We start from the raw sequence: 72089 nt of genomic DNA on the forward strand, positions 1-72089 counted from the left end.
TACAAGGTCATTAAGATAAGATGGGGCCTGATTATTTAAGACCTTGTATGTGAGGAGCAGGATTTTGAATTCTGGATTTAACAGGAAGCCAATGAAGGGAAGCCAAAACAGGAGAAATCTGCTCTCTCTTTCTAGTCCCTGTCAGGACTCTTGCTGCAGCATTTTGGATTAGCTGAAGGCTTTTCAGGGAGTATTTTGGACATCCTGATAATAATGAATTACAGTAGTCCAGCCTGGAAGTAATAAATGCATGAACTAGTTTTTCAGTGTCACTCTGAGACAGGATATTTCTAACTTTAGAGATGTTGCACAAATGGAAGAAAGCAGTCTTACATATTTGTTTAATATGTGCGTTGAAGGACATGTCCTGGTCAAAAATGACTCCAAGGTTCCTCACCGCGTTACTGGAGGCCAAGGTAATGCCATCCAGAGTAAGAATCTGGTTAGATACCATATTTCTAAGATTTTCAGGGCCGAGTACAATAACCTCAGTTTGATCTGAATTAAGAAGCAGAAAGTTAGCGGCCATCCAGGTCTTTATGTCTTTAAGACATTCCTGCAGTTTAACTAATTGGTGTGTGTTATCTGGCTTCATGGACAGATAGAGCTGGGTGTCATCAGCATAGCAGTGTAAATGTATGCTATGTCTTCTAATGATGCTGCCTAAGGGAAGCATGTATAATGTAAACAGAATTGGTCCTAGCACTGAACCCTGTGGAACTCCATAATTAACCTCAGTGTGTGAAGAGGACTCTCCATTTACATGCACAAACTGGAGTCTATTAGATAGATATGATACAAACCACTGCAGCACAGTACCTGTAATACCTACAGCATGTTCTAATCGCTCTAATAGGATATTATGGTCGACAGTATCGAAAGCTGCACTGAGGTCTAGCAGGACAAGCACAGAGATGAGTCCACTGTCAGAGGCCATAAGAAGATCATTTGTAACCTTCACTAAAGCTGTTTCTGTGCTGTGCTGAGCTCTGAAACCTGACTGAAACTCTTCAAATAAACCATTCCTCTGCAAATGATCTGTTAGCTGTTTGACAACTACTCTTTCAAGGATTTTTGATATGAAAGGAAGGTTGGAGATTGGCCTATAATTAGCTAAGACTGCTGGGTCTAGAGATGGCTTTTTGAGTAAAGGTTTAACTACAGCTAGCTTGAAGGCCTGTGGTACATAGCCGATCATTAGAGATAGGTTGATCATATTTAAGATTGAAGCATTAATTAATGGCAGGACTTCTTTGAGCAGTTTTGTAGGAATGGGGTCTAAAAGACACGTTGATGGTTTGGAGGAAGTAATTATTGAAGTTAACTCAGAAAGATCAATTGGAGAAAAAGAGTCTAACTTAACATCAATGGTACTAAGAGTAGCTGTAGATAATATTACATCTGTGGGATGATTATTGGTAATTTTTTCTCTAATGATAAAAATTTTATTTGTGAAGAAGTTCATGAAGTCATTACTAGGTAACGTTAAAGGGATGGTTGGCTCAAAAGAGCTCTGACTTTTTGTCAGCCTGGCTACAGTGCTGAAGAGAAACCTGGGGTTGTTCTTATTTACTTCAATCAGTGACGAATAGTAAGATGTTCTGGCTTTGCGGAGGGCTTTCTTATAAAGCAGCAAACTATTTCTCCAGGCTAAATGATGATCCTCTAGATTTCAAATCCCGCAGTGCCAGACGTGTTCCACTGCTGAAGCCAGTGCATGTCCAGGCCCGTCTGAAGTTTGCCAGAGAGCACATGGATGATACAGCAGAGGATTGGGAGAATGTCATGTGGTCAGATGAAACCAAAGTAGAACTTTTTGGTATAAACTCAACTCGTCGTGTTTGGAGGAAGAAGAATACTGAGTTGCATCCCAAGAACACCATACCTACTGTGAAGCATGGGGGTGAAAACATCATGCTATGGGGCTGTTTTTCTGCCAAGGGGACAGGACGACTGATCCGTGTTAAGGACAGAATGAATGGGGCCATGTATCGTGAGATTTTGAGCCAAAACCTCCTTCCATCAGTGAGAACTTTGAAGATGAAACGAGGCTGGGTCTTCCAACATGACAATGATCCAAAACACACCGCCCGGGCAACAAAGGAGTGGCTCCGTAAGAAGCATTTGAAAGTCCTGGAGTGGCCTAGCCAGTCTCCAGACCTCAATCCCATAGAAAATCTGTGGCGGGAGTTGAAAGTCCGTGTTGCTCGGCGACAGCCCCAAAACATCACTGCTCTCGAGAAGATCTGCATGGAGGAATGGGCCAAAATACCAGCTACTGTGTGTGCAAACCTGGTAAAGACCTATAGTAAACGTTTGACCTCTGTTATTGCCAACAAAGGTTATGTTACAAAGTATTGAGTTGTATTTTTGTTATTGACCAAATACCTATTTTCCACCCTGATTTACGAATAAATTCTTTACAAATCCTACCATGTGGATTCATGGATTTTTTTTTTTCACATTCTGTCTCTCACAGTTGAAGTGTACCTCTGGTGCAAATTACTGACCTCTGTCATCATTTTAAGTGGGGGAACTTGCACAGTCGGTGGCTGACTAAATACTTTTTTGCCCCACTGTATATAAAAAAACGTGTCCTTTAGCAGGTCTTAAAATTAGGAGGAGCTACACAACATGACATGTTACACTGTGTCCAGTGGCGGTCCTAGCCTGTTTGGTGCCCTGGGCGAACACTCCCTCTGCCCCCCCCCCCCCCCCCCCCCCACACACACACACACACAAAACATATTAAGGATTGTACATTAACATAAAGCTGTTGTACACACACACATGAAGAGAGAGAGAGAGTATGCATTGTATGCAAACAGCTACCAAACAGCCATCATAATTCATCACACAATGAGAACAGGACAAATCAACAACTGACAATGACTAATTAATATTAAAATCTGTAACATAATGTATTGTCTGGAGTTTAGTCTGTTACTGTTACTATTTTTACCATTTCTTCTGGGAGCAACTGTAACCCACATCATTTCCTTAGAGATTAATAAAGTGTTCTTATTCTGATTGTTTCAGGATGACCTGCCATTATCCAATCACACATCTGTTTACCTGCATCTTTTGCTTGTTTCTCCTCTTCTTTTCTCTTTTTTCTAAACTGAGCACCTGATGGCTTTGAACTTTTCTTGTCCATCTTCCATTGGTTTGAATTTTGCACTCCAGTATGAACAATCACCCCCCAACTCGAGGATCAACATGATCTAACACACCTACACCTTAGTTCACAGATTCACTTTGTCTGAGGTGTATTTTTGAGATTTCACACAACCCAGGATTCAGATCATGAACACATGATGGGCTTGGATTTACAACATTATAAATGAAATGTGCTCTATTTGGAAGCAGCCGGCCCCTCCCTTTCGACGGCTTGTGTGTGAGACTTTAAATCATCAAACTGTAAATTTTAAATTGTTATTGATCCTTTACCCCGAGTCCTAAAGTGCATATTTATTTTCTTACTCTTCTTATATTTATTGTTTGTTTACTTGCACTGCTGTAACTGGAGCCTCGTCGTCTCGTCTCTCTATATGCTGGACTGTCTGTAGCGGAGATGACAATAAAGTTTACTTTGACTTCAGCAGCGAGCAGGCGCACCGAGGGCTCTCGCTCACTTTTTGTGTAGAATTTCGAAAAAACATCGGTGCAAATTATAAGTCTGTATCATAATGTCTGGTCAAAGGAGCTTGGAAAGAAAAGCGTCTGGACTTCTTTAAGTTGCTTGAAGACGTTTCACCTCTCATCCGAGAAGCTTCTTCAGTTCTAAGGTCAAATGGTGGAGAGTCCCAGATATAAACCTAGTGGGAGTATCCCCCCACAGAGGGACAAAAGGACCCCCTGATGATCCTCTAATCATATGAGCCAAGGTGTGAAACTGGGTGTGGGTCACAATCAGCCAGAGTTTCGGGTGAGCTCATTGTGAAACCTGGCCCCACCTTATCATGCGAATTCCTGAGGTCAGATGACTCAGGATGTGAGTGGACGTTAAGGCATCTGGGGATGATGTCTGGTGTTTTCGTGTTTGTTGGTTTGTTTTTATTTTGTTTTATTTTGCGAGTTGGTTATTAGACGCTGCTCTAGCCAGCCAGAGAATCCCCCGCAGCCCCGCCCTCTCCTCTCTGCACCGCAAGCAGCAGGCGCACCTCGCAAACGGAGGGCGCCCTTACTCCCAGCAAATGGGCGATAGGAAAACGATCGGTGCCTATGCTATTCCCAGTATGCGCTGGTTGACGTCGGGGGAGCATGAGAACGAGCATTTTTTTTTTTTTGCCGATGCCCGTGATGCCGCCCCGGGCAACCGCCCGTGTCGCCCGTATCTAAAACTGCTACTGACTCATTTCAGCTGTACTTGAAAAACTAAGTACATCCTTACTGGGAATTAAGAGGGTAAATGGGAGCCAGCCTCTGCTGATCAAGTGTGCTTGATAAATTACTCATTAGTGAGAACACCTCTATAAAATCAGAAGCTTTGGTAGTTTCAGGTGTGTGCTCACGCTGTGCCAAGAAACAAGGCATCATCGTACAGTAGGAACGATTATTCACAGGGGGCAAACACTCCACACACTTGTCAGCAAATCCATCCAAGGCAATGAACCAGCAGCAAACCCGATGTCTCAGAATCCACAGGCCTCAGTCAGCATGCTAAATGCTAAAATTCATGACAGCACAATTAGAAAACGACCGATCTCATTTGGCTCGTTTTGGAAGGGTTGGCGAGACAAAGCTTCTTCTCCTAAAAAGAACACAACAAGCATAGTTTTGCGAAATTGCATCTGAACAAACCACAAGTTAGGCGAATGCCAAGCACAACATCTTGGCCCACACACAGCAGCTCATGCCAACATCGAGCACAATAACCGGATGATTACAATGATTACTCGAGCTTGTTTTGCAGCCACAGGTAGGTCAACCATGAACTTCTCTGTATACCAAATTACCTTAGAGTCAATGAACAATGATCCCGAGCACAACAGCAAATCTACAACAGAAGGGCTGAAAAACACAAGAATTAAGGTGTTGCAATGGTCCCGTCAAAATCCAGAACTCAACCAGACTGAAGCACTGTGGCAGGACCTCAAGAGTGCTTTGCGTAAACGATTGCCAACAAATGTGAGGCCCAAAAAGGTGCAGGAGGTAGAGCAGGTCATCCAGCACTCATCATATCTTTGGGCAAGATACCAACCCTGAGTTGCATCCATGAGAGTATATATGATAGACAGAACTTCATTTATCCCTCGGGTACGTTCCTCCACATTCAGTTTGAATGTTACATAGTGTCACGGTTAGGCGTGGCCAACCGTGGGGGGATGTGGGGAAGAAGGACCCAGGCACGGAGCTCAAAGTTCAAGCAGTGCGTTTATTTACAGAGGGTGATATCAAACAACAATAAATCCCCGTGTTTTTCCCCAGACTCCCGTGTCGTGTCCTCCAAGTGCTCTCTGCTCCCGTGTATGCACTCCCGGTGCTCACTGCTCCTTAAGCCTTCCACGCTCCTCCTGCGGGAAACAATAGCGCAGCAGTCAGGACACTGAACAATGGCAGGCATACACTACACGACCAAAACCTAAACTGGGTAACTAACATGGAGTCCCAAGCAATGATCCCGTGTCGGTGGGAGCTCCAAGACTCTCTTAAGTAGCTCCCCCGACGAGGCCCGATCAGCAGCAGGTGTGTGGCTTCGGGTGTGGCCAGTCCCCTAGCAGGGCCACACCCCCCAGGCCTGACGGCGCCTATAAACAAGTACTCAGACACATAGCCATCCACACACACACACACACACACACATACATATGTACAAGCATAGGGAAGGGGAAGCAACACCAAAAACACATAATAGTAAAACAGGTCCATAACTGCCCAGGGGTCCTGGGTCGCCCAGTCCCAGGACCCTGACACATAGTAAGCACCAGAGTGCTTTTATACTCTTTGCACAGAGTATACTGTATAAGAAGCAGTCCATTTACCATTTAAAGTGTACTTTTGTCTTTGCATGACTGTACAGTTGTGTATAATTGTGCTCGACACCTTCAGCTGTTACTTGGTTCCTAAAGCTGTATACAATTATTCTGACTTGTTTTGAGAGTGAATTCGAGCTCTTGACATCCACAGGCACCACATGTAGCCGCTAAGTCTGGTGGACCTAAATCTTCACCTCCAAGTCCGTTCACATACAAGAGGAAGGGGAGCGAGCGGGTCAGCGCTCAGGGCACAGAAACTAAACTTTGAACACACACCATTTATTTCCATAAAAAACACAGCCAGAATCACAAATACAAGTTAAAATCCCCCGTAAACAATAAAAAGAGTGTTCTCAACGCTCTAAAAAATCCTGCCGGCAGAAATAACCATACACTATTAAAACAAAGCTAAAACATGTTTCCCATATGCTAAAATTACCCTCCCACAGTCCCATAATCCCACAGTCCAGCCACACATGGGCGAATGGTCCTTATCTGAAACAGAAACTTCTCTTCCGGGATGGAGACCAAGCAGGCCAGAGGAACAAGGAGGGGCTCCTGTCGCAGACCTGTCTCCTCCTGACAGCGCGTCGCCGCACAGTCGAACGACTCGTGGCGACGCGCTGTCAGGCAGCAGTTCCTTCAACACACGTGCTTACACGCGTTCCTTTTTCTCCTGCTCACCTTTCATGCGTCGCTCTCTTGTCTCTGCGCTCACTACCCTTTAACAGGTCAACCTGGCGGCTGATAGGCCACCTTGGGGAACGCCCCCACCTCACAGGTGCCTACAATTGTCTGTTTAGTCCACAGTAGATTAAAGGAATATGGTACAACAACATTAACACACATAATATAAATATGAGGATAAAACCATGCAATATAAATATCAATAAACAAACATGCAATATAAATATCACAATAAAATCATGCAAATAAAATCAACACTATGTACCAACACACAGATTGATAAAACATAAAAACACAAATTTCCACTGTGTGACACACACACTCCCTGTTGAATAGGTTAGTTTTCTTAACTAATTTTACAGTGTGTCAGCCACAAACGTTGTTCATAGATGAAACATTTTATTAAAGAAAAACAATAATTAATAATTATTAACAGTCACTGATCATAGAGCAGTCGTGACCTTTCACAGAATACCTAGAGGCAGTCCTGTGTTTAAAGGGCACATGATGTCATTTCAAAAGTATATAATTGTGAAGGTTTTGGAATCCATGCAAACTCTGAGTCTTACGCGGTGCCAAGCTGTCATAAAGATGAAAGAGATGGCGCTGATTCAAGAGACAAACAGGATTGATTCACTGTGTCAATAATTCCCGACATGAATGGCAGAGTCCGTTTCCCTCTTACATGGAAAAGTGCCTTGTTTACATTTTATCTGCTGTTCTTGATAAAGTGCAGCATTGATGAAGAAGAGGAGAAGATTTTCATTTACATTCACTGGTGATGTAAACTGACAAGTCACTGGGAAAACAGTCTTACTGGGGTTGGTGTTGAAGGAGGACATTTCTCAGGAACATTATATTCTTTTCTGAGCACTTTGCCTTTTAGACCCTGGAGGTGAGCAGATTTGTGGGTCATATGATCTTTTATTTGCATTCTACGCAGCAGTGTGGGATTTTAAATGTCTTTACACTAGATGTAGTCCTGTAACCAAGATCAAGGATGAATTCCTCCACTGTTATCTTCAATGCCATGCGCCAACACAACAAAACTCACTTTTATTTACACAGCACCAAATCACAACTGCAGTCGCCTGAAGGCGCTTTATATTGTAAGGTAGTACATACAGGGAAAAACCCAACAATCATATGACCCCCTATGAGCAAGCACTTTGGCAACAGTGGGAAGGAAAAACTCCCTTTTAACAGGAAGAAACCTCCAGCAGAAGCAGGCTCAGGGAGGGGCGGGGCCATCTGCTGTGATTGGTTGGGGTGAGAGAAGGAAGACAGGATAAAGACATGCTGTGGAAGAGAGACAGAGGTTAATAACAGATATGATTCAATGCAGAGAGGTCTGTTAATACATAGTGAGTGAAGAAGAAACACCCAGTGCATCATGGGAATCCCCGGCAGCCTATTGCAGCATAACTAAGGGAGGATTCAGGGTCACCTGGTCCAGCCCTAACTATATGCTTTAGCAAAAAGGAAAGTTTGAAGCCTAATCTTGAAAGTAGAGATAGTGTCTGTCTCCTGAATCCAAACTGGAAGCTGGTTCCACAGAAGAAGGGCCTGAAAACTGAAGGCTCTGCCTCCCATTCTACTTTTAAATACTCTAGGAACAACAAGTAGGCCTGCAGAGCGAGAGCGAAGTGCTCTAATAGGGTGATATGGTACTACAAGGTCATTAAGATAAGATGGGGCCTGATTATTTAAGACCTTGTATGTGAGGAGCAGGATTTTGAATTCTGGATTTAACAGGAAGCCAAAACAGGAGAAATCTGCTCTCTCTTTCTAGTCCCTGTCAGGACTCTTGCTGCAGCATTTTGGATTAACTGAACTCTACTCCAATAGAAGTTGTTTATCCCTTCAGTAGTGTTACATGCTACGACACTGTTGTTCATCTGGAAATGAATGCCTTAAATCAAAAGTGGTTGAATCTCTGGTATAAAGCACAACCACATGCCTTAAAGCAGATTACTCGTAATCTGGAGAAGAAATGACATCTCACTGACTTAAAAGATTTTCATTTATCCTGGAAGAAGCTTGTTGCTCTACACCTATCACCGCTGACAGTGGTGATATCGCTGCCCTTGTCCTGCTAGATCCTCAGCGCAGCGTTCGATACCGTTCCTGCGAGATAAGAACACATTTGGTATTAAAAGAATTCAGCTGCAGTGATTTGAATCATATCTATCTGACAGATTCCAGTTTGCAAATGTAAACTGGGAGTCGTCTTTACCCACATAAAGTATTCAGGAATTTGACAGGATTCTCTGCTGGGACCAATCATTTTTACATTAAACAGCATAGCACACATACATCTCCTACATATATATATCACGATGCCCAGATTTATTTACCCATGAAGCCAGATAACACAAATCCAATTCCTAATATTGTGAGGCAAAGACCCTACAACGCTAATATCTCAGAATGATGCTGAAAAGCGAGTTCATACATTTATTGCTCTAAGCTGATCAACTTAATTATTATTGTCAGTGTACTGTAGACGCTCCCTGAAAAGTGTTCAGTTGATCCACGCTGCCATGTAAGTACTACACTGATATTCTAGCTTCTCTTCACTGGCTCCCTGTTCAATTCAGAAATGAACTCAAAATCATTGTCATATACAAAATATGAAATGATCAGGCCCCATTATCTTTTAAACGCCTCACAGTGCTTCATTATTCTAACGGAACGTTTACAGTGGGGGAAACAATTATTAGATCCCTGCTGACTTTGTACGTTTGCTCACTTAGAAAGAAATGAATTTCAAATGTTGATGCATTTTTCCCTTTAACTGAGACACACAACAAATGTTGATGCACGATTTTGAAATCGCACCATGGGTTATCAAAGGAAGCTTTCAACGCTCATCCGTAGGTTTCAGTGTATGAGGACTGTGGGGTGTCTGGCCCTTTGCTACGGGCCATTCAGTCTCTACACGACCTTCATCCACACCGAAAAATAAATCCTAAAACAACAGTAATATCCCAGCAGCTGGGCGCCAAAATAAAATAACAGAAAATAACTTTCCCATGAAAATACGGTATTTTCAGTAATGACAATACAGTTTGTTGCCCTAATTTTACATGGGATTCTGCCTTTTTCACGTGCTTTTAAACATTAAATTAGGAACATTTTAATGTGATTAAACAATGAAATTACTGAATTAATGAATGCAGCAATATGAATAATAATACTTAAATGTACAGAAATATACAGTTAACAGCTGGTTACAATTATTTTTTACAGTGTACGTAACCGGCAATAAGTCGGACTCGTTCCTGGTGGGTGATGGGCTCCACCAGGGCTGCCCTTTGTCACCGATTCTGTTCATAATTTTTATAGACAGGATTTCTAGGCGTAGCCAAGTAGAGGGCTTTCACTTGGGTGGTCTCAGGATCTCATCTCTGCTTTTTGCAGATGATGTGGTTCTGTTGGCTTCATCAGGTGATGGCCTCCAGCTCGCCTTCGAAAGGTTTGCAGCCGAGTGTGAAGCAGCAGGAATGAGAATCAGCACCTGCGAATGTGAGGCCATGGTCCTCAGCCGGAAAAGGGTGGAGTGCCCACTCTAGGTCAGGGATAAGTTCCTGCCCCAGGTGGAGGAATTTAATTATCTCAGGGTCTTGTTCATGAGTGATGGGAGAAGTGAGCGGGAGATCGACAGACGGATTGGTGCAGCGGCCGCAACGATGTGGACGCTGTGCCACTCTGTTGTGGTGAGGAGAGAGCTGAGTGTAAAAGAGCAGCTCTAGGCTCCTCCTGGGTGAGGTGTTCTGGGCATGTCCCACCAGGAGGAGGCCCCGAGGCAGACCCAGGACACGCTGGAGAAATTGTATCTCTCGGCTGGCTGGGAACGCCTTGGTGTTCCCCCGGACAAGCTGGAGGAGGTGGCTGGGGAGAGGGAGGTCTGGGCTTCACTGCTTAGGCTGCTGCCCCCGCGACCCGGCCTGGATAAGTGGAAGAAAATGGATGGATGGATTTAAAGCACCTCTAGATTTGGATAGAGGAACAAATGGGCCAAAATCAAAAAATAAAGAATGTCATTTAATTGATTCAATATTCGTCCATCCATTTTCTTTTTCTTACGCAATTCAGGGTCTCTGGGGGAGCCTGGAGCATACTGCAGTTGCCATGGAGATAGAGGCAGGGCACAGCCTGGACAGGTCATCAGGTCATCAGGTCATCAGGGCCAACGCACACAGCACATTTAGAATCACCAGTTTTCCTCACCCTGTGCACGGAGACGACCCACGCAGACATCGGAAGAACACTCCACTCAGATAAGGCCCCTGCACACACACACACACACACACACACACACACACACACACACACACACACACACACACACACACAGAAATGAATAAATCGAAAATTAAAGAGGTGTATTTAATTTTCACTGAGTGATTTTCCTTTCTTGGCAGTTTAGGTTCTGCACAGCTCTGCAGCTACATGCTAAGTTATTGTTACTTTTACTGCTTTTACTGGACGCTTATCTCAGTTTTGATCTGAGAAAACAAACAGCCCCCTCTGCACGAGGTGCACCATCACCAGCTGTAAGGGTACTGGAACCAGTGCAGTCGTGCTCAGGCCTGTTCTTCCAGCTCCCAGAGTCAACTAGATGTGAAGGTTAGTCTTAAACACTGAAAAACCACCAGAGACGAAGATAAGAGCCCATAAAGGAAAAGCTGAGGAGACTGAGAGAAGCTTCTGTCTTATTGTTTTGTCGTAACTGTTTTCAGCAGCTGTCACACATTAAAGACGTCTCTGTGGTAATTAAATAAGAGGGACCATGAAGGCAGAGGTTTAATGTCGGGGATGAGGGGGTGAAGTCAAACAACTGTGTGTGTGTTTGCCTTTGTTTCATGTGCAGTGTGTAAATACATTTAGATTTGCATTCATGATCTTTCCCCAGTGAGTATTGTGGAAAACCAGTCGGCTCCAGTCTGACTTCCTCTGTGTTTTCCATGGAAGTTTCAACATGAAGCTTTTTCCTCTGAGGCTGTTGTGCCGTAGCACCACTCGCTGATTCTATCAGGTGAGTAAAGAAGCCATTAGACTAACAATCCTGCTCAGCAGAGGAAACATAGAAAGAGCTCTTCAGTGACTTTATAGTTGTTTTCACATGAGTTGTTTATGTGGAAAATATGTCTTGACCGACCTGCTTCCTTCACTTAGCATCTGTTTGTTGAGTAAACAGGACTCTCTTGTCACTTTCTCTGCACAGCTGCATGGTGTTTGACCTGCTGACCTATTCACTGTTTCTCTTATCAGGCCTGGATGTTTATTGTTCAGAAAACAAGTACGAGTGAAAACGGCCCTTGATTTATTCAATAAAGAAACACCTCTGATACGAACACAACAGCAAAGACTCCCTTATCGGCCGTTGCAAAACACTGTAAAGCTGTGTACACCACCACACGGTACGTGATAACAGTCTGTGGCCACAGTTTAATGTTACACCAGGTTGAAAAATGTGTTCATATCTGTCCTGTCTGACAATTGGATGATTGTTGTTACCCGCAAATTCAGAAAGAGACTGGTACCGTTGCTTAAACATTAACATGCACAAAAGAAGCACTGTGTCGACACACACACGATTTACTCAACAAATCTCATCTTAAACCTTCAAAGAGGGATACAAAGTTGAAACATGCTGTGAAGCGCCTGTTTGATTAGGCTCATTGGAGCACACTCCAGATGTTGTGTGCTTATGTTTTCCAGAAAAGCCAAGGTTAAAAAGACCAAAACATAATGCAGTGACGTGAAAATCATCCAAACACTATTGAAATTCAATGAAATAATATGACAGACAAACAGGTTTTACACTGGCTCAGTAAGCAGTACCTCTGCTTTGCTCTCAAACTTCTAGATCCAGAAAAGCTTCTCCTAAATTTGATTTGTGAATGACGTCCTTCAGACTGAAGAGCAGAGAGACCACCCAGCTTGTTATCAGTGATGCATTTGTTCCATATCGTTGCTGAACGATAGCTGCAGGTTTGGGAGCAACACATGCATCCAGCAAAGAAAAACAACATCCATACCTTTACTTATTCAGGCTCACAAAGAGGCTGAAACCTAGACCGGCGTTTATAGGTCACCATACTGTCACAGCACAGGTCAAAAAACAGGCCAATGTTTTATTCACATTTTGATTTGGCACAGACTGCTTCACTAGAGCTCCTTCTTGATGCACGGTCTAAAAATGAGGATTTTACAAGTGTGTCATTAAAATATAGGCAAGCGACCCAGTGGACGGACACCACGATGTGGTCAGCCACATGTGTAACATGCTGTAGGCGGCGGAGAGGAGACTTTGTGTGCATTTTGTGTTTGTTGCTTTCAGATAAACGAGATATGAAGGGTCATACCTCTGTTTTCTTTTCCGACTCTCCTTACACAAGAGGCAAAAATGACTGGAATCTGGATAAAATCTCACCCCAAGCCTGAGGAGAGGCTTGGGGTGAGGTGACTACTCTTGATTTGGCGTTCTTTAGATAAAACTGAACTTAACACACAAACATGTGTAAGCATGCTCATTTACTCCTGATACAGTCACAGTTACTGATCGTAGGTGGAGAGCGTGTAAGTTGTTCCTCTTGCAACAGACTGAGCTGGGGCGGCAAAACTGGGAGAAGTGGCTGATGGTGCATACGTTACTCAGCAATAAGAAGCTCGGTGATTTCTGAGAACAACTTGGCAAAGAAAACAGGTTACACAGGCACAAGGGCAGGAGACAGGACGACCAAGGAGGCCTGGCTGTCACCATGTCGGTGAGAAACAGGTGTGTAAAGAAGCAGTCCATGGGTGGATGCAGCAGCTCCACCTTAGAGCAAAAGACTATAAAAATAAACTAAACCCTGAAACTAGAGCCTAAAGAGCAAAACTGTGACTTCTTTCTACTCACTTTAGGCCCTCAGAGCACTTCGTACCACGAGTCGCATTCACCTGATCACGTTCATACAGTGCTTTTATATGTGCCTGAGCACTTTCACCTAAAGTGGCGTTCATTACCTTACCTTAAAAAAAGGGTTTCTGACAACGCGTCTAAACCTGATCCCCAGTATGAATAATACTGGACCAGTTAAATATAAGCTGCAACCCCAGGGCTGAAAAATGAAGCCAAAGTAAACTCCAACAACTAAACTGTTCAGTTTATAGAAACGTCAGTGCGTCTGTGGACAGGTCCGTCTGATGGATGTGCATCACTTTCTTCTCTTTGCTGTTGTTTTTCTTTCACATTGTGGAAGCGTGGGTCATACTTATCGATTAAAATGTTCTTATTATAATATTAGACGATGAGGATTCGACAGTTACAGAAGAAAAACATGGAGCCTGTTGTTTACAGTTATTGACTCAAGTGATAGGGTTACCTAGCCCACACTGTGCAGTTATCACAGTTTTGTATTTTCTTATTAGTTCCTTTTGTTCCATTTTGACTTTTGGTTTTAGCTTCCAGAGTGGTTTTTCTTGCTTACAGTTTTTGTTTGAAAATATTTCATTTTTTCATTCATTTCACTTTTAGTCCAGATTCCTTTTGATGATTTATGGCAAATGCCAGAGGCAAGATTCAAAAAACATAAAGTATAGGATTGCAGACTTCCCATGTGTTTTCTTTGCACTTGGACGAGTTGGCACGGTGTCTTTGTTGGGCCGTGCAGAGTGCGTGGACACACTCACATCCTGTAACTCAGTAACTAAGAGAACAATGGTTTCCTGCACATTTAGCTTGTAAATGGATAAAGACTTTACACTGGTAGAAGTTATCGTGGTTCCTGGAATATGATGGCATATAAAGTTTTGTCTTTGTCGGCATGCAGAAATGCCACTGCCACTTAATAAAGCTGATTGCGGCGCTCTGCTCCAGCCTAAATGTTTTGGGTTATTTTTCCACACTTATCAGCTGCTGTCAAGTGTCTCCAAGGGGATTTCCACATATGCTGGCTCAGTGGGAGTGAAAGGGATGCCTGCCAACAGGATCTTTGGAGCACGCACTCCTCGTTTATTGTGTTAGTTTGAGACACTAGTTTCAAGTGAACTAGGTTGGAAGTGCGACCAGGAAGTAACAAAATAATCCAGAATTTTGTGATTTCTTTCTTTTGTTTGTTTGTTTTAGCAGACAAATACTTGGAAAACCTTTTCCATGCTCCATGATTAAGTTTGGCACAAAGAATCAAGAACAAACTGTCCACAAATTACCAAACACACTTTCATAACGAGATTCAACTTGCCATTTTAAAGACATAAGATAGCAGCAGAAAGATGTTTTACATAGTTTGGCAGCTGCTTTATGTATCTAATAATCATTCGTGACACTGAGCCAAAGGCCTGCTCTAGATAAACTCGAGTAAAATCGGTCAGGCATTAAAAAGGCTTTGCGTGGGATTATTTCTTATTTCTTTTTCTTCCCATTTTCATGCAACATGAAAATTTGTTATTAAATATTCATTACTTCAGTGTTGCACGAGGGGCAACTTGAGGTAATGCAAATATTAAGCAGTGAGTGACTATTAAGTGTAATAATCCACACTTACACACTTACAGTTACACGATGGCTGTAGCTCTGGTGGGAGAGCAGCTCACCTACTAACATTGTGTGTGTGTTAGTCCCCATAGGGAAATAGTTCCTCTGCATTTAACCCATTCACCCAGTGAAGCAGTGGGCAGCCACCAATGCAGCGCCCGGGGAGCAGTGTGTAGGGACGGTACCTTGCTCAGGGGTACCTCAGGGTAGCCGTTCAGTGGAGTCGAACCCCCGACCTTCCGATCATGGGGCCACCACTCTACCTACTGAGCTATCCCTGCCCCCACTGTGTGTGTGTGTGTGTGTGTGTGTGAGTGTGTGAGATCGAAAGCACTAAACAGGACAAGAGTGCTCAGAGTAGAAAAACAGTCCATTTACTGAATTTCTTGTTTTTTGACAGGTAGCCTAATAAACTGGCTGAGCTCCATGTAAAATCTGTAAGTATAATAAGAGGGGGTTGCAGCTTCAACAGTGTTTGTTTCCCAGTCTGGAGAAATTATTGAGAGTTTGTTGAAAAAATCAGATAAATGGACTGACACCTGTCTGAGGAGTCAAAGTACTTTTTAAATACCAGTCTCATTCACACACAGCGACTCCAGCATTATGCGACAACTCGGAGCTCAAGGATTCTTGAAAAAGCCAAACCAACCCTCTGATTAGCAGACATCCGCTCTGTTAGCTGAGCTGCAGCCACTGTGAGTCTGCCTTTCTGTTAATCTGTTCTCCTTTGATCTCTGAACTCCCAGTGAAATACTGCCCTGCAGGCCAAAGTCAAATCTCAGACGTTTCCTTGCCTTCATTTCCAATTGTTGCGTTACAGCTCAGTTCAGCCCTGACATGTTATCAGCCTGTGATATTTACTTTCACACTCTTCCCACATTTTTCACTTTTATTTGTTACCTGTGGCTACAGGCCATGTTCACAGGGTGAAGTCTGAACCTGCTGGCTGAAGCAAACATCCCGACTTTTACAGTGGAAACTCTGCAATAGACAAGCGCACATTACAAGCACAGTGCTGACTTTTACACATTTTTATTTTGTGCAGCAAAACATTAGCGTATGAAAATATATCATTTAGTTTTTATTACAAATGAATTGATTAAAGTAAAGCAGACCAAGTGAAATGCAAAGCAAACAACCTCACTGAGCCAAATCGTATTTACAGTCAGGATACAAAGTAATACTGTTCACGGTCTCATCATAAAGCATTGTAGCACATCTCAGAGCTCAGCGGGAAATCCTTCTGGAAACAGCTGTCTTCTACAGGATACACCTGGGGATAGTCTGTGGGAGCAAAGTAAGGTGCGCATTCTGGGGTGGGGGGGCTCTCCTGCTGGCCTGACCAGCAGTGTGGCAAGCTGTAATATTCCTGGGGGCCACAGTGCTGATAGTGGTATTGCTGTGGGCTGAAGCTTGACTCCATTCTGGTGGGCGAGTCATTGCATGAGGAGGAGGAGGAGGAAGAGAAGGAGTCCTGTGGGGAATAAGTGTTGGGATCCACAGGGTTGCAGAAAGTCAGTGACTCCAATGAGGAGCAAGGGGCCTGAAAGAGAGGAGGACATCGAAATTACTTTGGGCAGGACTGCAGGTGTGCCACATGGTGGTCATCCAACCAAAGCTAGGCCCAGGGCTCACCAGGAACACTTGTGAGTGGTGTTTTTGATTTAATGCATTCATTTGTGTGCAGACAGCTTACAAAACTGACATGCAGCTGTTTATCCTGCCAGACAGGTCATTTTATCAAACACAAACAGCTGTAATCACAGTCAAAGCAAGACTAGCTCCTTCAAATATATCCACACAAACCTATCCACTACATGCTGAACGCAGACACTGACAGTGTTTGTGGAAATAAACGACCACCACACCAAACCTCTGTTCCAAATAAACACATTGCTATTGCTCGTATCAATGCTTTTAAAACAATCTTTAAATTTTGGTCACAAACAGAAAAACTAGGAAATTTTTCCGTTTTGTCACAAACTTGAAGTTTTAAGAAATCCCAGTTTCTGATTATTTCTTTAATGACGGTGTTTCGTTGGTGCCAGCTGAGACTTACCATCCCCTGGCCGTAGTAGTCCGCATCTGAGGACAGTCCGTGGTACCAAGGCTGAGGGGAGGTTGGAAAAGGAGGCAGAGGGGTGTCGTAGGTGGTACCACCGTATCCGTTGCCGGGCAACATCACATCCCCAAACTGCTGCTGCTGCTGCTGCTGCACCTGGATGCCGCACTCCTGCATCTGGATGTTGCACGCGCTGTCAGGGACTGGAAACGAGATGGTGGCTCGAAGCTGGAGGGCCAGCGACCCGCAGCTGCTGGCTTCAGCTGGGGGGACAGAGGGAGGAGGAGCCACATGGCCACCTGCCGAGATTCAGTGTAACAGTCAGACCGAAAATATCCAGAATACAAACACATGCGATGAAAACAAGCGAACCACACGCTCTGGGTTAATCATTGCTTATCATTTAATCACGGACCAGGATATATCTGCGACCACTTTGAAAGGGCGTGGTCTAAGAGACCACGGTGGAACTCCACCCCTCTGAAATCTGAATGCCTCTTGCCCCCCGTCCAACTGAAAAGGCGTCCTCAATAATTGATGCATATTTATATGTTTATTTTACAGAATTTTTGACCCCCCAAACAACAAACAAACAAACAACTTGATTAAGATCATCAGACTGTGACGCTTAGGGCAGGCCGCTGTAGTGCATGTGTGTCTTTCTGGGATGTATTTTAGCACACTGGCTGGACAAACCTACTTTGGAAAGTGGACGCGCGAAGCTCCTGTAGTTCCAAGCAAGCCTGATGCATCTGCTGATCAGGAAGAAAGAGAAATACAGAGGAGGGGGGAGATTATTAATGGCTGCTTTCCTGTAAATGAGTTGAGTGGCTTATTTTGATAAAACGGGCTATCAGTGATTTACAGGTGCAGGCTTGCACAGAGCGGTATTCTCAGCAGAAAAAAGGTGAGACTGAGAGCAGGGGACAAGGGTAAAGAGGCGTGGGGGAGGGAGGAGTTACCGCATTAAGCTTCTTGTTGTTGGCCTCCTTCTCTCTGTGCCTCCGCAGCAACTCCTTGACCGTGATCTTCACCCGGACCCCCGGGTACACCTTCAGTTGATCTTAATGAAGAGCACAGTGTGTCACTCATGCGCAGTAATCTCCTCTTAAAGCAAACTAAACCAGTCGTGTACTCTTCTCCTCCCTCTGCCTGCTCCTCCAGTAAAGCACCACAAAGCATTTCTTACACATCACAGCTTATTTTGTTTCCAGTAAACTGAAATCGCCCCATGAAGTGTCGCTTCCTTCTAATAAACTGCTGAAAGATTGTCTTTTAAGATTTTGTAAAAGAATATAACGAAGTGCGTTGAATTATCCAAAGATCCTATTTTATCACCGGTGCGTAAAGGTCGTTTCGACCGCTCAGAGTTTCTGAGTGTTACTGCCGGCTGATCCCCTCCCCGGAGCCTCCCGGTCGGGAGACATTTTCACTGCACCCTGTAGCCCCGAGCTGCCACGCCCCAGTCAGAGGCAGAAGAAATCGGCTCTTAACGCGTTAAAGTAAGTAGATTTTATTACGCATATACGATCGAATGAATGTAAAGTAAATAAAAATAGGCGAGGAGATGAAAGAGAAGTTTGTCTGGCACGGTGGGATGAGGTTAAAGCTGAAGCGCGCAGACAAAGAGTCAGCAAAGCGATCCGCGACCAAAACGGAACAAAATTTCGAAACTAGAAGGAGCCGCTGATCTGCGCTTTTGGATCGAAGCGCTGCAGTTTTCAAGGAAACGAGTCTCCCGCGTGGTGCACGTGCGCGGTCACTTAGTGAAAGTTTGATCAGGTCGTTATGGAAAAATTTCGAGGCGATTTCAGCCCGGTGCTGTTTACAATTCAAAACCCCGAGCTCTACACCAATCTCCGTTACTTTATTCAAATCACCCCTGCCCCCCACCACGAACGCCTGACAGTTAAAGGCAATGGGAGTAATTGGCAGTTTTTTTCTTCCTTACTTGAAGCTTGATTAAGATACGGTGAAAGAACGCCTCGTATAGGTGCGGGCGATTTAGGCCTAAAGGCGATATTTAAAGCATTCAGGGCTGCGAACATTTTAGAGAATGTGTTAAGAGATGAAACCTCATCTGATAAATATTCATACAGAGAAATGCTACTTTATGATTTGTCTTAAATGTGGCAGACGCTGGCCAAAACGAAAGGCAGACACATCCCACTCGAACACACAGAACACCCTGTTGCGCACAGACAGCCCGACCACACAGCCCGCGAGACTTCCAGTTGAATTTTTCCAAACTTAAAATGATCTTTAAAAATGATCATCTGCGCGTCCTGATGTGCGTCGACAGACGACAGTCGGGAGAACTATAACACACAGTAAAGCCATAAACGTCAGTGAAGTTGGAGAAGTCTTTGAGTGGAGAACGCTACACAAACAGGTGGAATCAGGTGGCATTAAAGTTATTCTACACGTGGAAGTTTAATCTAGCCCATTCTACTTTAATTTAAATATGGGAAGAAGTGGGCATTTATGGGGGGTGAGCACTCCACTTAAACACACGAATCGTGTGCTTTCAATATTTCCAATAAACTCTACATTACACCCCCCCCCCCCCCCCCCCTCCTTTGTCTTCCAAACAGGGAAAAATGCAAGAAAATGATTTCCTGAAGAAAATCCGAGGTGAAACTCACCGGACATGATGGCTGGGATGGAGAGATGATTCCTGGAGAAGAGCTGAGGGACTCAACAATGTCCTTTTCTGCCTCAGCAAAATGGCCAAGAACGAAATTTCTGCAAAAGTCTCCAAAAATAGCAACACAAATGTCTTACAGCAGAGCCAGAGCATACAGAATGATTGTAATAGAGCTGGGGACATATTAGTTTGAGATTTTCTCCCTCCATTCCCTCTATTTAAAACCCCTAGAACTCAATGATTTGACAATGATTTGATTGCGCGTTACTTACCATTTGAATATTCAGAGGCAACTCTCTCAAATCGATTTTCAGTAAAATCACTAAGCATGAACACTCTATTAAATCCACTTTAATCTCATATATTAGTATTTTACACTTTAACCTCGAAAAAAATGCACTTTTATTCATTTTACCCTCCTTTTGCACTATCCCAGCATCAGCCCCCTTCACTTAGCACTGCAGCACCCACAACTGCTTCCGTGCAACCTTAAGAGCGCATTTCACCTCAAACCTCGCGTTTAGCCTAGTCACGCATTTTTTAAAGTTTATTTCACAAAAAATACATTAAAAGTGGCAAAGAGGGAAAGTGGGTGTGGCAAGGGCCAACAGCCCTCGTTGGCATGGCAGGGCCTCCAGCTCCATCAGAGTGCTCACACCTGCTGGGAGAACAGGGAGAGAGGCTCAGCAGCTTCACGCACAGTTCTGTCGTTGTCTTGGTTATATTTTCATGAAAATAAAAATGCGTTTCAGGATCAAAGGTTTCCGGTAAGGACGCCCGGCACAAAGTGTGCCGTTTAAGAACCGGCCTTTGAAATGTTTAACTTCCCCAGCATTATGATTTATGATCATTATGATCAAAAGCAGTTATTATTTTAGATTTTCTATCAAATCTGTGTTGAAATCGAGTAAATAAATAAATAAATGAATAAATAACGAAACTAAAAACAAACATTGCAGCTCATTCTTTGCACTGAAGTCCCTTACACTACACTTCGAGTGTATTTTATTTCTCACACTGTTTGTGCTGCGAAGGTCAGAAGACAAAATGAACTCAACTATATCAGCGTCACATTCATCACACTTGGATAAATGCATCCAAAATAAAATTGTGCCATAAACCGGTCAAAATATGTGAATTAAGACCCGGATCTATGAATATTATTACATTTATTACAGTAATAATAACACAAAGCTTGATTATGACTGCAGCATCTATAACATTATTCATCATAGATGCTGCAGTAACATTGTTAGATTATTAGGGCGTCCTCGCGCCATAAGAACAGCAAACTGATTAAAAACTGATAAGTGCTAACACATCATCATCATCATCATCATCATTTCTATTCGTCCATTAAAACCAATCTTTGTGCATCCTGCTTTAAACAAAGTGCTGTCTTCTCTGCACATCCCCGTTTCCTCTCCGCTACTCCCAGCATTGTCCGCCTCTTCTCACAGCGCCCCCTCCTGCAGCCGCGGCGCAGCGGCTCCACCTACAGGCCACAAATGGAAATGTCTATGAAAGCATTCTGTCTTTCCACACACACACACACACACACACACACACACACACGATAGTGTGCATTCATGGTATATTTTTGTGCACTGGCAGTTTTTTTGTGATCACATGTTGGAAAATGAAACTGTTATCAATCAGTCTCACGTCCAGATGTAATGCATGGTCAAAATCTAATTATAGTTTTCCTCATTACAGTTTTTTTACAGACACTAGGACACATTTCTCAATACTTAGGTCACTTTTGCAAAACTCCTCACACAGTGAGCACAACAGAAGTCTATGTGGGCTAAACTGAGGACCAGTTATCATTGTTTTGGCACAAAATGCATTCAATGACTACATCTCTCAAATTTCATGAATTATCTTCTCACTCAGACACAACAACTGCCAAAAATCTTTGTACGTACAGGACATTTTGCATGTGCTTACATACTGTTTTCAAAACTGTTAAACTTATGGCCAAAACAATAACATAATGCAAAACTTAAAAAGACAGCAAAATGCAACAGCAATATTTTATTGAAACATATTTTAAATCTAAAAATGCAGTTCAACCAGCCACAGCTGATTCTCATTGTAGATGAACATCTACACAGGTGTTACTCCTTCAATTTTTCAACTCCTTCAATTCTGGCATGCCAGAAGATTCTTTCCTAGGTGTATTGCCCTAGATGACATAAGATGTGATGTGGATGGGAACCTGTGGCCAAATGGAGAAGACCGAGTAGATTAGCATTACTATTGTATGTGTATCAGTGGATGGTGTGTATACAAATTCTTGTATTTTGGGATTACTTAGTGCAAAAAAATAAAAATACATAAACAAATATTAACGAATTCTGCATGATGTCTGATTCATTCCAGTAACATATATTGAAATTATAAACAGAGATGTGTCCTTGTTTTACACAAGAAAACACTGTGTAATGCTACATGTTGTTAGTGTTTTTTAGGTCATTGTTTTGTGGCTGACAAAGTGTGTTTGTCGGCTGTCAACCTTTGCTAGTGTTCTGGAAGAATGAGTTTATTTGAGACCTGAATGAAGTGTTTTGGTAGTTGTAGTGCATTTTGAATGTGAAATGAACTGCTTTGCCAAGCTGAAGGTCAGTTAGGAGGATTGTGTGAAGAGTTTTGCAAAAGTGACCTAAGTATTGTGAAATGTGTCCTAGCGGCTGTAAAAAACTGTAATAATTTCATTTTTCTGATGAAGCCATCAAACCATGACAACACTTCCACCGTGTTTTGCTTTTGCTTTGCTTTGATATATCCGGAACATGGAATGTTTTTTGGTTTTGTGGTTTGTTTCCTATCAGACTCTTTTTGATGGCTTCAGCCCTCCACACACTTCATCCCAGGATGAATTACTAAAATTTTATGTTTAAAGAACAAACAAAAGACATTTTTGTACCCAAATCCTACCCACAGGTAGGATAGAGTCAGCATGAAATTAGGATATTTTGTATCCAACAGCCCAGCTACACAGCAAAATCTCCAGTGTTAATTTAACACTGGAGATTTTGCTGTGTACGGTGGCCCTGAGAGTTCAGATGCCCTGCAATGAAAGAAAATAGAAAACTGCCTTAATTCTGCATAAACACACACAAAAACCCCACAATAGAAGAATCATAAAGAAACAGGTGCAGTGAATGATTAAAGCAACCATGTATCGACAGTATTAAATGAACCATGTGATTAGACCAGACATGACCTGGATTTTTTTCTCCTTCACAACACTGAAGAGATTTCTTTTAAGCGTGTCTCAGTACAAAGCTCCACATGATCTGGGTTCTGTCACTTTCCTGTGTGAGATTTTAGTTTGCTTTATCATATTTTACATTTACTCAAACACTGAATGCTTCACTGTATCTTTTTTGTTGGTTTGTTTTTGGTCGATCTGCAAGGCCCACAAAAAAACCTGCATCTAGGAAGTTAATTTCTCTCTCTGATTAAAAAAAAAAACGGGGCCATCTGCTGCGACCGGTTGGGGTGAGAGAAGGAAGACAGGATAAAGACATGCTGTGGAAGAGAGACAGAGGTTAATAACAAGTATGATTCAGTGCAGAGAGGTCTGTTAACACATAGTGAGTGAGAAAGGTGACTGAAAGGAAAAACTCAATGCATCATGGGAATCCCCGGCAGCCTACTTCTATTGCAGCATAACTAAGGGAGGATTCAGGGTCACCTGGTCCAGCCCTAACTATATGCTTTATCAAAAAGGAAAGTTTGAAGCCTAATCTTAAAAGTAGAGATAGTGTCTGTCTCCTGAATCCAAACTGGAAGCTGGTTCCACAGAAGAGGGGCCTGAAAACTGAAGGCTCTGCCTCCCATTCTACTTTTAAATACTCTAGGAACAACAAGTAGGCCTGCAGAGCGAGAGCGAAGTGCTCTAATAGGGTGATATGGTACTACAAGGTCATTAAGATAAGATGGGGCCTGATTATTTAAGACCTTGTATGTGAGGAGCAGGATTTTGAATTCTGGATTTAACAGGACGCCAAAACAGGAGAAATCTGCTCTCTCTTTCTAGTCCCTGTCAGGACTCTTGCTGCAGCATTTTGGATTAGCTGAAGGCTTTTCAGTGAGTTTTTAGGACTTCCTGATAATAATGAATTACAGTCGTCCAGCCTGGAAGTAATAAATGCATGAACTAGTTTTTCAGCGTCACTCTGAGACAGGATATTTCTAACTTTAGAGATGTTGCACAAGTGGAAGAAAGCAGTCTTACATATTTGTTTAATATGTGCGTTGAAGGACATGTCCTGGTCAAAAATGACTCCAAGGTTCCTCACAGCGTTACTGGAGGCCAAGGTAATGCCATCCAGAATAAGAATCTGCTTAGATACCATATTTCTAAGCTTTTCAGGGCCGTTACAGCATAATGAGGGTACGACACAACACAGAGCAAGGAGAAAACGGGGCTTAAATACACACCGGAGTAATCAGGGAATTGGAGACAGGAGAGACAGAGCTGGGATCATTTAGGCATAACATGACAAGGGGAAGCAAAACCAGACACACTGCACACAGGACAGGGACTATCAAAATAAAACAGGAAACATGAGACAGTTCACAAAGATGCAGACTTGACACTGAGAAATAGACTGAATATGACACGTGGAACACACGGAGGACACAGTGACTCAAACTACAAGCAAGAACAACAAAATTAAACACAAAACACTGGGTCAGACCCAGGAACATGGCAGGTTTGATTTGGGTTTTTTGTGTTAGACACGTTTATATACAAACACATTGTAATATAATAATATAATATTTTTAAATAGTGAATTAAAACAGTACACATGCTTCACACCCAGAAAAAGACCACTGGATTCAAACACAATTTAATACACAGTGTGGACGGGTGTGGTTTATGGCTCCACTGCAGGGATGGGGTGGAGCAGTGGGTTGAGGAACAGTGTCAGGAGAGGCCAGTTGGAATTATTTCAGTAGGACACTGGATACGGAGGGGAAGGGGGGGATGAGGGAGAGGCTGGAAAGCAACACCAGCAACGCTCTGTACAGAAGTCACACTCTCCCACAGCGCTGTGTGTATGGGCTCCTAACATCACACACAGCTTTGCAATACAATGATGCATTAATGATATTTATATCAACGTTTTAACAACTGTAGGGTGTTCGTTATTACCTGTGAGATATTAATCAGCATGATGTCTGCTGCTTGTGGATAACTCCAACAGTCAGGACATAAAAACTGTTTAAAGCTAAATGAAACCAATTGCCCACAAACCCTATCGTTGCTTTGTTTTTATTGTAATAACGGGCATCTTTGCTGTTGCTGAATTCTCCCACAGATTTTAATCCATGACCTGCTCATTGCCGTCTTTCTTTTTCCATGTCCCTGCCATTGCTACCAGATAGAGCCAGTGGGTAAAGCCCATCACGGTTCAATGGACGCACTCAAACTAAAGTTCCATCCTTTTACCACTGGTTTTCTAGCAGAACCCTTTTGTGAATTTGTTGGCCATGGCATCAATTCAGCTTAACCCAGAACAGGTTAGCACGAATCCACATGATGCACTGAGCATCTATGCCTTCATGAGAAAGAGTGGGTGAGTGACCAAAAGAATGAACAACTAATCAGTGTCTGTCCCAACCAAATGTCAGTCATGGTCTCATTCTGGTCACCAACACAAAAATATTCTGGTTCCACTACTGTTACAGTGACAGCAACAGTATGACATACAAACATATCATATTGCTTGTGATACAGAAACTGTGCAGGTATAAAGCTTTAAATGCCCTATGCCTGCATACCTGTCACTGATCCAGCAGTATTTAATGCCATCTGGTACAGAGCCATTCTCAGGTCTGTTCCTCTTATCTAATTAATACTTACACTTAAAACTGCTGGCCAAGGGTAAAAGTAATTCAGTAAAATCATAATTCACGTCGACAGTAATGACACCCGGTTACGCCAATCAGAGGTCACTAAAATCAATATTGAATCGGTGTGCAACTTTGCCAAAATAATGTGGGACTCTGTAGTTTTCTCTGGTCCCCTCCCCAATCAGACCAGGAGTGACATGTTTAGCCGCATGTTCTCCTTAAATTGCTGGCTGTCTGAGTGGTGTCCCAGAAACGATGTGGGCTTCATAGATAATTGGCAAACCTTCTGGAGGAAACCTGGTCTTGTTAGGAGAGACGGCATCCATCCCACTTTGGATGGAGCAGCTCTCATTTCTTGAAATATGGACAAATTTATTAAACCCCCCAAAATATGACTATCCAGAGTTGGGACCAGGAAGCAGAGTTGCAGTCTTACACGCCTCTCTGCAGCTTCTCTCCTCCTGCTACCCCCCCCAAAAACCCATCTCCATAGAGACTGTGTCAGCTCCCAAAAAGACAAAAAACAAACTAAAAACCAGCAACAAACAACTTAAACATAAACAATTACAAAGAAAGAACAATACAGTATCCACATCTGAACCAAAGAGTAAAACAGTGAAATGTGGATTATTAAATATTAGGTCTCTCTCCTCCAAGTCTCTGTTAGTACATGACTTAATAATTGATCAACAAATTGATTTACTCTGCCTTACAGAAACCTGGTTGCAGCAGGATGATTATGTTAGTTTAAATGAATCAACACCCCCCCCCCCCCCCCCCCCCCCCCCGAGTCATTCTAACTACCAGAAATCTCGAAGCACAGGCCGGGGGGGCGGTGTGGCAGCAATTTTTCACACCAGCCTATTAATTAATGAAAGACCAAGACAGACTTTTAATTCATTTGAAAGCCTGATGCTTAACATCGTCCACCCCAGCTGTGAAACTCAGAAACCAGTCTTACTTGTTATCATCTATCGTCCACCTGGGCCTTACACAGAGTTTCTGTCTGATTTCTCAGACTTTTTATCTGATTTAATTCTGAGCTCAGATAAAATAATTATTGTGGGTGATCTTAACATCCATGTAGATGCTAAGAATGACAGCCTCAACATGGCATTTAATCTGTTATTAGACTCAATTGGCTTCTCTCAAAATGTAAAAGAACCCACCCACCACTTTAATCACACTCTAGATCTTGTTTTAAAATATGGCATAGAAACTGAACATTTAACAGTGTTTCCTGAAAACCCTCTCCTGTCTGATCATTTCCTGATAACATTTACATTTACAATAATTGATTACACAGCAGTGGAGAGTAGACTTTATCAAAGTAGATGTCTTTCTGAAAGCGCTGTAACTAAGTTTAAGAATATAATCCACCCACTGTTATCATCTTCAATGCCCTGTACCAACACAGAGCAGAGCAGCTATCTGAACGCTACTCCAACAGAGGTCGATTATCTTGTTAATAATTTTACCTCCTCACTACGTACGACTCTGGATACTGTAGCTCCTGTGAAAACTAAGGTCTCAAATCAGAAGTACCTGACTCCGTGGTATAATTCTCAAACACATAGCCTAAAGCAGATGACTCGTAATCTGGAGAGGAAATGGTGTGTCACAAATTTAGAGGATCATCATTTAGCCTGGAGAAATAGTTTGCTGCTTTATAAGAAAGCCCTCCGCAAAGCCAGAACATCTTACTATTCATCACTGATTGAAGTAAATAAGAACAACCCCAGGTTTCTCTTCAGCTCTGTAGCCAGGCTGACAAACAGTCAGAGCTCTTTTGAGCCAACCATCCCTTTAACGTTAACTAGTAATGACTTCATGAACTTCTTCACAAATAAAATTTTTATCATTAGAGAAAAAATTACCAATAATCATCCCACAGATGTAATATTATCTACAGCTACTCTTAGTACCATTGATGTTAAGTTAGACTCTTTTTCTCCAGTTGATCTTTCTGAGTTAACTTCAATAATTACTTCCTCCAAACCATCAACGTGTCTTTTAGACCCCATTCCTACAAAACTGCTCAAAGAAGTCCTGCCATTAATTAATTCTTCGATCTTAAATATGATCAACCTATCGCTAATAATCAGTTATGTACCACAGGCCTTCAAACCTGGCTGTAGTTAAACCTTTACTCAAAAAGCATCTTTAGACCCAGCAGTCTTAGCTAATTATAGGCCAATCTCCAACCTTCCTTTCATATCAAACATCCTTGAAAGAGTAGTTGTCAAACAGCTAACAGATCATCTGCAGAGGAATGGTTTATTTGAAGAGTTTCAGTCAGGTTTCAGAGCTCATCACAGCACAGAAACAGCTTTAGTGAAGGTTACAAATGATCTTCTTATGGCCTCTGACAGTGGACTCATCTCTGTGCTTGTCCTGCTAGACCTCAGTGCAGCGTTTGTTCCCTATCATATCGAGACTATCTCTCCACTCCGTTACATATTCCATATGTACAGGGTATGACCCCCTCTTGGTCATGGCGTGTGGATACTTCTTTAAGACACTCCGGATAGCCTGGCCACGGCCCACAGCTTACAGATAAAACGGCTTTGCAAAGGTGACACCGGTGATTGTTTGATCTCCACTTGTTTGTTTGTGCATGTGCGGTTGACTGGTAGTACTTACATGTGGTACTGTGTGACTGTGTGTGTGATAGTGGTAGTGGTGTCCATTGTGGGAGCTTGTTTCGGTAGCCTCCCTGGACGCTGCCCCCCCAGCCCCCTATCTCCCTTAGCAAGTCCGTTAGCTTAGCTGCTGTGCTCGAGTGGCTTAGTAGCCTGTGCTCCCCTGCCGTATTGCCTGACTCTCTGTCTGCGGGACTCCCATTGGTAGCTCGGTGTGCTATGCTTCCTGGCGGTCGGCTTGGCGTCTTTTGGGCTGTCCTTGTGCGGCCGCTCTATCGCGGTCCTTGCGTCTTGTGGGACCGGCTCGGGCCAGTCTTGCATCTGCAGACTGTTGCCTCCGCCCCCCAGCTCGGCCTTTGCATCTGGCGAGGCCATGACTGGGGTGGAGTGTATATATGTACAAGTTGGTACGTTCACTCTGGGTTCGGTTGCACTGTCTCCTAGTGGGGTGTCTTACATAGTTACCCTGTACATATAGAATATGTGATGGAGTGGAGAGATAGTCTCCATATGATAGAGAACATACAGTTACATTGTAACCTTGGCTCTCTGAGTGAGAGATTATTTCTCCACCTTCAGGCCACTCGGAGACGTGGTCTGATCAAACTATCATCGGTGTCACGTTTGCACAACTGTTTTATACGTAAGCTGTGGGCTGTGGCTAGGCTAGCCGGAGTGTCTTAAAGAAGTATCCATACGCCACAACCAAGTGGGGGTCATACCCCGTACATATGGAATATGTAATGGAGCGGGGAGATAGACTCTCACTCAGAGAACAAAGGTTACAATGTAACCATACGCCAACCACAATATCCTATGAGAGCGATTAGAACATGCTGTAGGTATTACAGGTACTGTGCTGCAGTGGTTTGTATCATATCTATCTAATAGACTCCAGTTTGTGCATGTAAATGGAGAGTCCTCTTCACACACTGAGGTTAATTATGGAGTTCCACAGGGTTCAGTGCTAGGACCAATTCTGTTTACACTATACATGCTTCCCCTAGGCAGTATCATTATAAGACATAGCATAAATTTTCCCTATGGTCTCTGGCGGAAGCGAGGCAAGTCCAGATGGTGCGCTAGCCTCTGGGCGTGGACGCCGCTGGACCGGCCGGCACAGTGACCTCCGGTTTTTGCTGTGTAGGTTTTTGCCGGCTGCGCATGCTCCGACTTCCGGCTCGGCTGCCTTCTTCCGAGAAGCGGGAACAGGTGCAGACCCCTGCCGGGCACCAGCCACTACCTACATACCTACACAGTTATTTGAAAGCCTGACTTTTAGCCTTGTACATGAACTGGAAAATACACAAAAAACTGTTTTTCTATGAAAAATGTATGCAAAGTCATTTCACTGACATATCATAGCAACTTCACTAACCGCAGATGTTCATTTAGACTCTTTCTCTGTAATCAGTTTTCTGGAGTTAACTTCAATATTTTTATGCATTACTGTAAGGTCGTTACTTTACAATATAAAACTGTTGTGTTGTGTTGTTGTGATTGGGCAGTTTATATAAATAAACCTGAATTGCATTCAATAGAAAGTCATCAGTATGTCTATTATGCACAGTTCCAACAAGACAGTTCATAGAAGTCTCACCATTAATTAGTATTACAATTTTAAATTGAATCATTTTGTGTCTGTTCACAGGATATGGATGGCTGTATTTAAACCACTACTTAAAAAGCCTTTACTTGATCCAGCTGTCTTAGCTAAGTATAGGCCAAATATCAAACTTCCTGTTTATTTAAGAAATTATTGAAAGAATAGATAGAAAACAGCTGGCTGATCAATAATCCAGTTCAGAGGCTACACTGTTGGTGTTAAAGGACATGCACTGCAATGGTTTGAATATGTCTGTCTGACAGACTCCGTATTGTGCATGTAAACGGGGAGTCTTGTTCATGCACAGAAGTTACTCACCCCACAGGGTTATGTGCTGGGACCAATACTATTCACATTATACGTGCTTCTCTTTGGCATGTTGTTAGAAAAACGTACTTTTACATACATACCTACATAATTTTCTACACTAACTGGATGTTTTTCCATGAACACATTTTTAATGCTTAAAGTCTTTCAAATAAATCCTCCCTATTACTCATATGGAAATCCTGCTAAATAGGTCCCCTTATTGGTCCTCTAATTATGTGACTTACAGTTGTATATATTGTTGGAGAGAAATCATCTACAAAAACATATTTCAACAGCCTTTTTTCTCTCCATGTTTCAGAATGGTTCACTGATGTGTTAACATCATAAGATGTCTACCCTGTCACATGTATTTACAGTCATAAGTCAAAGTGTTTAAATTATAATGATAATTAATGTTACAAAAATGGTTTCATTTTTCATTTTTAAAAATATAAAAACATCTTTTTATATAATATATAGTTATATATATTTGAAAAACAAACAAACCATAATGCAGTTATAAAGCTTATGATAAAAGATTTATAGTATTATATCCTGAAATAACATTGAATAGTAGGAATGCCCCCGCTCAGCAAACACCTACCTGAAGCCAGATGACACATATCAGTTATTCATACTGCAGCCGTGACTTTGAGACATAAAGTTCTACAGTTTCCTTGTGCTGTATCCAAAAAACAATGAGGTTATTTTCTGTGGCCCTAAAGATCTTAGAACTAGACTCTGGATGACATTACCTTGATGTCCAGCAACACTGTGAGGAACTTTCAGATCATGTCCTTCGACGGGCTCTGAACAAATATGCAGGATTGCTATTATCTGTAAAAAGAGTGATGCTAAAACACTAGTTCATGCATGCATTATTTCTAGGCTGGACTACTAAGTCGTTAACATCAGGTTATTCTGAAAGTTGCCTTCAGTTGGTTCAGGTGCTGCAGTGAGAGTACCGGGAATTTAAAAATCCTTCTTAAAATCCTGCAAAGCCTTGAATAATGAGGCCCTATCACATCCAAAAGTCCTATATTTTCATAGTGCCTTCAGACTGAGAGCTGCTCACTCAGAATGGGGGGCAGAGCTTTCCTCTCTCAGACGTCTTTCCTGCTGTGCTGGAGACTGACATGTTCTCTACTTTTAGGATTTTAGGATCAAAACTTTCCATTTTGACAAAGGTATCAGGTGACCCTGAAACATTGCTTAATTATGTTGCTATAGGCTCAGACTGCCGAAGGACTTCATGTGATGCACCGAGATGACGCCACTGTCTCCCTGTTTATATCCCACATTTCAGTCTTCTGTGTCCATAAGCTTTGGCCCAGTCTGCCTATGCTCTCGTTCTTCTTTTCTCTTTGCCCTCACGCCCATCTGCTCACATCAGCCTTTCTTCCTGTTAAAAGGCTGTTTATCCTTCCCTCATACCCTTCCTCCCCAAAGTGCTCACGGGGGTCGTTTGGGCTTTCTCCAGAATACTGTAGGGTATTTACCTTACAGTATAAAGAGTCTTAAGGTGACTGTCAGTGTGTTTTGAAGCTATATAAATAAACCTGAACAGAAGGGAAGCATCACAATTGCTTCATTCCCAGTAAATCCAGACAACCTCTGCATTCAAGCACCACACTTAGCCGGGTCGTACAAATGGCAGTAGACTGCAGTTTAATAACAGTTACAGCCTGAAGTTACAGGAACCTTCAGGGTACAATGATTAAGATGCAGCATGTTCACACATTATGAAAAAACAAAATCCTCAGAATATACGCCCTCAAAGCCATTATCCTTGCTTTGGTATATGCTCTTTAACTCCAGCCTCATAAGTTAAGTTATGCTTTGTGATCACGTCCACACCGTACGGGAAATAGTGGTAAAAAAAAGAAATCGTGCTATTCTACAGTCAGACTGGACCTTTGGCAGAATGAGGCCACCAACAGGTTAAAGTGCCCCTGTGTGCCCCCTGTCTGGCTTTTCTGTTCACGTGGTTTTCAAAATGAACCTCATCACTCTTTTTTCTGTGGCTCATCTATGTCACTATGTGACACCTGGAGCGAGTTCAAATGAAAAGCCTTGCATTCCCCTCAGCCACCTGAGCCTCTCCCCTTCAGTGCCAGCAAAGTGTGCAGTTGATGTGGCTAAGCTTCGCTGTCTTACAGATAAATGTGTTGGTTAACAGATACGAGGGTACAGTCATATTTCTTGATGTATATATTGTCGGATATGCTCAGATGCTTGGAGTAATTAAGAAATGGTTTTACCACATTGTTCATCGAGCAGCTCCGACTCCGCGGTTTAGAGCATTTCAGCACTGTCTTACTTTCATCACACCCAGATGCTTTTGAAGGGTCTCACAGAGACAGCAGCTAACACAGCGTGTTTCCAACTGAGGGTGAAATGAAGAGCTGAGCACAAAGTGCAAGGGTACAGGGAATGAGCACAACAGGGACACTTTAAAATTTGAATATTTTTAGCAAATTGACATTGAAATTTTTTTGGAAAAACCTCCCAAAGAATTTACAGCAGAGTGTTGAGTTCATCAGTGTCTGTAAAATCGTCTGAATCTTCTGAATTCAGTCAGTAGGCCCTCCGAATCTCATAGGGCGACCAGGCGCTCACCCCCTCTTCCTTAGCCCAGGAGGAATGAGCTTCGGCGCCGGGGGTTAGGCTGCCGTGGCCGTCGGCCGCCTCCTCCGTCACCATCTTGGTCACCAGATCTGTGACGGGGCTGCTCATGTAGGGGGGGCAGGGGAAGGAGGAGGGTGTGGTGGGGTAAGTGCTGGTGGAGGTTAAAGGGTGATAGTGGACATCCTCCAGAGAGTGCAGAGTGTAGGGCTGGCTGCTGGAGACGGGGCCCAGGGAGGAGCTTCGGCTTGGAGAGCGGTACTGGGAGGGGCTCCCTGGAGGTTCGGGGCTGGGCATGGAGGGTGGGACGCTGACGGAGGCCAGGTTGTCCTGACACAGAGCCTCCACCTGAGATACTGGCTCAGACTGCTCCCACGAGTCTCTCTGGAGCAGGAAGACAGCAGAGGAAAGGATGAATCAGTCATTTATTTCCTCATCAGATAGTGCAAAGTCCCCAACATCACAGCAGACCTTTTGTAACGAGAGCGTTTCCTGTAGTGTCGCATTATTTCCTTCACTACGTTTGTTTCACTTTCCTGCCCTGCGAGCACATCTGAAAGCCTCTGCCGACATGCAAACTCGACCACTCTAGAACTCGGACTTTAAATGGACCTCAGTAACTGAAGTGTATTTGTGATCTATCCATGAATACAGTTTTGGTTTTGGCTTTTCTAGAATCCTCTGTGCAGTCCGGTCGAGGCACACAGCCCACCCTGTCCAATGGTGTACAAAAATGTAACATCAGAGCACAAACTGCAAATGTGGCTGAACGAGGAGCATGTCTGTTTTTCACTCTAAAAACTTCCATACACGCCATCAGTGCAGTTAGGATGACGACCAGGCAGGCGTACTATGAAGGTCATCGGTGCCACGCCGCCTCTGTGACTGCTGCTAAAAGTTTGACTTTAGGGTCCAAATAGCTCCGCAAGATTATCAATAATTCCACTTATTAAATGTCCTTGTTAGTCTTGTTATATTTTAGAGTTTTCTTTAAACAGCAGTGCACAGCTAGCATAACTGTCCTGTGCTGAATGCTCTTGGCTCTAGCTGTGCAGTCAGTGACCAGTCAAACAAAAACGTCACATAAAAAATGAACTTTTTTCATCTCGAACTGCGGTGGAAAGATTGCTCATTTAAAAATGCTCCACTACGAGAAGAACGTCCTTCACTGTAATCGAGTACTCTCAGCTGAAGTGTCAAAGCTGGCCCTGTAGAGCAGCAGTTCCTAACCCCGACCCCGGTGAACACATAAATCTCAGGGGGTCGACACAAACAACGATAAAAGGAAAAGAATTTTGCATATGGAAAATTAGTCGGCCAACAGTTATTTAAAGTGAAAGCATGAAGTGACTCACAGCTCAGACACTAACAGAGCCTAATGTTATTGATCACAGAGCATTCTCTTTAACAACGTCGCACCTGCTGTGTAGACTGGATTTAAAAAATGTAATCTCACTAGTGACTAAAGTAACTAAATTAAATGTAGCAAGTCCAAATACAAATGCATGAAATAACCAATAGAACTTGATTCTTTCGGTTCCCCTTGTCTCAGCGTGTTCCTGCTCTTCACTGCAGCTTGGTATCGTTGAAATCCTCGAGCTCTGAGTCTTCTTACACTCAGCAGCATCGTGTCCCTCGCCATGTTAACAGATTAGCTTGTCAGAACAAAGTTACTGATTTTTCTTCAAAACAGAGAAACATTTTTCACACTGAACATAAGTGGAGCTGATGGGAAATCAGTCTGCACTGATAAAGTTGATCTGAAGCTAATATGAGACTACGGAGGTCTCAGCTTGGCAAATAAAGCAGACAGCTTCTAAACTTTCCTCTTTCAGCTGTGAAGGAAGAACAACAGGAACTTTGTACTGAAAATACCAGGCATGCAGAGACTATGATCAGAGCTGCGTACACGCAGAGCCCTGCAGGAACATTTGTAGCTGTCGGTCAGCTGGGTGACACTTGAAAAATGTGAACATCACGCAGAGTATATGTTTATGTTTCACAGTAACTAAAAAGGTACGCTGAACTTCTGTGTTGCCGTTTTTAAATCCACGATGGTGATTCTGAACATGCGCTTTGTTTTGTCAGCGTGCCACCGTCACTCTGATTCATACCAGAAACAGATGCGAGGACTCTCCTCCAAAGGGCGGCAGCAGGGAGGACAGTGCTGACGAGGGCAGGAAGGACCCGCCGGAGCTGGAGAAGGTGGCGGCGCTGCGGTAGTCACCAAAGGTTTCTGGGTAGTAGCTGTCTATGAGCGAGGAGTAGCTGCTCATGGTGGAGGGCTCACAGCCTAGAGGCTTACCCCCAAGGGTGGAGGAATAGACATCAGGGGAGAACTGCTTGGTGGATGGGCAGAAATCTGAGTCAGAGATGAAGGAACGTCCTCTTATGCCATAGTAGCTGGGCAGCATGTGGGCACCTGAAGTGGAGAAGCAGAAATGCCTTTATCATTATTACTCAGTGACTCTAGACACCCTGCTCTGTCTCAGGGGGCAGACTCGGTCAGAGGACGCTCACCTGGCATCTGGACGAATGATGGCGGAGTGGTTGATCCTCCCTGCAGAAACAGAGACATTCCAGGTTTTACTTATATATGAATTATGGAGTTCCACCGATACTTGTCTTCTTTGTTGAAAACGATTCCTGTGGTCTAGCAGTTAACACTGTTACAACAACACTTTTATCTTAGAAGCAAATGTTGTTGTTTCTAAACAGATGTTTGTTGGCCCTAAAACATATCAGCTGACAAAAAAACAAAACAAACCCAGACATGTCACGGGATGATGAATGAAGAAGGAAGGATGAAACATCATCCTACAACACAAATGTGTATTTGGTCTTGATTTTCTCTGGTGCTAAGGGCGATTGCTCAGATCAGCCTTGTATGAATTTGCAGCTGGACCAAAACAGACATAAATGCTTCTATTTATAACCCGTCTCCACGTGATATGTAAGATGCAGCCTGAGATAGACGCTGGACATCATGTTTGCAGGGATCAGTCACTGGCTTAATGTTTAAGCCCTTACTGTAAGCCCGAGTCAATAACTGCTCTTCAACAGGGAAACGGCCTCTTGAGTTCGTACGGATACAAATAACACAGAAAGTGTCAGCAGCAGAGCACAGTGAGGCAGGAAGACCAGCAAACCTAAAATAATGGATGACAACTCTTGAAAATAAGTCAATGACACCAATATTACAGAGCACTTTGTAAAGGTCCTCAAATTTAAACTCCAAACAAATTTCACACTCATTATTCGGACAGACAGACCTTTACTTTTAGTTTGACCTAACTGTGGTGTTACCAGCATGAAACATGCTAACAGCCCCTTTCATCCATAAGTCCACACTTGTGACAACCCCAACCGTAAGCCCAACCCAGAGTGTGTAGTTTGTGTTCCCGCCTTTGTCCAAAGCACAGAGTTAGGCCAAAAAGTAGTTTTTATTATAGACGAGACCTTTGAGGGAGCAAAATAAGAATCGTAAGAATCAACAAAGCTGCAAACACAGTAAGATCTCTTACTCGCTGCGTAGCATTAAAGGACTCACACACTGTTGGTCATTCACCACAGTTAGAGCACTAATGTGAAATATTACACAAGTGTTTATCTGACAGGATTTCAAAGTCTGGAGTCACGCTGCTGATGGACCTGCATCACTGGTATCCAGTGTTCACCATGTATGACGCGGCCCTGTTTGCTGTGTCATCTTTGGTACGCTTGTCACTGGAGGCTCAGAAGAACCCGGTTGCCTCTGGATGTTGTTGACCACACAGCACTGCAATTTGTTTCTGCTCTAAAAGCAGACACAGATTCGTGTCAGAGAGTTGCAGCGCAGGGACACAGAGGACAAGGTTGGACAGGATCTCTGGTTTGCATATTGCTAACATGAAAGAGTTGATATTAAGCCCATGTCAGCTGGGACGCACGCAAATTTTGAGGGTTAAATTTGAATGTGATTTGCCAGTGCCAAGACTTCCTCATGTGGCCCAGGTATGGCTCAGTGCATCTCTGAAGGCTGCCTATGGAAATCAGCTCGCTCAAGCTCAGACAGTCAGGTAGTGTGCGTATTTGTGCCGTGGCGTTGACTAACGATAGATTTATTTAGCTTTGTTTTTCGCAGAAAAGCTCTTCCTTCCTATGCAAAATATGTTACACAATGATATTTTTAAAACAGCCCATTTCATATTTTTAAAATTGAACACGCACAACTGTTTTGTGTAAATTTTCCTACTTTAAACAGAAACTTGATCCATATTTCTTCCTGGCTCATTGTTTGCTTTTTATCCAGCATGTTGCACTGTGTTGTAGCATCTCCTGCATGTTGTTCGTGCAACACACACACACAAAGAGTGAGTTTGTGTTGTTTGTTAGCATTAGCGCTTTCACCCCGGTACACCTCGCGATGTCTCTTCAGCATCATGTCACACTTTGATTTGTTCCCAGGCTCATTTATGTAATAGCAACATGTCTGGACACGCTAGCTCGACAGAACATGTCAGAAAAGAGAAGCTGCTGATGTGAAATGGTGTAAGAGCTTTATAGTTTCTGTCTGGCTGTCCCAACATGAGGAGACTGTGGTCAGAGTTTGCTCTTATCTTTCAATGGCCTTTTATTCCCAGGTAAAAGGCAGCGCAAGCCAACACAAGGACGGGAATGGCTTTAGTTACTGTGTGCCTCTGTGCATTATTAGCTCTACAACCATCATTTATAAACACACAGTAAAGCCCACACTGAAAGCAGACTGTAGACCTGCAGACAATGGCCTGTCATACTGCCTCCATGCTGTATTCTTTTGGCCCAATGATTGCATAATACCACATTTGACCATGAAAACAGAACGCCGAGGTAGCAACTAAGATTCTTTTACACGCCTCGTTGTCTCCAAAGGAGACTATTGTTTGACATGCTGTGGTATATTGTACATGCTAACATAACATGTAACAATAAGCTATAGAGTCCACAGTTAAATAAAGTTTGTGGGATTAAAGGCCAACTGCTCCCCAAACAACTGTTTCTCAGGGACTACACACTGACCACGTCCTATCACCTGAGCCGGCAGTTAGCCACAGGTAATGGACAACTATTGGAATAAATTGTTAACCAAGAGTGATGGATTAAAATTCATAAATGAATGAGAAAAATGCTTAAATCGAACATGGACAGGCGATTTGGAGCGCTAAGGCTAACAGATAAATATTGTAACAAAAAGTAGCCAAACGTTAGTTTAAAGAGACGATGTATGGAGATTTGGTGGATTATTGGTTGTCTAAAGAACGGTTGCTCAGCTGTATTAAACGAAACAAAGGTGTGTTGAACGTTTTCCCATCAGACAACTTATGTTTGAAATGATTTATTACCATCATCATCAGACTCTGGGATTCTCAAGGAAGTCATAAAACTCATCACATCACAAGTATGCTATTGTGCATATACGTGATGAGTAAATGTGGCCTACGGGTGGATGCTGGAGTGGCTGTGAGAGTGGGGGAGCTTAAAGACGAGGCCAGAACGAAGAGCGTTTGATAGACATGAGCAGAGCGAGCCATGTTACACGTGTGTGTGTTAGTCCCCATAGGGAAATAGTTCCTCTGCATTTAACCCATTCACCCAGTGAAGCAGTGGGCAGCCACCAGTGCAGCGCCCGGAGAGCAGTGTGTAGGGACGGTACCTTGCTCAGGGGTACCTCAGGGTAGCTGTTCAGTGGAGTTGAACCCCCGACCTTCCGATCATGGGGCCACCACTCTACCTACTGAGCTATCCCTGCCCCTGTGTGTGACGTGCACAGCTCACGTCGCCTGCAGGCTTCGCTCGATTCAGTTTGGAATATCAAAAAAGTGAAAATGCTGATGGACTGAAAAAACAACTGGAATGATGCCACAGGTGTTAGCTTGTTATTCAAATTTAAGGGAAGTAATAAAAGCAAGAAGATAGCTTCTGGAGCTCCCGTCGATTCACCGAGCCCTGACAAAAGCGTACAGTCTGTCACACTTGTGTGCGGTAGCCACACAGCTTGGATGTGGAGCTCGTTAGATTAAGGTCGTCTGTTTCTGAGACGATGCCCAATCTCGCAGAGCTGCTCTTCACCACTTTTTAATAACAGCTTTGATTTGTTTTGATTACTTTGTTCCCATTTTCAGTTTTGATTGAAAATTAGTTGACGTTAAATAAAATCCAGACTATTCCTCGCCTTCTTCTGCTGTCACAGGACATCTGCAACACAATCTAAACAGCATCTCGGCTCTGATTAAGACTAAATAGTTCTGTTAGTTTCTTGTTGTTGTTAACAACCTGTCCTTCAGCATCAAATGAAGCTAAACTTTTAATCTTTTATGGCAGCTCTGCCTCCACACAAAGAGTTTAAGAACCAGCGACAGAGTGAATTTCTGTCTGTGATAATGTCAGCCTACGTGCTAGGAATTTACCCCACCCCCACCCACACACAAAAGTACACCTGTGCCAAAAATGTTATAATGAGCACCGCACTGGAGCAGATAGAGGAAACGTCTGCTGGCATCTTCCAATGTTGTCTGACATAATTCCTCCATTGCTCGAGCCATCAGCGAGTGTATGGCGTGGACGTGCCAGCACAGAAAACAAACAGTGTCCTGTAAAAGCCTTTTGACAGGCGGTTTGTGGAAAATAAAAAGGCAGTCTTGCGTGTGCGAGCAGGCGTCTAAAGCACAGAAGCACAGCCTGATTTCTCTGTGTGCATGTGTGTGAGAAAGTGTGTGTCTGAGACAACAATAGGAGGTTTGTCTGTGGCCTGATCACGGCGCAGGACAATATCGGCTGGCAGGTGTGCACGGATCAAACTTTGCATAGGCAGTCTCCTGCACGGGCCCTTTCTTCTGTTTCTCTGTGCTACCTGTCCACCTCAAATCCCTCCACCCTGCCTCCACCTTTTTGTGGACTTTTTTGGGAGATCATGGCCTACAGCATTGCAGGCATTGTATTAGCGCTCCTTTGTGAGGTTAGGATGAGTTTTTGTGCTTCGTGTCTCTTTCTACACGCACAGTGCTCGGCTATTTACAGAATGGCTTTGCAAGCGAGGTACAGGTGGTCAAAGGATCCACCGTGGATCGTTAGCGCACAAAAACGAGCCTCAATGTAAACAAGAGGAGTTTTTTTGTTTTTAGAAAACCTCCCAGTCGCTAAGAGAAGGTCAGCTGTGCCGTTTGGCTTGATAGAGGAAAGTAAAGCAGGGAGAGACAGGTGGTTTAGAAGACGTGGTGCTCACGCTGTATCTGGGTCCGTTTGTCTGCCGGGACCTCTTCTCTGCCAGCAGGTCTTTGACCGTGTGCTTCACTCGGACGCCCTGGTACACTCTCTTAGAATATTCTGCAGACAGACAGAGCACAGACATGAGTGATGCAGCTCAACTTGTAACACAACGTCATACAAATTTTCATCCATTCCCACAAATGTGTGGTCATTTGAATGCTTCACAGTTTTATGCATATAGGCGAATGACTCTTTGGGATTGGTGTGTAAATGTCATGGAAATTGCCTTTGGTTTGGTCAATGCAAATGGACTTCTAAAAAGAGGCAATTAACTACAAACTCTTGCCAAAACCTCACCATAAGCAAACACTCCAGAGGGCTTAGGTGGTACTGAGGAACGACTACACTGCAAAGAAGCGCCACGACTGAATAGGCAGGCGATGGCAGCGAGCATCATGGCGGCACATCGTGTCATATATTAAATAGTCCTCTACAAATCTCACGTGTGTGTTGGTGTGATTTGGTCACATTCCTGGGAAGCAGAGGTAGAAACTCAATGAAAATGCAAACTTTACTATGCAAACGGAAATTGCATGCAAAAATCTTTATGTAAAAGACCCCAGCTTTTTGAATGGATCCTTTAGATAAGGCCCAACTTTGCACAAACATAAGATTCTTGAAAATATCAACTCTTCTTTGGAGGAGGTTATTTTTTCCTTTTAGAAATGACCTCCTCGTGTCCACATCTGTAGAGTTTTCTTAAAACTAGACATTTAGTCCTCATTGATACGTGTCACACACGAGCAGCTTCATCAATATCAGCGCAGGAAACTTTTTGAAGAAACTTTTCCCACTCAAATAAAAGCCTCCGTCACGATCTCACACAAAACCAGACAAACCCTTAAAAAACCCGACATACACTGTAAAAGTAAAACCAAACATTTTTCAACATTTCCATTATGTATAAAACAGCATAATAATAGCACACTTACCTGTGTCCATGATGCTGTTGATGCGCGCACACACAGAGGCCTTTCTGTTCTCCCCCTGCTGTATTTGCCTGTAGTAGCTAGATCCAGGAGTGCAGCACCATACTGAGTGGCGTGCTGCAATAGGAGCTTTAATCAGGCTGTGAGGAGGGCAGGGACACATGGAACATGCCACCTCACACTGCAACCATGAGGAGGCAGCTTTTCAAAATGACCTTTATCTATTTGTTTAAATGCAAATGTTTGGTGGGGACGTTTTTTAGACTATTTGCATCTGCAGTCAAGATTAGGGGCAGGAAGCATCAGGAGCATGGGAGTGAGAGAGGCTGTAAAGCAGCTCAGTCGCTCCTCCCCTCAGCCATTTGTCATCAGCACAGTTCCAGAGGATACGTTGTTTCCATATTTTCTTTTTGCTGCTCTTCATTTCTAGCTGCAGGTGTGTGATGCAATCCTGCGATGTCCACCTGCTGATAAATGGTTGGGGCTCCCTGAGACAAATAACTGAAAAATAATGACCCCTTTTTGTGTGAAGCCTTCACTGTGTTTGGATAAAACCCTGAGTGGTCTAGACCTGGTGTTTAAAAAGAGGAGGATACCTTCTCTGCTCTGCTAAACTTTCTGTGTCTGCCGTATGATTGGGACGCTGGCAGTTCATTACTTGTCAATGAAAATTTGCCCATACTGTGTGATGTTTACAGGATAAACCTGGTTACATTTGATGTGCATGACTTCATAATCACACAGACAGCAGTCAGATAAACTAGCTAAACATTAAAGTGGCTCAACTTCTGCCAGCTTGGATTTGCATGCAGTCCTCAGAGACACCAGCGCTGCGTCTGAGTGTTCACTGTGATCCCTGCGACGTTTAATATCTGACACAGTAAAGGTTTCTGGATGCACAGGTCTTACACACAGTGTGACTTTATGTGGTGACAGCAGCTGTACTTGGTGCCACAGTGCTGGGCTGCCCTTAAAGCTCCAGTATTATCCAACAAAAACGATGATGCTGCTTTAGCCTGTTGTGTGGTAGAGCCGGTCTCTGTTCACAGGTAAAGAACACCTGACCACAACGTTATAATAAAGCCAGCTTATACAAGTTTTTTCAAGAGGAGCAGCTTCGAAAAAGTCTTTGTTGGTCTAACAAAAGACTGTGCTTATACGTTGTACAGATCCATTTAAATGCTTACATCTATCACTTTCTAATCATTGCAGCCCCCCCGGGTGTAAGAAAGAAAAATGTCAAGTAAGACTTGTAGACTTGTGACAAGCCCGCTAACCAGTGTGGTCCTGCAGTACTTCAGCTGAGTGTTCTGGTAAATAACCACGTGACTGGAACCACATTCTGCACACAATAATACCAACGTTAGCCACACTAAGCAAACGCACACTGTCCACTGTTCTGCACGGCACAAAGTGCCCGACATTAACCTCCTAGGACCTGGTGTCCACATATGTGGACGTCACATTTTGGGTTATTTAGACCAAAATACTGAATTTTGCTCTACAAGGGCCTGATATCCACTTACGAGGACATTATACTGCTACTGTTCTATCGAAATTTTAAACGAATATCCTCATATGTGGCTCTTATTTTTCTTAAAAACAAAAATAAGGAAAAAAAACCTGGTAATTCTTTGTTTTTACATCCATCGGGCTCCAATGTGACCAAATATCAAAGAGATATTAAAAATGCTGCTGTGGAAGAGTTCAGGTCTTGGGAAGTTAAAGCAACATTTCAAATATGTAAAGCTTTTCTCATTGCCTGAGGATTTCAAATTTGCATTTGTACTGACAGTGTTTTAGTTTTCCATTAGATTCAGCTCAGTTTTGACTGAAACTTGTTACTTTTACAACTTTTCCACCCGTTTCATTAAAAGACAATTGGAGACCTTGATGCAGCCTCGCTCTCTCACTGCAGGCCTACTTGTTGTTCCTAGAGTATTTAAAAGTAGAATGGGAGGCAGAGCCTTCAGTTTTCAGGCCCCTCTTCTGTGGAACCAGCTTCCAGTTTGGATTCAGGAGACAGACACTATCTCTACTTTCAAGATTAGGCTTCAAACTTTCCTTTTTGCCAAAGCATATAGTTAGGGCTGGACCAGGTGACCCTGAATCCTCCCTTAGTTATGCTGCAATTGAAAGACAACTACTCTTTCAAGGATTTTTGATATGAAAGGAAGGTCACTTCTTTAGTTAGCAGCTGAACCTATCTGTGTCCTGTTGAAAAGTATGTATGGTTACAACAGTCTATTAGTAAAAACAGTCGGAGGATTTAAATTGGTTTTGTAGGACTGTTAATGCTTAAAGGAGTAAACACTGCTCACCAGTGCTAAAAGCCAGGTAAATTATAGTTTGAATAGCAGATGGGTGGGGCTTTCACAGCAACCATTGTACAGTACATAATGACACAACAAGAACAACAATAATTCCCTTTAAAGCCGAAACCCCCCCAAAATTTAAAATGTTTGGTTTCGTCTCATCATAGTGAGACATAAATAATTCACTTCTTCTTTTCTACATTTTATATATTAAACCAGTGGTGTTCTGTCAGGGCAAGCAAGGAAAGCAGTGCTTGCTATCTCATTCTGTGGTAAACTTTCTCTCATTACCTGCTTGCAAACAACCTTTAAATTACTACATCTTGTCACTGCAGCTGATCAGCGTCTGTGGAAGCAGGCTCTGCTTGCTCCTGACTGCACTGAAAGCTGTACCGGGCTAGCATCCCAACTGTGCCGTCAGCAATTACTTGATGTTCTCAAGCTGAGAGGTTAGCACCTTTTTGCATTGTGGGCACACGTCTGGTGTTTGATAGGAACATGACGGAAGACTCTACATAAACTGCCACTGGCTCTGCTTTCACTGCTCTGAGATCGCTGCACATTTGTGGAAACAGAGATAGCATTAGCAAGTAAATGTGATCAATCACCCTAACAGGTACATTTAGTCTTACTTACCATCTTGACCAATATGTGTGATGTAGAGTGTAGTATGAAGACACATGTAAGAACTCCTTTAAGACAAGAAAAGAAAGCCAGGTCTGGTTTCCTAAAACATCCAAGTGTGGTGCAGGTGCAGGCTCCATACATGATGCATGAAGCACAGCCATTTAAAAAATAAAAACTCAAGGTCTAGGTCTGTGCCCATCTCTGAAACACTGAAGCGATGTTTCAGAGATGCAGTGTTTTCAATCTCTAAACTCTTACTTTTAATTACAAAATGATACATTTTAGTCCCAGCTATAAATATCTGTAAAGTAACAAATAACAACTTATTAACAATTAGCTGCAGCAGTAAAAATGTGGAAGCACACGTGAGCAGCCACACGGCCCCAGTACTGACGCATGAAGGGCGTCTCTGACATGTTGCAGGATCATTTTGCATCTCTTTCTGCAGCAGCTTGCAGGTTTGCTGTAACTGCTGAAAACTGCACCTCCACGAGAGACAGCCTACTATTGATATAACAGGAAAACTTAGCCGCAGGTTATGTAGCCTGAACGAACTACATGTACTTGTTTCTGTAAAAAGAACTGTTTTACCAATGACTCACTCTGCACAGGCACCCTGCATGCAGGTGTGTAAGCATTACCACGGAAGCTAAACCATTTAGATGATAAATTTAAATTTCAAAGTACCTGATCAGGCTCATTGCAAACAACATTTAAGCACGACATCCAATATACTGTACATATTGTATATTGTGGGAAATGGTTTTCACTGGAACAGGCGAGAGGAGAGGAGAGTCAACACTTTCCATATTAACACAGTGGCTTTGAATCGGGCCCAGCACTTACAGAGAATTTTGAGAGCAGACTTCCTCGTCAATAGGAGCATTGTAGTTGCCTGTGTTTTTGTGGCACAGCAATGTTATGTGCACTCACTGCTACATGGAGTTTTTATCAGTTAATGACTCAGAGATAAGAGCGATGTAAAGCTCTCCTCTGCAACGGACATCTGTGGCTGAAGAGGAAGGAAAACATCCAACTGCACTGTGCCTGCAGCTTCAGTCTTCCTGTTCAAATGTGTCTTTATTTCGAAATATTCTCTTTGTGCAGTCAATCAAACACAGCAATCCAACTAATCTGGCTTTTGCATTTGATATTATAAACAAGATCCAGTTACTCTTTTCCTAGGAAATTCCTCTGATGAACACTAATCGATTTATCTCCAGTAAACTATCTGTCTGCACACAGACACAATAACTGACAACTACATAGCAAATATGGTTGAAACTCTAAGAAGGGAAACAAACACCAAAGCAACAGCGTACCTTGTAACAGCTCTGAGCCAGTCTGGGTATGTGGGGCAGCAAAAGCAAATGTTTTAGAGCTAACCCAAACTGTAGAGTGGAGTGAGCTGCAAAGGCAAGGGACGCACAAAAAACACAACATTTATCAAAACAGGGTTTAAAAGACTTGTCACCACCACATTTGTATGTCTACATCAGGGTATACAATCAACACCACTACAAAAAGCCGTCACTTCCATGACCTGCAGGAGCCAACACAGCCACCATGTGCCACTAACACAGAAGAGAAGTGTTTTCATCATCTCTGCAGCAGACACCTGTGCACCAGCTTTGGAAGCACAACTGCAAGACAACTGATGATGCAGCCAGTCTGAGAGGATGGAGGCACCCAGATCCACACTAGGATGTGCTCTTCACTTTCAGATGCAGCTCGATGAACTGCTAAAGAAATGAGACCCACAGTGAGCGTGGACAAACGTTTTCAGTGCCGTGTGTGAAATAGCTTTGAATGCCCACAGCCAACAGGCACTTGAGCCCCACCAGCCGTTTGCTTTTGCACACCAACTCTCTGGATGTCAGAGACATCAACATCAGATTATATAAGCAGCAGATGCAAGTGGAAGTTACAGTTAAAATGGTACTGAATAAATAAAATTGGAGCAAACTAAACTTTTTCGAAGGCTACCAGGATAAAAAAAGATTTGCTTCTTCAGTCCACTAGGTGGTGCTATTAAGGTTTGTTTTTTTGTTTTTTCCCAACTTTATTGAAATTATAAAGCAAACAGTCAGTCATTCCAGTTCAGTTTGTACAGTGAATATACAGAGCAAATAAGAGTAACAATAAACAGTACAATAAGATAAGAAGGGTAAATAAAAAGAGGAAAAAAAGAGAGAGGAATGTGACAGATTTCATAACAACTTTGTATTTGAACGTTGTATCTGTGACAGTTCATTTGTTAAAAATTTCTGAATGAATTTCAATGATAAACCTTTTTAATTTATTTGAAGTTAATTTAAGAGAGATTAAGTAATATTCAATTTCAGTCAAGAACAAATTAAATGATGGGGTTGAGTTTTGAAATTTACATTTATGTAAATGAAATTTCCCTAATAAGATATAAAGATTGACGATGGCACATATTTTTTTTCTTTAGTTTCAAAATAAGTGATAATGTTCTTCCCAATTGAGGTTTGTTTGTTTTCCCAGTGAGTACCATTGGGTGACATCACAGTGAGTGTGTGAGGGGGAACAAAGACTGACGCATGTGAGAGAGACATTACAGTCGAAATGTGTTGTGATGTTTAAAGGTGGGATAAAGTAGAGCAGGGGCGATTCTACGAAAAATGATCTGGCACTAAGCCCTCAGTCATAATGTCATCCTTATAGTAGGGCTGTGCGATATGACCACAATCTCATTATATATATATATATATATATATATATATATATATATATATATATATATATATATATATATTGTAGCGGGTCAGGGCTGTTCGGGGTTCTGTTTATACAGTTATTGTCACGGCTGGCGTGGTGAGCCGTGTGGTGTAGGAGGAAAAGGACCCAAAATGCAGGCAGTTGACTGGTGATGAGAGTGATGTTTTATTTACAGAAGTGGAGCGACTGAACAGGCAGTGAGAAAAGACGAATGACTGAAGAAACCTAGACTGGGAAAACTATATGACAAACCTAAGCATGAAACGGGGAGCAGAGAATGCAGAGAGCCGTAGTTACACCGAGAAACACAGACGATCCGACGATGAACAGAAGCTAACACACACTATAAATACACACTAGGTAATGAGGAGATGACATGCAAGGGTGGACACAGCTGACACTAATGGACATGATGAGAAGCAGACCTACAAAGTAAAACCGGAAACACACAGACTGTTTTACAACAAAAACGCAGGGACCTGAACGGAACACAGAGGGGAGACACAGGTAGGGATAATAAACACGACAACCAACCCAAAGAATTAATACAGAATCAGAATAAACACCAAACACAAGAGGAACCCAAAAAGAAACACAAAATGCCGGATCAACGACCCAGGATCATGACAGTTATGTTTTGTTTATGTTACCATAATAATAATAATAATGGATTGGATTTATATAGCGCTTTTCAAGGCATCCAAAGCACTTTACAATACCACTATTCATTCACTCTCACATTCATACACTGGTGGAGGCAGCTACAGTTGTAGCCACAGCTGCCCTGGGGCAGACTGACAGAAGCGAGGCTGCCACATCGCGCCATCGGCCCCTCTGACCAACACCAGTAGGCGGTAGGGTAAAGTGTCTTGCCCAAGGACACAACGACCAGGACAGATAGCCCAGGGATTGAACCGGCAACCTTCCGGTTACAGATGCGATTCCCAACCCCCTGAGCCACGGTCGCCCGCAGTGACCATAGTGACGGGTGACGCCCTCTCGCTGCGACAGTGTGTCCTTCCGGGGTGAGAGGGCGCCCTGTGTGTTGTTGCTGTGCTGTTGCCGCGCTGAGCAGTTAGCTAGCGACAGTGTTCTTCTGGCAGATGTAAATAAATGGCTGTGCTCCCTGGCTAAGAGGGCAGGGGAGCAAGACCGAACGGAATTCTGTCTCCTCCTTGTCTGAGCTCGCCACACTGGTGTCAGAAGTGGGATAGCTCACCCACACCGTAATGGAGAGAGACATTCAGAGGCTGGAGCAAGCTGTCGAGGAGAACATTCCCCGCTTGGGAACCTGGCGACTGAAGAGAGAGGATGTGAGCGGCCATGTAAGTCCCCCAACGGGTCCCGATGGCGCGAGCACACCGCGCTGGCGGCCCATTGCGACAGACGCTAGGGCAATGCTTCATGGGCTACCTCTGTCGACCCACACGCTGAGCCCCCAACCACGAGCAGTTATGCCTACCACGCCAGTTAAGGTACCGAAATACAACGGGCTAACCCCGCTAGAGCCCTACCTCTCAGAAGTGCGGCTGGCCGCCAGACATAGTGGCTGGAGCGAAGAGGAGACTGCTACACACCTAGCGCTAGCATTAGAGGGAGATGCACTGCAGATACTCCTTGACCTAGCCCCGGCAGAGCAGCATGAGCTCCAGGCCCTCACCGCGGCACTCGAGAGGCGATTCAGGCAGCGGCACTCCACTGATCAGAGCAGAGAGCGTCTGACCAACCGGAGCCGTCGGCCGGGGGAGAGCCTGGGCACCTTTGCAGCAGACGTGTTGCTGTATGCTCGTCGTGGCTACCTGGAGTTTCCAGCAGCAGCCCGTGAGGAGCTTAGCCTGCATGCTTTTCTGCGAGGACTTTTCCCAGAGCAACTATGCCAACACGTCCGCCTGGCCATGCCTCAGACCCTCCGTGAGGCGCTCCTTGAGGCCGAAAGGGCTGAGCTGGTGCTCACCTCGCGACCTAACCAGCAGGTGCCCCCCCCCAAACTACCCCCAAATCAGAGCCGCAGACTGCGACGGGGAGGGGGAAGTCGCCGAGATATCCCAGCTGCAACCCTCGGTGCCCCGGAGGCGTCCTCGTCGACTGACCAACCGCTGCTACCGGTGCGATGAGCCTGGCCACGTGGCGCGTGACTGCCCAGCACCAGCCCCGAAGACCAGAACTACGCAGCCTCCGGGAAACGAGGAGGGAGCGGTGTAGTGAGGGGACCACCGCTCCAGCTTCCTGCCCCCCTCCAAGGACGATGCACAGTGGTGGGCCGAGTTGGGCACCTCAAGGGACTCTACCTGAGCTGCTGTGTTGAGGACCAGCCATGCCAGGCCCTGGTGGACACAGGGTCTACCATTTCCCTGATACAACCTGGCGTGCTCCCTGGAACATCCGGGTCACTGTCATCAGTTGGTTGCCCACAGACACCCACCTGATGACAGTGACGGGGGAGAAAACTGTTATGCGGGGGAAGAAACCGTTGCGGATCCGAGTGAAGGATCTGGAGCTGGTGCACGACTTCTGGCTCGCTGACATTCAAGACCAGTGCATCATTGGCCTGGATCTGCTGAGCCGCTGGGGGGCCTGCGTTGACACCGCGAAGCTGGCTATCACTCTTGGCGCAGAGACTTTTGCCCTCCAGCACGGCCAAAAGCAAGGAGCGAAGGGGACCAGACGAGACAGGCGTCGGGCAGCTGCCGCTCAGCAGATTTCGGATGCCGGTGGCTCCGGGTCATCTCCACTCGCCACAGCCTCAGCCTCTCAGCCCAACAAACCTCTCTCGACCGAGACCATCGAGGCTGTTGATGACCTTTGGCAGCGCAGCAGCGTAGGCCTCAACGTCGACCAGCGCCAGCGGTTGAGGTGCCTCCTGGACGAGAATGTGGACATCTTTGCCGCCAGTGACAAAGACTGTAGGCAGACGAGTCTGGTCCAGCACACCATCGACACCGGCTCTGCTCAGCCCATCCGTCTGCGCCCACACCGGCTGCCCCTCTCAAAACGGCAGGTAGCGGAAGAGAAGATCCGTGAGATGGCTGCGGCTGGGGTGATCGAGCAATCCAATAGCCCATGGGCGGCACCTGTGGTTCTGGTGGGGAAGAAGGATGGCAGCCCGAGGTTCTGCGTGGACTTTCGCCGTCTCAATGCAGTCACCAAGAAGGACTCGTACCCGCTTCCGCGGATCGACGAGGCCCTAGATTACGTTACCAGCTCCAGCTGTTTCAGCTCCCTCGACCTACGCACCGGTTACTGGCAGGTGGAGCTAGCCCCCGAAGCAAGGCCTAAGACTGCATTCACCATTGGACAGGGGCTGTGGCAGTTCAGGGTCATGCCATTTAATAATAATAATAATAATAATAAATTTTATTTATGAGCGCCTTTCAAGTCACCCAAGGACACTTCACAATATAGGGAGTGCAGAATTATTAGGCAAGTTGTATTTTTGAGGAATAATTTTATTATTGAACAACAACCATGTTCTCAATGAACCCAAAAAACTCATTAATATCAAAGCTGAATGTTTTTGGAAGTAGTTTTTAGTTTGTTTTTAGTTTTAGCTATTTTAGGGGGATATCTGTGTGTGCAGGTGACTATTACTGTTATTAGGCAACTTAACAAAAAACAAATATATACCCATTTCAATTATTTATTTTTACCAGTGAAACCAATATAACATCTCCACATTCACAAATATACATTTCTGACATTCAAAACAAAACAAAAACAAATCAGCGACCAATATAGCCACCTTTCTTTGCAAGGACACTCAAAAGCCTGCCATCCATGGATTCTGTCAGTGTTTTGATCTGTTCACCATCAACATTGCGTGCAGCAGTAACCACAGCCTCCCAGACACTGTTCAGAGAGGTGTACTCAATCAATCAATCAGTCTTTATTTATAAAGCACTTTTCATACAAAAAATGTAGCACAAAGTGCTTTACATAGTTAAAAGCAGCCCACCCCACCCTCCAACTCACTCCCCACACTCTCATTAACATAAATGATGTGAATACACACATATCCCCCCCCCCACACACACACACACATCCCCCCCACACACACACACACATCCCCCCCCCCCCCCCCCCCCACACACACACACACACACACGCACACTTAAAGAGTAAAAATTGGGCTGGGTTCGCATGAGCCAAGTGAGGAAACACTATAACAGGGAGCCGTCTGCACCGGGAGCCAGTCACAGACCGCAGCCTCCAGGCTGGGCACACAGCAGGAGGGAGGCAAAGGAGCCCCCCAGCCAGGCTGAGAGGACCCCCAGAGACCCAGCAGCCACGGTCGATCACAGCCCCGGTGCAGAGAGCCCCCTCCGAGGAAACACTGGAGATATGACACAATAGGCTATATACAGGGTAAAATGATCAAATAAATAAGAACGGGATGCAATATAAATATAAATATAAATAGAGTAAGAAGATTAAAAAATGAGTTAGAATAAAATCAATAAATATTAGGTAAAGCCTAAATTAATAATAGAATAACAGGATAGAATAAATAAGCATAAAATAAATAAACGCTGTACTGTTTTCCCTCCTTGTAAATCTCACATTTGATGATGGACCACAGGTTCTCAATGGGGTTCAGATCAGGTGAACAAGGTGGCCATGTCATTAGTTTTTCTTCTTTTATACCCTTTCTTGCCAGCCACGCTGTGGAGTACTTGGACGCGTGTGATGGAGCATTGTCCTGCATGGAAATCATGTTTTTCTTGAAGGATGCAGACTTCTTCCTGTACCACTGCTTGAAGAAGGTGTCTTCCAGAAACTGGCAGTAGGACTGGGAGTTGAGCTTGACTCCATCCTCAACCCGAAAAGGCCCCACAAGCTCATCTTTGATGATACCAGCCCAAACCAGTACTCCACCTCCACCTTGCTGGCGTCTGAGTCAGACTGGAGCTCTCTGCCCTTTACCAATCCAGCCACGGGCCCATCCATCTGGCCCATCAAGACTCACTCTCATTTCATCAGTCCATAAAACCTTAGAAAAACCAGTCTTGAGATATTTCTTGGCCCAGTCTTGACGTTTCAGCTTGTGTGTCTTGTTCAGTGGTGGTCGTCTTTCAGCCTTTCTTACCTTGGCCATGTCTCTGAGTATTGCACACCTTGTGCTTTTGGGCACTCCAGTGATGTTGCAGCTCTGAAATATGGCCAAACTGGTGGCAAGTGGCATCTTGGCAGCTGCACGCTTGACTTTTCTCAGTTCATGGGCAGTTATTTTGCGCCTTGGTTTTTCCACACGCTTCTTGCGACCCTGTTGACTATTTTGAATGAAACGCTTGATTGTTCGATGATCACGCTTCAGCTTTGCAATTTTGAGACTGCTGCATCCTTCTGCAAGATATCTCACTATTTTTGACTTTTCTGAGCCTGTCAAGTCCTTCTTTTGACCCATTTTGCCAAAGGAAAGGACGTTGCCTAATAATTATGCACACCTGATATAGGGTGTTGATGTCATTAGACCACACCCCTTCTCATTACAGAGTTGCACATCACCTAATATGCTTAATTGGTAGTAGGCTTTCGAGCCTATACAGCTTGGAGTAAGACAACATGCATGAAGAGGATGATGTGGACAAAATACTCATTTGCCTAATAATTCTGCACTCCCTGTAGGATAAAACACTTAGTAAAACAATGGCAGAATAAGAACAATAAAATAAAAGCACAAGATAAAATTAACAAACAGTGGATTCACAGTGAATATGCAGATTTGAACTGATGAGTTTTGAGTTGGGATTTAAACTGTGGGAGAGAAGCAATGTTATTATTTCTGAGGGCAGAGAGTTCCACAGCCTGGGAGCAGAGCAGCTGAAAGCTCTGCTTCCCATGGTGGTGAGGTGGAAGGAAGGTACAGCAAGCTGGATAGAATAAGAAGAACGAAGTGAACGGGCAGAACAGGTGGTGGTTAACAGGTCAGAAAGGTAAAGAGGAGCGAGGTTATGAATGGCCTTGAAGGTGAGCAGAAGAAGTTTGAAAATTATCCGGAATTTCACAGGGAGCCAGTGAAGTTCCTGAAGAACAGGTGATGTGCTGGTAGGAGGGGTTCTGGTGATAATGCGAGCAGCAGAGTTTTGAACCAGTTGAAGCTTATGGAGGGATTTTTGGGGGAGACCATGCAAAAGAGAATTGCAGTAGTCAATACGGGAGGTAACAAGACTATGGACAAGAATGGATGTAGACTGGATGGAAAGAGAAGGAAGCAATCTGTTAATGTTACGTAGATGGAAGTAGGCAGAACGGGTGAGATTATTGATGTGAGATTTATAGGAAAGTGAACTGTCTAGGATGACACCAAGGCTCTTAACCTGAGGAGAAGGGAAAACTGTGGAGTTATCGATGGTGAGTGAGAAATGGTTCGCCTTCAAAAGGTTTGATTTGGTGCCAATAAGGAGGATCTCAGTTTTATCCTCATTGAGCTTTAGAAAATTAGAGGTAAACCAGGATTTTAACTCGGAAAGACATTCTGTAAGGGAAGAAGGTGGGAGGGAGGAATCCGGTTTGCAAGAGAGATATAACTGGGTGTCATCAGCAAAACAGTGAAACTGAAGATCAAATTTGTGGAAGATGGTACCTAGAGGGAGGATGTACTGTATATTATGAAGAGAAGAGGGCCTAAAACTGAGCCTTGGGGTACACCAGAGGTGACGGGGAATAGACGAGAGCGGAATGATCTTAGTTGAATAAACTGGGAACGGTCGAGGAGATATGATTGAAACCAGGCGAGGGGTGTGTCAGAGATGCCGAGAGAGGAAAGTCTGCTTAGAAGTACAGAGTGAGAAATGGTGTCGAAGGCTGAGCTCAGATCTAAAAGGACGAGAATGGTGAGAAGACCAGAGTCAGCTCCAATTAGAAGATCGTTAGTGACTTTTGGGCTCTGCAATGCGCCAGCGACGTTTGAGAGGTTGATGGACAGGGTGCTCGTGGATATCCCTCGTAGCCGCTGCGTTGTGTACCTGGATGACCTGTTGGTGCACGGTGGCGATTTCGACAGTGCACTGTCTCACCTGAGCGAGGTCTTGAGTGCCATTCGACAAGCTGGGCTGCGGCTCAACCCCGCGAAATGCCGGCTGTTGGCGAGAGACACCACGTTCTTGGGCCATGTGATCAGCGCTCGAGGTGTCGCCACTGACCCCGCAGAAGTGGCTGCGGTCCGGGACTGGCCGATTCCCTCGAACGTCCAAGAACTGCAGAGCTTCCTGGGCCTAGCCTCCTACTACAGTCGGTTCATCAAGGGGTTCGCAACGATGGCCAGCCCCCTCCACCGGCTGACTGACAAGGGACAGCTGTTTGGCTGGGGGGATGCCTGTGCTGCGGCTTTTGCACAGCTGAAGGAGGCCCTCACCAGAGCCCCAGTCCTGGCCTACCCCGATGCCCGGCAACCTTTCATTGTGGACACTGATGCTAGCAATGTAGGAGTCGGGGCGGTCCTTTCCCAGCAGGACGAGGCTGGAGAACGGGTGGTCGGCGTACTTCAGTCGTGCCTTGGGGCGAGCCGAGAGGAACTACTGCGTGACCCGGCGGGAGCTGCTGGCCATAGTGCTAGCGGTTCGGCACTTCCAGCCCTATCTGCACGGCTGCTGGTTCCTCCTGCGCACTGACCATGTGTCTCTGACTTGGCTCCTGAACTTCAAACACCCAGAAGGGCAGGTGGCCCGCTGGCTGGAGGTCCTTCAGGGCTACGACTTCGAGATCCAGCATCGGGCAGGTCGACGGCATGGCAACGCTGATGCCCTCTCCAGACGGCCCTGCGTAGCCATCGAGTGCCGCTACTGCCTGCGACGGGAGGAGCGGGCCCAGGAGGTGCTGGGGGTGGCTACTGCTCAGGCCACAGCCGGCAGAGGGGGGTGGCTCCCACTGACAACGCAGCAGCTGAAGCGGGAGCAGGAGGCCGACGCGACGTTGGTTCAGGTGGGGGCCTGGCTGGAGGCGGCGCAACGCCCCGCTTGGACGGGGGTGTCGGGACAGGAGCCCGAGGTGAAGGCCTACTACTCCCAGCACAACAATCTGCAGACCCACGACGGCCTCCTGTACCGGAGATGGCGGGCCCCCGGTCAGGGCAGAGATCTCCTGCAGCTGTTGGTGCCTCGGTCGCTGCGGTCGCAGGTGCTTGAGCTGGTCCACGGCTCGGTGGGGGCAGGACACTATGGGAACGCCAAAAGCTCTCCGCCGCCTCAGGGAACGGTTCTACTGGCCTGGCTGTCGACGGGATGTGGAACTTCATGTGCACTGCTGTGACACCTGCACAGCACAGAAGGGCCCAACTCAATGCTCCACTGCCCCCCTTCAGCAGTACCTGGTGGGGGCCCCAATAGAAAGAGTGGGAGTGGACGTCCTAGGGCCTTTCCCCGTCACAGAGTCAGGGAACCGGTATGTGTTGGTGGCTATGGACTATTTCACGAAGTGGCCAGAGGCCTACGCGGTGCCGGATCAGAGCGCAACGGCGACAGCTGAGAAGCTGGTGGAGGAGATGTTCACCCGTTTTGGGGTCCTGGCTGAGCTCCACAGTGACCAGGGGCGTAACTTCGAATCGAAGGTCTTCGGGGAGATCTGCTGGCGGCTGGGGGTGGAGAAGACGAGAACTACACCGCTCCACCCGCAAAGCGATGGCTTGGTTGAGCGCTTCAACCGAATGCTGGCCACCACGCTCGCCATTCTCACCAGCCGCCACCAGCAGGATTGGGACCGACATCTGCCCCTGGTCCTTTGGTCGTATCGGACTGCGGTTCAGGAGTCCAGCCAGTGCACATCTGCCGCTCTGATGTTTGGACGGGAGCTCCGGACGCCTGTGGATCTGGTGTTCGGGTCCCCCCCCCAAGCCGGAGATTGATGGTGGGCCAGAGATGGACTACTACAGGAGGCTGAGGGAGCGGCTGCAGGTGGTTCATGACTACACCCGCCAGGCCCAGGCCAGCGCTGGAGTATGACAGAAAAGAGCCTACGACACCAAGTGCCGAAGGGGGGTTTTCATGCCAGGCGACAAGGTTTGGGTGTACTGCCCGGTCCGCAAGAGAGGAGTGTCCCCCAAACTGTGCAGTCACTGGCAAGGGCCAGTGGAGGTCGTGGAGCGGTTAACAGAAGTGGTCTACCGCATCCGCATGCCGGGCCTGGGGCGCATGGTGGTGTTGCACCGGACAGGCTCTACACCGTACCAACCGCTCACTCCAGCAAACGCCGGAGCAGGGGATGATGTTGGCAACCCCATGTTCTGACCCGAGTGACTTTCCCCCTGCCGGTCAGTGGACAGGGCCGGTGCGCCAAAAGAAGGCATCTGGGACATCTTGCAGGACTTTGTGGGGGTAATGGGATTCGTCGGGATGACTGACCATTAGGTGGGGGCTATTGTAGCGGGTCAGGGCTGTTCGGGTTCATGTTTGTACAGCTTATTTTTTGTTATGTTGCCATAGTGACCGGTGACGCCCTCTCGATCGACGGTGTGTCCTTCGGGGTCAGAGGGCGCCCTGTGTTGTTGTTGTGTTGCCGCGCTGAGCAGTAGCTAGAGGACAGTGTTCTTCTGAAATGTGAAATTAAACGGCTGTGCTACTGGATAGCTCACCATGGAAGCAAGACCACAGATACCGCTCACTCCCTCCTTGTCTGAGCTCGCCCACAATTATAATAAGTTTATGTATATTTATGGTATCTAAAATGCAAAAATGTGTGCTAAATATGTATCCTTCTGTATTATTTAGAATCAATCGGGGGCGTACCAAAGGCTATGAAACAGATGTTGGAACCAAACAACTCATCATGTCATGTATCCAGAGAGTTCTACTAGACTGGACAATACCACTCATCTCTTGTTTTTTCCTTTCAAAACACATGACTTTTTGTGGCTCATGAAGGACTTAAATCGAGGGTAGGCTAAAAGGGCTACTGTCTTAAAACCTATGTTGCTAGAAATTGTATTGCAACTGTTTTGCTCTGAATATCAGATTTTAACTGGTTTGCAACATAGTTTCAGCTAATTGTAAGGAAAAATGCAGTATATATTTTTTTGTTTTGTTGTTAGAACAACCAAATTAAACAAAACAGTTTTTGAGACAACCCATCAGAGGTCAGCCTTTCTTTTTTTAAACAGCAAAAAGTGCATAAAGTTATATGAATTGTTATATGAACAACTTAATCTTTGTTGTGATGCGCTAGTCTTAGGTAATTATTAGCATTTATTTATGTAATCAGTTCATTTCATCTTTTTAACAGGGAAAATGGTGCTCCAAACTTAAAGAAGATAGCTAACAAAGATTTGGTGAGTATTTTAGGTTTACATGAACAAAACTGGCATATAAGCTACCATTAATTCAGGCAGGAAACAAAGTCAGCTGATTTTACACACTGAACTGGATAATCTCATATACAGTAGGTTTTACTATTAACCTGATTTAGCATATCCACTATTGCTACAGATGTGCAAGCCATTTCACAAGTCACCTGCACCTCAGCTTTTTCTTTGTTGCAGTATTTACTGTTTACTCTGCTCTGTATTGGGTATTGTTATGGTTTTCCCAATCTCTCATACTTGGCATTTATGTGCCTGGAAGGTCATGCAGGTCAATAGTCAAAGCCATACCACCAAAAACAAATACTGGCTTCTTTTAGCTACAGTCGTGCTAATGTAAAGTATTTTGTGAATTCATTGCAGCAAGTAATAGTTCATAAAACTCAGATTTAAGGCTATGTCCTGATTCATAATAGATCTGGATCCTCCATCCCGGCTTTCATGAAATATGTTCATACAAAGTATGGCTGGGAAAGAAGGGTGCTTTATCCCATCCACTGGCTTTTCTTGCTGTGGGTTTTCTCAGCCTAGTGATGTGTGATGAGGTATGTATCACTTTAAAACAATTTGTTACATTATTCATCTGGACTGACAGTGGTGGTAGTTTAAACACTTGAGAAACCTGATTTACCAGCAAAGTTGAGAAAAGTCTGCCTTAGATGACTACATGACTAAAACAGAAATGTATCTATGGTTATTCAAGAAGAGTCGACATCTGATGGTTGACACATTTACCTGCAAACCAAAGGCAGCAACTACTCTAGCTAAAGACACATCCTCTTTTAGGGTTGTGTTTAAAGGTGGGTACCATGAAATGATATCAAGTGTTAAAAGTATTGCCAATTGAACAGAGCCTACCCCGCTTTATGTCAACAGAACAGCTGAAAGTAGTTTTACATAACTCTTGGATAGCAATGTGTAAAAATGCCATACCTGATGTAAGAGCCAATTAAAGGTTAATTTTATTAGTACTGGTAAAATGATTAGATAAGAAATATACATGTTTGATGTTAAGAATATAATTTCTAGTTAATTTCAAAATACTGTTTTGTTAAAGGTATAGAATATAAAAGTGCAACATTCTAATGCGCTTTTAAGTTTTGGGCTTCCGGCACACTGTAATTACGTAGTTGGGGAGTCGGATAAGCTGGAAGCAACACAGTTTTTGACCGAGTCTTGCCATGTAAATTAAAAGTTTCAATAAACATCTTTTTGAAAGAAAAGTACCTGGACTGCTCGCGTTTCAATGCATGTTGCCAGACTGACTCCTAAAGGTGGTACAGAAGAGTGAAATAGAGATGGAGTGCCGCCACTACATGAGTCAAAAAACTCGCTTCACCGACATGTGGGGGATCGGCTGCACGGTGCTCGGATGGAAGGGCGCAGCCTAGCGGAATGTAAGAAAAGGCGCTGCTTAAGGATGCTGGCACAGAACCGGATAATTCTTTGGATTATTCTTTAGAAGAAGGTAACCAGCTTTCTTCTTACTTAGTGCTGTAAGAGGAAAAGCACGTCTTTCGGAGGCTCGTTAAGTTTGGTGGAAAACGAAAGTGAAACTTAACTGTGTGTCGTTGTCAACCCCGCTCTCTTTTTTCTCTACAGGGAGTGCAGAATTATTAGGCAAATGAGTATTTTGTCCACATCATCCTCTTCATGCATGTTGTCTTACTCCAAGCTGTATAGGCTCGAAAGCCTACTACCAATTAAGCATATTAGGTGATGTGCATCTCTGTAATGAGAAGGGGTGTGGTCTAATGACATCAACACCCTATATCAGGTGTGCATAATTATTGGCAACGTCCTTTCCTTTGGCAAAATGGGTCAAAAGAAGGACTTGACAGGCTCAGAAAAGTCAAAAATAGTGAGATATCTTGCAGAGGGATGCAGCAGTCTCAAAATTGCAAAGCTTCTGAAGCGTGATCATCGAACAATCAAGTGTTCATTCAAAATAGTCAACAGCGTCGCAAGAAGCGTGTGGAAAAACCAAGGCGCAAAATAACTGCCCATGAACTGAGAAAGTCAAGCGTGCAGCTGAGAGGCTGAGAGGACCCCCAGAGACCCAGCAGCCACGGTCGATCACAGCCCCAGTGCAGAGAGCCCCCTCCGAGGAAACACTGGAGATATGCCACAATAGGCTATATACAGGGTAAAATGATAAAATAAATAAGAACGGGATACAATATAAATATAAATATAAATAGAGTAAGAAGATTAAAAAATGGATAAGAATAAAATCAATAAATATTAGGTAAAGCCTAAATTAATAATAAAATAACAGGATAGAATAAATAAGCATAAAATAAATAAACGCTAAGTAAAAGCTAAATTAAAAAGGTGGGTCTTGAGCCTGTTCTTAAAAGAAACATTTCATGATGTGTAAAACCAACAAGCTCTCTCAAGATCTCCACAACCTTATTTTGAAAGCATACTGATGTCATTGTTTGAGGAAGAATTTCTAAACTGCTGAAGGTTCCTGTGAGCACTGTTGAGGCCATGATCCGGAAGTGGAAAGAACATAATTTCACCATAAACCTACCACAACCAGGTGCTCCCCACAGGATTTCAGACAGGAGTGAAAAGATTTATCAGAAGAGTTGCCCGAGAGTCACTTGTGGAGAGCTACAGAATGGAATCAGCTGCACTCGCCCACCATGGCCTGTTCTCGTTCTCATTCTCATTCTCAAAGGCATGTTGAAATGCATTGAAAGTCTGCTGAACAACATTTAGAAAACCCTGTGAAATACTGGGCATGTCAAGGTCAGGTGATCGGTATGTTTGTGGAGTGGACCCAAAAACAGAACAAAAGAGAGGCCGACTGCGGGGACATCGTGGTTGGTGGTCGACAGTGTGGCCAACGGTACCTCACAGGGGCATAACAGAGATGATGAACCCTCTCAGGGGGCTTGACAGATGGCCTTCAATGAAGTGGGTGAAACTGAAGGCCCTCAGGTGGCTTTGCAGGTGGTCGACGCGCTGGATGCGGTTTAGGAGGTGCTGGGTGCCCCAGAAGTGGCTTGGTAGGTGCCAGCTGGAGGCTCGGCTGAGCTAGTGAAGAAGGATGCTGGGCAGGCTCGGCCTTGGGACTTCCAGCCATACTCAGTAAAGATGTTCCTCTATACTCTGCCCGCCACTTTGTTAATAGGCCGAGAGGCAGGACCGAACTTTTAAAAAAGAGTAAGCTGTTTATAGAGGCTGATGGCAACATACAAAACAATGGAGCAAAAGGCAACTAAGGTGGATCTAAGATAAAACTAAACTGGACAAACTAGATACTAGAACACTGGAATTTTAAAACATGAAACCTGAACATAGATACCTGGGACATTGCATGAAACAAATAAACAACTTGACAATGAATGAATGACAGCTTACAACATACACAAGAGGATGACGAGGGAAGAGGAAACACATGGGGACCACAGGGGAAAATAAATATAATAATGACAAGACAGGAGGAAACAAAACTGAACACACTAACATAGGATGCAACACTGTCAAAGTAAAACAGGGAACACTAAGACAGAGACTAAGAATTAATGGCTAGACACAGGCTGGGAAGAAGGAATCCACAGGGGAACAAGACAGACTGGGGAAACAAAGGGAGGAGACAAAAAGGGAAACACGGAAACTATTACGGATGATGAGACAGAGAAGGAGCGAGAGATAGCCAGAGAGAGCGAGAGACAGAAGGCACGAGAGAGAGAAGGAGAAGGAGAGAGAGCAGCAACATACATGAACGCACATGACAGAAAAAGGAAAACGTAACAAAACACGGGAAGAGAAACATGTAAACAGGAAGGGGAGACAAGACACATCGAAAAGACAACATGGAAACCGAAATATAACTAAACATAGCAGCAATACGAAGACTAACTCAATACTAAATAATACAAAACTAAAACATTACAACAAAAAAGAATTTGGAAAAACACCATAAACTCAAATGCTGGGTCCAATGATCCAGAACCATGACAGGGGGAATATAGTCTGGTCAGATAAGACCAGAATTAAACTTTTTCGATGCCATAATACACACCATGTTTGGAGGTCAAATGTTACTGCATATCACCCAAAAACTCATATCAACTGTGAAGTTTGGATGTCGGAACATTATGGTGTGGGGTTGTCTTTTAGCATACAGCTAAATTGTGCTTAAAGTGCTTCATTGAGCGGAAATTTAAACTTAAAATATCTCAAGATATATAAAGTAAAAAGACAGTCAAAATTAGAAGTACTTCGAATGCTTCGAACTGAACATTTCAATATCTGAACATTTTACCTTGGGCATGGACATCTAAGAGGTTCTGCCCTTGACTATCTCTAATTGGTTTAGACGACGACATTGGCATAATGTGTGTCTGTTGTTGACCACACAGAGACTTTCAGAGTTGCAGAGACTTTTTTTTTTTTTTTACTTGAACGGCTGGTCGCACCAATGCGACCTAGGATTTTCTTGGCGGAACATTGGCATGTTGAATGTGCAAGCGTCGCTGTGCGCTATTGGATTATTGTGGGAATTCCCAACGTCATTTCCCTTTTCTGCACATCTGTGCAGAGACACGTGCGTGACAGATAAATTGATCGAACAGCAGCAGCACGGAGTCGGTGCTGCGGTGCTTCAGTGGCACGTTTAGCTACTCTAAGCAGTGCCTTCATGATTGGTTTAGGCCATGATATATATATATATATATATAGTATATATATATATATATAAATGTACCACTTGCCAATATGACAACAGCCCCACCAAGGCTGAAGATTTAACAAAAGTGGAAGTGCATATGAGAGAAGGATGCAGTAAACTAGCAACATGCTGTTACTTTCATGGTTGAAAGTACCTCATATGTGGAGCTGTTGTAACCTACCAAGAGGAGGAGGAGACAGACGTTTTACCAGTGTGATGGAAGCAAAGCTCGTATGGTCTCTTTTGCTGATTTGAGTTTTGGATTTAGTGTGACTGTGGGTTTGTGTGTCGTGGCTGAACCCTGCTGGTAGCCTTGATGCCCTTTTTCCCATCTGTCCCTTTGAATTGTCTGAAGCTCTGAATATCGATGTTGGCATGCGCCTTTTATTTTATTGGTTGTTTACAAGTGAAGCGGCCACAGTGCACCCCAGCCATGATTTAGGCCTGCAACAAGGGTTTTATTTTAAGAACGTCTGGGACTGAGTGTGCGTGGGCTACCCGCGCATTTGCGTACATAAGATTTTCTGGAGGAGGACAGACATTTGTTTAGAACTCTTAAAGATGTCGAAGAAGCAAGCTCCTTTAAGCAATTACTTTGGTGTTCCTCCACTTCCAAAGAAATGTCAGAAGGAGTCTGAACCCGCAAAAGAAGCGCGTATTCTAGGAAAAGTGGTTGCAGGAGGTGAGCTGGCTTCAAACAAATGATGAACGCACAGAGAAGTGGGGCAGAATATGCCGTGAAAATCCCACTCTAGCGGACAAAAACAGTGCCTTTTATATGTACGTAAACGCGCGTTGCAACTTCTTATCTGGTGCACGTCTTTTATTTTGACAGTGCATGCGCACCTGCGGACCACTTATGTGCACCCCTGATCATAGTGAATGAAATGTAGTGAACACCACTTTATCAGTTCTACATATTAATTTACCACTAAACTCAAATGTTTTTACTTATTTCGTTTTTTTCTTTTTACTGGGAATCACTCACTAAAGTGAAGTGCATTTCAATTGATATGCTTGTCTTGTTGCTTGTTGATTTATATTTTGGGTTATAAGCATGAACAAGAGAATATCAAAGCAAATTACACCTTTGAGACCCAGGCCCCACTCACAGCTACATGAGACAGGTGTTACATGTATGCCAGGAGTGACATCAATTCTCTTGGATGTACAACAATGACATTGGAATGTCATTCAGACGGAAGAACTGTTGTCAGATGGTAATAAAGAGAGGGAAACTACTCAGAACCAAGGGAATCGCACTACCAGAACATTGTAGACACTGAGGATAGCCACAAGTACCAGGGACTTCAACAGGCAAATAGGAACCATGAAGAGGCCACTGAAAGAGCTGCAACTCAGCCACCTGAGACACTGTCCTAAGAAGGGAAGGTGACCAAGGTCTATTGAGTGTCAACCACTGACTAGGATGAAACAAAAGATCATGAGTACATCGGCAAGATAGACACAACATATTGGTTAGTTATACCAAGTGATAGCAACCTCAGGAAAAGGAACATGAGAAGCTTGAGATATACCTAGGGCTGAGAAAGGACCTTGAGAAGATCTGGTGGGTGAAGGCAACACAACACAGTGGTAATTGGAACATTGACCCCAAGTGGGCAAGTGGCCTCAGTGTCATGAACTCGCTGTGTGCAGGCAGGAATAGGACCCAAAAGCAGACTCCCAGAAGCAGGAAGTGAACTCAAAAAACACGGATTTATTGCTGGAAAAAGGAAAAATCGTACAGAACTAAACTGGGGAATTCTAATAATCATTCACACAGGGAAACACAGGGAGAGTCACAAAGCTATGAGGACACGGAACTGAGGGAGATGCGGACATAAATACACAGACGGATCATGAGGGAAGTGAGAACACATGGAAGCACAGCTGACATGAATAACCATAAAGAGACAGGGGAAGAGCAAACACAACATAACGCACACTGACGGGAGACTATCAAAGTATGGAGGAGAGGCAACCAAGAGGGAGCGAGGGAGAGAGAGAGCAAAAATGATGGACTAGGGAAATATGAGGAATAAACACACAGGAAAACAAGACACAAGGCTCACATGTATAAACACAGACATTCAGGTGAGACAGAGACAAAGACACAAGGGGAGATCTAATAAACCATACTGAACAGAATAAGCTAGGAACCATAGAATACAAGTGAACTCAAAAATAATACAGAATGACCAAAAATGCACAACGCCCCCCCCCCCCACCAAAAAAAAAAAAAAAAAAAAAAAAAAAAACTGGGTCAAAAGGACCCAGAAACATGACACTTAGGGGATCCCAGGACTGACAAGTGATTATCAATGATTATCAGTCATGTTCCAGTCTGGAATCTGGCTGTACCACTCAAGGACATTTACAGAGTGGTCAAGAAGTCACTTTTTTGTTATCTTGGTTGCATGCTTAGGGTTGTTTGTATAGAAGAACCTTCACTCCAGTGAGTGCTCTCATTAATGCTAAAACTGTCAGTGAAGATACTACCCATCCCTATTCCTTTTGCAGAATCCCTGTCATCACAGCATTTATGCATAAAGTGCTCTATGGGCTGATTTTCATTAACTCCTCAGTCAGCTTTGTGGTATAACTTAAACAAGCTACTAAGAGACCGATTCTTCATGTCCTCAATAGGACATGGAGATAATGATTTCTTTTAAGAATGCTATTAGTTAATATATAAAAGAATGAATGAATAAACAAATAATAGAATGCTCCTAGTGGAAACAATACATTAAATCTTTACTTCAATTTTTTCCCCCAGGTCACTATCTTTGGGTTTGGAGCAGACAGCGGGGGAAGCTGGAGCCATTACTTTGAAATCCTCAAAAACAAAAAATTTAAAACAGGAGCACATCCAGGAGAAGAAGAATATAAAATGATAGAGAAATTACACAAAAAGAAGACAATTGTTTTTTTTAAAGGATGGTAATTTCTTTTTCATGTTTTCATTTCTGTCTTTATCAGTTGCAAATCATCTAACCATAGACCTGTGTTATAAAAATGAATAAGTGATGGTAATTGCCCCCCCCTTCAAAATAAACACCACTATATACTAACTTTATCTATATCTGACTTTATCACTAGTAATCTTATATACATTTTGCCTCCAAAATAATAGAAAATACAATGCAAAATCCAAAGTGCAGTCATAATCCCCTGTAACTTGTTCATGAAAAAAAGAAAAGAAAAGTATAGCTGTTTGTTGCTAAAGGGTTATTGAATACATTTGATAGTCATACTGGATAAAACTGGAAAAAACTCTGAGTGGAGTTTTTTTTCTCCTCCTCTTACCTCATGTAGTGTTTTCGTTGTTTTTTCCTATCAGCCTACCTTTCTGACATGTCCCCAATGTGATGGTCAGAAGGTTCCTTTGTAAGTGCGCATGCGCCATTAGCGTGCTGCCTGCTGTAACCCTAATTTCCCTCGGGATTAATAAAGTATTCTGATTCTGATACCTTTCAAGTATACCTTTCAAGACAAGTCATACCTTTCCATAATAAAGATTGAACAAGTCTTTAAATAAACAGATGTGCCTGAGAGCAGTGTGTTTGATTTGTGTTCTTTTTGGGAATGCCAAATTTTCGTCGATCCATTCTCGCTTATCCTTATCAGGGTTGTGGGAGAGTTGGAGCATATGCCAGTTATCATGGACAAGAGGCGGGGTTAACCCTGGACAGATTGCCAGTCTGTCACAGGGATATCACAGAGGAACAGATAACAGTTTGCACTCACTTTCACACCTATGGGCAAATTAGAATCACCAGTTAACCTAATCCCACTATGTATATCTTTGGGCTGTGGGAGGAAGTCAGAATACCCAAAGAGAACCCAGGCAACATGCACGAAAGGCCCCAGCTGGATGATGGATAATATTAGCCCACCCATCTTAATCGTTTCTGACATAGATGTACCCTGGAATGTACTTTATATATTTAAGTCACTTAAATATTAGTTATTTTAGTTATTTTGTATAAGAAAATTGTGTTTGTTGCTTTTATGTGTGTGTGATTATTTGTTATTGCTCAGCTTGTAAGATAACATAGTCATTGCCTCATAACAAGTTTACAATAGAAGGAACATGTTCTCATTTCACCTACCGATAATGATAAATGTGGGGGAAGCATACGGACCTTACTTCCAAAGATGAATCTGGGAAGTATTAACATAATGCCTTCAGTAGGGTACAACACTAAAAATGTTTATTTTTATAATGCTTTTCAACATATGGTTACACTGTACAGCCCAAAATGTACACCTGAACAATGAAAAGCAATATACCGTATTTTCACGACTATAAGGCGCACATAAAAGTCTTAGATTTTCTTCAAAAAGTGCGGCGCACCCTATAGTGCAGTGCGCCCTGTGTGTGTTGTTGTTGTAAGGAGGACGTAGTAGAGAACACCATGAGAACGCTAAAGGGGGAAGTGGGGTGTTGATTGTATAAAAGGACAGGTATGTGCATTATGCAGAACATCGTTGTTTTAACAACCCTGAAAATGGCAAAGAGACACGCTTATGAAGCACAGTTTAAACTGAAGGCCATCAGCTACGCGGAGGAACATGGAAATCGAGCAGCCACGAGACAATTTAAGATTAATGAATCGATGGTTCGTAAGTGGAGGAAGCTGGAAAACGAGCTCCGACAGGTCAAGAAGACGCAGCTGAGTTTCCGCGGACATAAGGCGAGGTGGCCCGAGTTGGAGGAAAGACTCGAGCAGTGGATCATTGAGCAAAGAACGAGTGGCAGAAGCGTTTCGATGGTCACCATTCGACTAAAAGCAGTAACGCTAGCAGAAGAAATGAAAATTGAACATTTCCAAGGAGGTCCGTCTTGGTGCTTTCGTTTCATGAAACGGTGCCATTTTTCCATCCGGACCAGGACTCCTACTGCAGCAAAACACATCGCCGACAAACACATCCAGCCCAGCCACATCACTAACATGGACGAGGTGCCGCTCACTTTCGACATCCCGGTGAGTCACACTGTGGAGAAGAAGGGGACCAGCACGGTAACGGATTGGCCAGATGCTGGGAGATGTGTAAAAATAACTCAATTGTTTGGTGGTGGCTATTGCGGAGTAGTGGAGGCCAGCAGATGCAACACGCTGACAGGTGGATGACGGAAAGGCAGGAGGAGCAGAGACCCGAGGTGGTGAACTGAACTTCAGGTAAGAAGTTATGACCTGCAGTCTATCTGGGTCAGATATAAACCAAGTTTAGGTGGAGTTTACTTTTTACAGTCAGTTACAAGAACTTTGTTTAGGGCCTTAAGCTCTGTATACATTCCCACCCCCTGACTTACCCATGATTACAGGGGCTGAACTGGGTTTTCCTGTCATGTACCCTTTTTGTGGGCGTCGGGCTGCAAGGAAAGCCTCTGCCATCTCTGAAGCTTCTTTTGAAGTGGTGGGGTTGTGCTCTTTCACCCAGGTCCTAAGGTCCGGGCTAAGAACCCTGAGAACTGCTACATCACTATAACATCTCCTATTTGGTCCTTTGTCTTCTCCTTTGGAAGCATCCACTTTTCATACAGGTCTTGAAGGCGCGATCGTAGCTCTTTTGGGTCCTTCACCGTCATGTCGCGGAATCTCATTCGGTAAGCCTCAGCACTTTCAGGAACAGCTGTTTTTACTTTATCATGTCTGTCTCTTCAGTGTCCATAGCAACATATGCAGCACGTGCTTTACCACTGAGAAGTGGAGCTAGATGAAGTGCCCATTCTCTTGTGGCCACTGACATCCTGTTGCAATCAACTGGCATCAAGTTTCGTTCAAGTGTCCTTTATTTTCTGGCGTCGCCTTTCAACAATTGTCTCGCAAAACATAAGACCTGGCAGTCAAAATCTCACCTGCTTTATACAGAATTCCATTCACATCTAAATCTCATTAACCTTTACCACTGAGAAAACAGGGTAGACTAAATAACACAGTCTAAACAAGGAAACAGGATAAAATCATTCTTCCACTTAAACTCATTCACTCAACTAAACGGTTTGTGAAGTCAATCTCTTCACAAATCGACTCTGGAGGTTATATTAACAATTTTACACAATTTTACACAAAAAAACAGCCTTTCAATTTGGTTACAACTAATTGTGGGGATATGATGTCACTAATTGATCAGTGACATCGATCGGCCCCGCGATCCATTTTTAATTGGCTCGCAAGTAATTTTATAAGTAGAATAGAATATGGCCCGCACTTCAACTTTTGCTTGAGTGTATTGCACTTCTTAGTTTTAACACCAGGGGGAGCTACTGTTGATCAAGGCAGTTGCTCCACCAAAAAGGACAATCACAGAAGAAATTTACCCCAAGATACTAAACATGGCAGAACCAAAGAAGCGAAAGGTAGAAAAGTGAATGCAGAAAATTTCAGACATGGTGGGAGAGTGAATATTTCTTCAGTGAAACTATGGCAGTTATGAAAGTGTATAATGTACGACGTCATTATGAAACCAAACATCAGGCCTATGCATCCTACAGTGGTGCTGAGCGAGAGCAGAAATTAAAGCAAAGGGTAGCTCTCCTACGGGGTCAGCAACAGTATTTTTTCATGCTCAAAAGGTCCAGGAAAAGGCTACAATAGCCAGCTATGAGGTCGCCCAACTCATTGCAAGACATGGCAAGCCTTTTTCAGATGGAGACCTCATAAAACACTGCCTCGTTAAAATCACCGAAACAATGTGCCCGGAAAAGGTGCAGGACTTCAACAACGTCAGCATGTCCAGAAATCCAGTTGTGCGACGCACTGAAGACTTGTCAGCCAACATTAAACTGCAACTGTCTGATAAAGCTGTGCTTTTGATTTTTACTCCATCGCATGCGATGAGAGCACCGATGCCACAGACACCGCACAGCTGCTATTTTTTTGCGGGGAGTGGACGAGAGCACGAGCTTTAGGTGAGTAAAAAATATATTCCACAGTACCCGTGTGTTAATGTGCAGGTACACATGCTTCAAATATCAATGATGCGCATCAATTCTGTCACTACCCTGCTTTTGCACACCACTTTCTTATATGCGTTTTCTTCTTAACACACAGAGTACACACTGCTGTGCACAGCGCACGCACACGAAGTCAGCTCTCTCATCTGATGCAGACCTGCTCCTTGATCAAGTGACATTTGTCCGGATTTTTGGCACGACTGGCGTATGATCAGCACCGCAGCTGGATGGCCCGATTTACATACCCAGCGCAGCTGATACTCACCAGAATAGTTTACTAAAATTATATGCACTCCTGTTATTAAGTCCAGTTCAGTCTGTTAATGTTGATAACGGTTTCAAATTAACGTTAGGTGTGTTGCTAAGCCTAATAACTTAAATAACAAACTTGAAATGTACCCGTCCCATTTTCCCCTTGTTTTTTTTTTTTTGTACTGTAAATCTTCTGTCTAAGAAGAAATCTGAGGCTGCTGTTCTGAGAATGAGCTACCAAAGCTTTTTCTGAATAAATCAATAAAGATCAATTTATGGAAAGCTGTGATGAAGGCAGTTTTGTCTTTAATTATATTCAACAATATAACATATTCGACCACTTTTAAGTGATTTTTCTAACTTTAATACACTAAAGTTAAGGTTATATACCTAATTTCTAATAAGTGGCCCAGCCCCTCCCTATTTTTATGTATGTGGCCCTCAGTGAAAAAAGTTTGGACACCCCTGGTGTAGACCAATACTAAATTTCGCTCTACAAGGACCTGATATCCACTTACGAGGACATTACACTGCCACTGTTCTATCGAAATTTAAAGTGAATTTCCTCTTATGTGGTATTATTTTTTTCTCTGAAACAAAAATCAGGTAAAAAAAAATCTGGTAATTCTTGGTTTTTACATTCATCAGGTCCCAATCAGCCCAAATGGCAAAGAGAAATTAAAAATACATGCCATGAAAGACTTCGGGTCTTAGAAGTTAGCATATACACTATGTTGTAGCCTTTATAGGTATTCAACACTGGACGATAAACAAATCTTTCCTTTAAAGTTTGGATGGTACAAGTCAAACAAAAAAATTTAAGTGAAACGCAGAGCTTTTACTGTTGGTGTACCCGGGTTGTCGACCCAGAGTTTTCAGTTTTACATATTATTGAACTTTGATTATTTATAATTTCTAGTCTTTTGGTTCCTTAGAGTTCTCTGCCTATGGTTTATGTCTCTGTGTTATGTTTCCTGTTTTACTTTGAATGTCCGTGTCTCATGTTAATGTATCTGGTTTTGCTTCCCTTGTCTCGTTAGCCCTGATTTGTCCCAGCTGTGTTTCCCACCTGTCTCCCATTCCCTGATTGCTCACTCTGTGTATTTAAGCCCTGTGTTTTCTTCGGTCTGTGTCGCAATCTCCCTCATCCCACACTGTGTGGTCCATTTGCCAGCCTGCCTGTTTAGTTTACTGGTATTTCAGATTAGTTATTTTATCTTCAGCAATAAAGCTGTTTTTGGAATATACTTTTTGCCTCCTGGAGTCCGCACATTGGGTCCTTCTCTCCTGCTGCACATATCACATGACAGAAGTCCAGAACATGGACCCAGCATACTCGGCTTGGTATCAGCAGTTCGCAGTTTGTGCCTTCCCCAAGGAGAGGGTGAGGCAGGAGGCTAAGCATGCGCAGGAGCTCGAGTCAGCCTTCTACGGGTGTTGTTTGGCTCGGGGAGGCTCACCTCAGAGACTTTTGGAATTTAATTTCTGAATGAAGAATTGTCAGGGGTTGTGTGTGGAGGCGAGGAAGAAAGAACCCAAACGCAGGTGTAGGTTTCCTGCGAATGGAGCCTTAGCTTGACGCTCCACTTAGTCCCTCTTTCCATATTCAAAAAAAAAAAAACAACAGTCCTTGATAGTTTCTCAATAGTGACTTCAAAGGTCCAAACAGGTAGACAGCAACAAAATTCCAAATTATGAAAACTTATAAAGCTCAATTCAAAATGGATGAAGAGAGATTGCGAGGTCTTCCTGTTTTTTCTGAACTATCAAAATAAAAGCATACATTTCAAATTAAAACTACACGTAGGCTCCTACATTACGGCCCCTAATTGTTATTAACTCATTCACTGCCAGCCATTGGCAGTGAATGAGTTAAACCCATTGACTCATTCACCATTGACGGCTCTAGACGTCAATGGCAGTGAATGAGTTAATGTCTTTGAAACAATTACTCCAATATCTTAACTTAAATTAGAGGTCTATGGCTACATTACTTAATGAACTTCAACTATCTTAAAGAAATCTTCTTTCACTTTCCTCCCTCAGAGGAAACTAGTTCTTGACTTTGAAGAGTGCATCAATTATCTTCAGCTTCTTGCAAAAGGCACAGCTTTGTAACTGGTCGACAAAGCTCATTGGTCTTGGTCTTTACTTTCACTGACGCACCAGACCTTTCTGCTCTGGAAAGATCTCTACTCTTCCTAGTGGCCATGAATTTCTGGCTGCTGTCATCTACGATCAGCACAACATCACCAACATGGAAATTTCTCTTAGGTGTAGTCCATCGTTGACGCTCTTGGAGCTGCATGAGGTATTCCTTGCACCAGCGTTTCCAAAAAATGTCTGCAAGATATTGGATTTGTCTCCACCTGCGATTTACATACTGGGCATCCTTGTTGAAGATTCCTGGGGGTAATTCTGGCTTAACCTTCAGCAACAGGAGATGGTTGGGTGTTAAAGCCTCCAGGTCATTGGGATCTGAAGATTCCTTTGTAATAGGCCTGCTGTTTATAATAGCCTCAGCTTCACACAGCAAGGTGTGGAGACCTTCTTCATCCAACAGTTGTTCTTTTACTGTGACGTTCAAATTTTTCTCACTGAGCGGATGAGTCTCTCCCAGCTTCCTCCATGGTGAGATCCGCTGGTGGATTAAAATGCCATTGGATCCCCCTTTGCTGCAATGATTTTATGATCATACTGGAGTTCCATTCTTTAATTGCTTTCTTTAACTCACTGTTAGCTGATCGGAAGTTGGTTCCATTATCCGAGTACATCTCTTTAACTTGTCCTCTTCTGGCAAGGAATCTTCTGATGGCGTTGAGACACGCATCAGTGTCAAGTGAAGATGCAACCTCCAGATGTACAGCTCTGTGGTAAGACATGTGAAAATGACACCATATCTCTTTACTTGACTTCTTCCCCTTTTTACCAGGAATGGACCAAAGTAGTCAACACCTACTTTGGTGAACGGAGGGTCATCAGGCAGGATCCTGCATTTTGGTAAATCTGCCATTATGTTTGCCAGCACTTCCGTGTAGCCTTTTACAGGTGAC

The 72089-nt window shown here is 43.9% G+C and overlaps 2 protein-coding genes and 2 long non-coding RNA genes across 6 annotated transcripts; 2 read left to right on the forward strand and 2 right to left on the reverse strand.

Annotated features, from left to right (window-relative positions):
* Nucleotides 1-15544: 15544 nt before the first annotated feature.
* linc.pou2af1 (lnc RNA pou2af1) lies at nt 15545-20014 on the reverse strand. 3 transcript variants are annotated; one of them, XM_040006359.1, is made up of 5 exons: nt 19900-20014; nt 18217-18317; nt 17955-18006; nt 17252-17553; nt 15545-16735 (listed from the first exon to the last, which is right to left on the reverse strand). In XM_040006359.1, exons 1-5 carry the CDS (start codon nt 19904-19906, stop codon nt 16391-16393), a joined length of 807 nt encoding a protein of 268 aa, XP_039862293.1. In that variant the 5' UTR covers nt 19907-20014; the 3' UTR covers nt 15545-16390. The 3 variants fall into 3 exon arrangements, with proteins under 3 accessions (XP_039862293.1, XP_039862292.1, XP_039862294.1); XM_040006358.1 differs by having other exon boundaries at nt 17955-18009; XM_040006360.1 differs by lacking the exon at nt 19900-20014 and adding an exon at nt 18593-19422 and having other exon boundaries at nt 17955-18009.
* LOC120718041 lies at nt 16726-21021 on the forward strand. The gene is made up of 2 exons (XR_005692350.1): nt 16726-16838; nt 19849-21021. It is a non-coding gene; the product is annotated as an uncharacterized LOC120718041 (long non-coding RNA).
* A 10953-nt stretch (nt 21022-31974) lies between these two features.
* On the reverse strand, nt 31975-41438 carry si:ch211-213d14.1 (uncharacterized protein C11orf53 homolog). The gene is made up of 5 exons (XM_040006354.1): nt 41171-41438; nt 40195-40295; nt 35475-35514; nt 35069-35376; nt 31975-33338 (listed from the first exon to the last, which is right to left on the reverse strand). The coding sequence occupies exons 1-5, from the start codon at nt 41328-41330 to the stop codon at nt 32907-32909; spliced, it is 1041 nt and encodes a 346-aa protein (XP_039862288.1). The 5' UTR covers nt 41331-41438; the 3' UTR covers nt 31975-32906.
* Nucleotides 41439-57651: 16213 nt separating this feature from the next.
* LOC120718043 lies at nt 57652-64667 on the forward strand. The gene is made up of 2 exons (XR_005692353.1): nt 57652-57681; nt 64600-64667. It is a non-coding gene; the product is annotated as an uncharacterized LOC120718043 (long non-coding RNA).
* Nucleotides 64668-72089: the final 7422 nt, after the last annotated feature.

Source organism: Simochromis diagramma, unplaced genomic scaffold (assembly GCF_900408965.1).
Source record: "Simochromis diagramma unplaced genomic scaffold, fSimDia1.1 OVJJ01000024.1, whole genome shotgun sequence".
Classification (NCBI taxonomy): Eukaryota; Metazoa; Chordata; class Actinopteri; order Cichliformes; family Cichlidae; genus Simochromis; species Simochromis diagramma.

What these genes read in the sequence shown, in the direction of transcription:
- linc.pou2af1 (XM_040006358.1), bottom strand. An exon ending in ACAACAAGAAGCTTAATGCG is followed by an intron (nt 18,010 to 18,216) that starts GTAACTCCTCCC and finishes CTTCCTGATCAG; the next exon opens with CAGATGCATCAGGCTTGCTT. An exon ending in ACTACTACGGCCAGGGGATG is followed by an intron (nt 16,736 to 17,251) that starts GTAAGTCTCAGC and finishes CCTCTCTTTCAG; the next exon opens with GCCCCTTGCTCCTCATTGGA.
- si:ch211-213d14.1 (XM_040006354.1), bottom strand. Translation starts at nt 41,330, where the DNA reads ATGTGTCCCTGCCCTCCTCACAGCCTGATTAAAGCTCCTATTGCAGCA. An exon ending in CAACAGCATCATGGACACAG is followed by an intron (nt 40,296 to 41,170) that starts GTAAGTGTGCTA and finishes GTCTGTCTGCAG; the next exon opens with AATATTCTAAGAGAGTGTAC. An exon ending in ATCATTCGTCCAGATGCCAG is followed by an intron (nt 35,377 to 35,474) that starts GTGAGCGTCCTC and finishes TCTCCACTTCAG; the next exon opens with GTGCCCACATGCTGCCCAGC.